General features: G+C 37.8%; 1 protein-coding gene across 10 annotated transcripts; it reads left to right on the forward strand.

Moving 5' to 3' along the window:
• Positions 1–1,224: 1,224 nt before the first annotated feature.
• Positions 1,225–37,774, forward strand: LOC133652574 (E1A-binding protein p400-like). 10 transcript variants are annotated; one of them, XM_062051478.1, is made up of 53 exons: positions 1,225–1,411; positions 4,289–5,624; positions 5,739–5,846; positions 5,928–6,012; positions 7,847–8,241; positions 8,317–8,607; positions 8,792–8,977; positions 9,087–9,227; positions 9,659–9,737; positions 9,812–9,843; positions 9,926–9,983; positions 10,402–10,485; positions 12,079–12,183; positions 12,286–12,476; positions 12,561–12,738; positions 12,835–12,971; positions 13,068–13,237; positions 13,336–13,510; positions 13,588–13,724; positions 15,006–15,192; positions 15,291–15,460; positions 16,069–16,256; positions 16,496–16,660; positions 18,329–18,481; positions 18,594–18,649; positions 18,763–19,052; positions 19,323–19,522; positions 19,667–19,836; positions 21,333–21,529; positions 21,594–21,705; positions 23,837–24,130; positions 24,223–24,297; positions 24,439–24,573; positions 24,652–24,696; positions 24,810–24,963; positions 25,155–25,390; positions 25,526–25,699; positions 25,766–25,813; positions 25,895–26,031; positions 26,976–27,032; positions 27,120–27,198; positions 27,544–27,714; positions 27,791–27,836; positions 27,917–28,023; positions 28,164–28,368; positions 28,443–28,570; positions 30,903–31,115; positions 31,253–31,403; positions 31,530–31,687; positions 36,444–36,605; positions 36,674–36,751; positions 36,884–36,943; positions 37,037–37,774. In XM_062051478.1, the coding sequence occupies exons 2-53, from the start codon at positions 4,323–4,325 to the stop codon at positions 37,202–37,204; spliced, it is 8,823 nt and encodes a 2,940-aa protein (XP_061907462.1). In that variant the 5' UTR covers positions 1,225–1,411; positions 4,289–4,322; the 3' UTR covers positions 37,205–37,774. The 10 variants fall into 10 exon arrangements, with proteins under 10 accessions (XP_061907462.1, XP_061907453.1, XP_061907463.1 ...); XM_062051469.1 differs by having other exon boundaries at positions 36,884–37,774; XM_062051479.1 differs by lacking the exon at positions 36,674–36,751.
• Positions 37,775–72,089: the final 34,315 nt, after the last annotated feature.

Raw genomic sequence — 72,089 nt, forward strand, 5'->3', positions numbered from 1 at the left:
TTTACTTTTTTATTATTTTTTATTTATTTAAAAAAAAAATTATAAACCTTTATTTATAAATGTAAACATTTACAAACAGTTGAGAAATAATAATCAAAGTAAGTACAAAACAGCGCCAGGGGGTTGTAAATTCAAAGTAACTAAAATAGTGAAGTGAATTATATTTATATAGCGCTTTTCTCTAGTGACTCAAAGCGCTTTACATAGTGAAACCCAATACCTAAGTTACATTTAAACCAGTGTGGGTGGCACTGGGAGCAGGTGGGTATAGTGTCTTGCCCAAGGACACAATGGCAGTGGCTTGGATGGCAGAAGCGGGGATCGAACCAGGAACCCTCAAGTTGCTGGCACGGCCACTCTACCAACCGAGCTCTATATATATATATATGTATGTATGTATATATATATATGTATATATATATATATATATATATATATATATATATATATATATATATATATATATATATTATATATGTATATATATATATATATATATAAAGCCATAGGCTCACTCAATTTCAGTAAATAACTTAAATTTGGAACACAGCATCATCGTTTTCACAGCTTTTTGGTCGTTAGAGGAAGAGACTGTTTTAACGTAGAGTTCTAATTCTTTTTTAAAGGCACAAAAAACAGGTCATTTATTTATGAATATAAAACTTAGCCAATAGTATAACGAGGTTGCAAAGTTAAAATTCATTTTCTATTTTTTTTCATACAGTGTAATTCTACTTTTTTATTATTATTAAAGTGCAGTCTTATAGAACAACGCTATATATTTATATATATATATATATATATATATATATATATATATATATATATATATATATATATATATATATATATATATATATATATATATATTTATATATATATATATATATTCGTATGTATATATATGTATGTATATATATATATATATATATATATGTATGTATATATGTATATGTATATATATATATATATATATATATATATATTTATATATATATATATATATATATATATATATATATATATATATATATATATATATATATATATATATATATATATATATATATATATATATATATATATATATATATATATATATATATATGTACAGCCCTTTGAGACACTTGTGATTTAGGGCTATATAAATAAACATTGATTGATTGATTGATTGATATATATATATGTCTGTCTTTAGCTTGTCCTTAGCTTCCGGTTGGGGGAGACCACATCCGGGTCAAGCCATGGTACCGTTGGTCGCCATGTTGCTCAATGAAATTAGCTTCAAACATTAAAATATCCGCTAGCAATATTGTTATGTTAACGTTCGCTTTCCAGACATTGTTACGGCTTTGGTCATACTCTAAAATGCCTTAGGTACTATTAAACTACGAAAGGAGCCCTGTATCTTGTAAGTAATACCTCACCTGTGTTTAAATGTATTGCTCGTAAATACTGGCCTTTTAGCAATAACAAGCTAATGCTGGCTAGCATCAGCTAGCAGGCGCACGGTCGCAATGGTTATTGTGTGGGATGGAATGACATATATAGCTCTAGCCGCGAATAGTAGGTAGTCTGGGTTTCTTTTTATCAAACGCTTAACACCAAAGTAGGTCAGTTTATGATGTTTTATGAATTGAAGTATCGTTGTGCTCACCCCTGGTTGCTATTGCTAACGTTACGCTCCTAGCGACGTCCTTACCGTAAGAACCAGAGTAAACATCCCACAGAGAAATTGTCACTGTCCTGAAATCATTAACGCTTAAAGCCTGTTTAGTCTTGACTATACATACGAATATATGTTGTAGGTGCCTTGTAAAAAAACTACCTAATCATATAACATCTCATACCAGTGACAGTATTGCATGGTGACATAAATAGGGACTATACTAATTTCTCTTGTGAAACCTTTCACATTCGGTGCATAATTTACACACTTTTTAAACTAGACAAATGTTCTGTGTTGGAATAATGTATTCGATTAGTGTTAATGAATGAGTTCATGTAGCGCTGTTTTGTGTTTTTTGATTGATTGATTGAAACTTTTATTAGTAGATTGCACAGTACAGTACATATTCCGTACAATTGACCACTAAATGGTAACACCCGAATACGTTTTTCAACTTGTAAGGTGTCTACAGTTCTTTGGCAGTTGAGTAGTGACAGTAGTATGAACAAAGGTAATGGAATAATGTAAAAACAAGAGTATAAAGAAGTCATACTGTTCCATTACCTTTGTTCATACTACTGTCACTACTCAACTGCCAAAGAACTGTAGACACCTTAATATTTATTACTTCCTATACTGTATGTACTGTTATACTATATGACATTGCACTGGTACTGTATGTGACTACTGCACTTTTACTTGTACTGATACTTCTACCATAACTACTGGGACTTATTGTGCCACTTATTGTCTTGTAATTAATGTACATCAGAGCTATTCAAATTTTTGTATTTAGTGTATTAGATTCAGCAACTAGTGTTTGGATCCCACTGTACGCAATATCTGAAGAGCATGGAAAAAAGCATTTCACTGTGGTGTACTCTGCATGTGATGAATAAAACATTGAACCTTGATGACATAAATAGGGACTATACTAATTTCACTTGTGAAACCTTTCACATTCGGTGCATAATTTATACACTTTTAAACTAGACAAATGTTCTGTGTTGGAATAATGTATTTGATTAGTGTTAATGAGTTCATGTAGCACAGCTTTGTGTTCATTAAGTTTTGCTGTTTGTGTTTTTTGATTGATTGATTGAAACGTTTATTAGTAGATTGCACAGTACAGTACATATTCCGTACAATTGACCACTAAATGGTAACACCCGAATAACTTTTTCAACTTGTTTAAGTCGGGGTCCACGTTAATCAATTCATGGTACAAATATATACTATCAGCATAATACAGTCATCACACAAGTTAATCATCAGGGTACCGTATTTTTCGGACTATAAGTCGCAGTTTGTTTCATAGTTTGGCCGGGGGTGCGACTTATACTCAGGAACGACTTATGTGTTAAATTATTAACACATTACCGTAAAATATCAAATAATGTTATTTAGCTCATTCACGTAAGAGACTAGACGTATAAGATTTCATGGGATTTAGCGATTAGGAGTGACAGATTGTTTGGTAAACGTATAGCATGTTCTATATGTTATAGTTATTTGAATGACTCTTACCATAATATGTTACGTTAACATACCAGGCACGTTCTCAGTTGGTTATTTACGCGTCATATAATGTACACTTATTCAGCCTGTTGTTCACTATTCTTTATTTATTTTAAATTGCCTTTCAAATGTCTATTCTTGGTGTTGGGTTTTATCAAATACATTTCCCCCACAAATGCGACTTATACTCCAGTGCGACTTATATGTTTTTTCCTTCTTTATTATGGACATTGTAACAGTGTAGGTCTGACTTTGTAGGATATGTACAGCGAGAAGTGAACATAGTGAGCTCAGAAAGCATAAGAACAAGTATATACATTTGATTATTTACAATCCGGGGAGGTGGGATGTGGTGGGGGGAGGGTGTTAGTTTAGGGTTGTAGTTGCCTGGAGGTGTTCTTTTAGTGCGGTTTTGAAGGAGGATAGAGATGCACGTTCTTTTACACCTGTTGGGAGTGCATTCCATATTGATGTGGCATAGAAGGAGAATGAGTAAAGACCTTTGTTAGATCGGAATCTCCATCAGTGTGTGAATGTGTGTGTGAATGGGTGAATGTGGAAATACTGTCAAAGCGCTTTGAGTACCTTGAAGGTAGAAAAGCGCTATACATGTATAACCCATTTATCATTTATTTATCTGGTTTTAATGTGGTTGGTGGGGCGCCCCCTGGTGTTGTGGTTATGGCGGTCATTTACGTTATGGAAGTAGTTTGACATGTACTACGGTATCAGGGAGGTGTAGCGAATTTTATAGACTAGGCTCAGTGCAAGTTGTTTTACTCTGTCCTCCACCCTGAGCCAGCCCACTTTGGAGAAGTGGGTAGGAGTGAGGTGTGATCTGGGGTGGAGGTCTAGAAGTAACCTGACTAGCTTGTCTGGGATGTTTGGAGTCTAGATTTGAGGGTTTTGGAGGTGCTCGGGTACCATGCTTTGATGGATAACTAACATACTTGTAGATATTGATGTCCACGCGACTCCTGTCAAGCATCTCTTTACATCGGTCAGTCTTTTTGGTGCTAGATTAACCTGATCAGATAGCTAGAGCAGGATAATGTATTATAATGTACATCTGTGAGTAAATCTTTCTTTTCCTTTGCGCAGATTATTGAGGCAACCATTGTAACAGTGCCACGCGATGCACCATGGAAGCGGTTCACAAAACCTTCAACGACAACTCCAGAGGTCTAAGTCGGTCAGTGGATCAGAAGTCGAAGATCAGCAGCAAGCGACCATGGCAGCTCCACAACAACAAACTACAGTTACCCACCCTCAGTCTCCCGTAACCACGTTTTCTTCTGCTGCCAGCCCATCAGCTCCACAGTCTCCCAATTATCAGATAATCATGAGTCGCAGTCCGGTCACCGGTCAGAACATGAACATCACTTTACAAAACGTGGGGCAGATGGTGACTGGAAACCAGCAGATCACCCTAACCCCACTCCCACTCCAAAACCCAGCATCCCCTGGTTTCCAGCATACGGCACCACAATGGAGGTTTGAGCATGCTCCATCTTCCTACATCCAGGTCACATCTCCTCTACCCCAGCCCATGCAGCCCCAAAGTCCCACCCAGCATAGTCCAGTCCCACTGCAAGGTGTCACAAGGCCAGGGGCTCCTGCACTTGGTGTGTGCGGACAGAGCCCGACAAGGTTCGTCGAGGCCGGTATGTTAGTACGCCAAATCGGTTTAAGCAGTCCATCGGGAAGTGGGCATTTTGTATACCAGGAGGGGACAGGGCTTGCACAGATTGCACCAGGCACTCCGGGCCAAATACAACTGTCATCTCCAGGAGCACCAGGTTCTGTTCGGGAACGTCGTCTTTCTCAGCCTCACTCACAGACGGGAGGCACCATTCATCACCTTGGACCTCAAAGTCCTGTGACTACCTGTACTGTTCTCCCCACTTTGGGCAGCCCTGGCCACATTACCACTTCTAACCTACCTCCACAGATCAGCAGCATCATACAAGGACAGCTTGCACGCCCTGTGATATTTGAGAAGACGGGTGTTGTTGGAACGACAGCCACTGCATCTTTTAGTATACCTTCCTGTATTCCACCTTCCAGCCCCTCCTTCACGAGTCCACCCCAAGGACACAGCAACAATCTTCTTGCACCAACCAACACTGCAGTTGGCACTGTTAAGAAACAACTTCCCAAGCGGTTAGAGGAGATTGCTCCTTCTACTCCAGAGATTGCTCAGCTTCGGAAACAGTGTTTAGAGCACCATATCAAGAAGATGGATAGTTTAAAGGAGGTGTTCAAAGAATATCTTATAGAACTATTTTTTCTGCAGCATCTCCAAGGAAACATGATGGACTACTTAGCCTTTAAAAAGAAGCCATGTGTTCCATTGTATACCTATTTAAGACAGAATGACTTGGACCTTGACGATGAAGAAGAAGAAGAGGAACAGTCTGAGGTTATTAATGACGAGGTATAGCATCAGCTGTCATTTAGTGTTGTGTGTTTTACTGTAAATGTTGTCTTTTACGCCATTTTCAGTCACTTCCTTTCATAAAAAATGTTGCCCTGTTTTTTGTTTTTTAAGGTAAAAGTTGTGACAGGAAAGGACGGTCAAGCAGTGACACCTGTTGCCATAGCAACACAGCTTCCCCCTAATGTTTCTGCAGCTTTCTCCACCCAGCAGCAGTTTCAGGTAAGAGATGCAGTCATTGCCTGAAATCAAATAAATATCCATAGCAAGAAGACCAATATCCCTATATTTCCTGTGTGACAGGGACACCAAGTGGCAGTTTCTGGCACCCTTGCCAACCCAGGAGACATGGATGCCTTTAAGAGGCAACAGGCAATGGTGCAAGCAGGTAGAGCGAGGATCAATAACTTGTCTCTCTTATGTTGCTTTTTTCCTCCCCGTTTGCTTTGTTTTTTGTTCTTTTGCTTTTCTCCCTTTAATCGCTTCTGCTTTTATATATTTGGCATCCTCTACTAGCGCTCTATGTGTAAGTCTTAACTCGAGGAAGGAGAGGTGACCTGTGAGGTCTTCCGAAGGCCATTGCCGTGTGCGGAGTACTTTTTTCCGTTATGAGGGTATTGTGTGTTTTGAATCCCAGATCAGGCTAAAAGATGCCGGATTGACGTTGGTCGCCATGGGCTGATTTTCCAGCATCCTGGTATAGGTCCTTTAGGATCAACTGGCGTGCCACTCCAGCAGCTAATGCCAACTGCGCAAGGTAGGAGTGCTACAACCAGGCCCTCCTTTCTTCTCATGCTGCTGGACGGTTCCCAGTCTTCACATTAAAAAGATGTAAATATCTGAGGCAAAACATTCATCTCTGTCAAATAACTCCAGGCTGCATCTATAAGCTGATCTTCATATACTGGCGTTGTCAGCAGTCCTCAGGAAATTCAGTCTTAGTTCTACCAGCACCACCTTTCTTTGTCAGGATGAAAGGGGAAGAAGACTATCCAAGTCTGAAGAAGCATAGTCACACACTGGGAAGATGCCTTGTCTTATGATTTTTCTTCTTTTGTGTGCTTTTTGTTAACATTCTTTGTTGTCCATCTCCGACGAAGTTTCTTTCATTTATCAGTCATCTCTGTTTTGACTGAACTTCCTGTGATGATGGATTTAAAAAAACATCTACTGGAGTTGGATCACAGAAAGTGGGAACACACTTTCTCATGGGTTTTGCTTGCCATCCCTCGTTTTGACACCATTCGTAATTCTTCTTTTTCATTCTCCATTGACATTTATTGATCGTGTTCTTCTGCGGTCGCCCATGTATCATCATCAGGGATTTAAGAGTCATCATCACGATACTTCTTAATGTGTCTTTGTACATCACATGATCACATTCAGTTTGGACCTCCATTCATGTTATTTCATGGCATTTTGTTCTGACTTGGCTTCTTTCCCTCAGTCTTAGTAGGAGGTGAATCATGTGGAGGAAGTTTTTGCAATTGTGATGGTGTGTCAGGGCCAGGTGTTGGTGGTGTGACGTGCAGGGAGGTAAGGCAGGCGCTGCTTTAGTGTGCTCAGACCTGCTGTCGGCAACACCCCACGTTTGTCCTTTTGCTCACTTCTGTGCTTTGCTGCTGTTTCAGGCATTCATATGCCTTGATTACTGCTAAATCTTACATCCCTTTCATGCATGCGAAACATAGTGTTATTGTGTGTACGCTTTGTTTTTTTATTTTCTGTTTCCTCTCCCTGTCTTTGAGTTTGTTTCCACTTGTCCTTTTATTTAAGTCATTTTAATCTGTCAAAACCTAAGTGCATGTAAGTTTTTAACATTTGAATCATATTTAACATAAATTGCAACATTTTGATTTTGCATTAAATGATGTAGTGTTTTGTTTGAGAGACATGTAGATGATCATATTAATTTCATTTCTTCTGTAATCATTTTTCTGTATAGGTTTCTGCTCCAATCATCAGGAAGTAGTACACTTCTGTTGAATCAAGTTCATCTATTTCATTAGGCAAATTTTTCAAGAGCGCTAATTGCTGATATTCAATTTAAAATATATCTACTTCAACCACCACTACTTGCTTTTAGCGTCACATTTACAGGGAAAGCTACAAAACAATTACTTTCAAATAAAAGACAGACTACAGAATGTATGTTAAATAATGGTATTATCTATGCATTTAACCAGTTTATTTGTCCTATAATTTGGTTTCTATGTGCACAGGCGGGATGCCGCCAACTCCACAAGCAGTCCAGATTGCCGGACAGAAGCAAAACCAGCAACAGTATGACCCATCTAAAGGACCTCCGGTGCAGAATGCAGCTAGCTTACATACTCCACCGCCGCAACTGCCAGGCAGGTTGCCACAGGGTGCCCCCCCAATGGCTGGCCTGCCAGTCACACTCTCCCAGCAGTCTCAGATTGTCGAGAGTACAGTCCAACCTGGAAGTCAGTTCCAAGCGCATGTGAAAGTACAGACCGGGGGCCCAATCATGGCGTCAGTAAATCCCCATGCACAACTCCAGGCACAGCTGCAGCAGCAGATGCAACCAGGTCTTCATATTCAGTTGGCTCCTCAGCAGCAACAAACCCAGCCAATGCTACATTCAGGGCAAGCGGTCAGTCAAACAGAAACCATTTACATTTATCTGAAATTGTGTTGCAATGTTAAGCTTAGTTTTTCTTTCACGCAGACGGTGACTCTTGGTCGTCCTGTAGCTGAAGCTACCCAACCAGTTCAGAGAATAATGACCAACTCAATACCAGTCACCTCCATGTCTACTCCTTCCCTCCCTACCTGCAACTCTGTTCCAACCTTACAACCGACAAGTCCTCTGCGCACTCTTGGTGCCAATACAAACTTGAGTACACAGTCCAAACTGACTGGTACCAATGGTTTCTCTGGAATCAAAATGAGTGGCTTTGGTCAAAGTGCAACCATGCAGGAGACTTCTCAAGATAAGCAAGTCGAGCAAGCTAAACTGGTAAATTCTTAATCTGCAATATGATTTAAAAACATTTAATTTAATTGATTTTGTTACATCATAATGGATTATCTTTATATCTAATAACAGCTTTTCTCAAGCTCTTTTAAGGCCTTTTGATGTAAATACTGCTTTGAAACTTCATTAATATATCTGACACTTTTTCCTTGCTTCATATCCTTAGGAGAATCAAGTGCATCAACGCATCTCTGAGCTTAGAAAAGACGGCCAGTGGTCAGCCAGTAGGCTCCCTAAACTTGCGGAGTCCTCTCGTCCAAAGTCCCATTGGGACTACCTCCTTGAGGAGATGCAGTGGATGGCAGCTGACTTTGCCCAGGAGAGGAGATGGAAAGAGGCTGCTGCTAAGAAGGTACTAAGTGATATTATATTTCAGAAAATAAAATCTGACAAAAAAGTATTTTTAGAGACTTTATTGAACTTGATATTTAGGGTCAAAATGCCGTCTGACTTTATTTCAGCTTGTTCGAACCTGCGCCCGTTACCACCAAGAGCAGAAGAAAAGTCAAGAGCGGTCAAAGAAAGAAAAGGAACTTCACCTTCGCCAAATTGCCCGCACAATTGCCAGAGAAGTGGATTTTTTTTGGTCTAACATTGAGCAGGTATGGTTGCTGAATTTGTATGCATGAAATTCAATAAAGCAATCCGTTGATGTTGGTAGTGTGAAAGCATGCTTTTGTATATTATTACATGTATTGTTAATGGTCATGCTTAAAGTTCTACATGTTTACGAAACCTGCTTTATGACAATATGAATCAGTGTTCCCCAGAGCAATGTACTGAACAAATAGTATATTGTATTAAACAAACTTAATAGCCTTAATAATATAGGGAGCGTGCCATGGATTTTTACTTTTTGAACTATTTTGGAGTCTTTGTGCTAATGTAATTTATAAAAGGTAAAATGTATTATATATACAGTAGCTGGCAAGGTGTGATCAGTCCTTTGAACTGTTTTGAGATCAAATTCAGGAAAATATTTTTTTCATAATTCAACCAGAACTTTGACCTTGGACTGCATTTTTTTTGTCAGGTTGTGGAAATTAAACTTCTATTTCAAATGAATGAAAAAAGGATTCGCGCACTTGGCTTGCAAAAAGCCTCAATCAAAGGTAATTCTTAAGTTTGTGTGTTTTCTGTATTATGAAGTAACACTATGCATATTTTAACTGTTATGCTGTTCTAGGCCATTCCATAGGGGAGAGAGGTGACAAGGAGGTATGTTGTGTGATCAGTCTCAAATAAATGTCAATTTAAAAGCATGTCTTACATAATATCTTCTTTTGTCCACAATTTTTAGGTAGTTCTCACTCAATCCAGAAAGAGAAAATTAAGTTCATCTTTAAGTGAGAAAACAGGTATGCTTGAAACCATTACGTTTAGTTAAAAACAATTTGAATAACGTGCAAAAGTTCGTTTATTCCAGCAATTAGATTTATAAGGTGAAACGAACATATGACATCGGCTCATAACATGCAGCTCGATATATTTTAAGCCTTCTTTTGATATAATTTTGATGATTATGGCGGACGGCTTCTAAAAATCTCCACTTGAAAATCTCAGAAAATTTGGGGTTTTCCAAAACTGTAATCCATGAGCATCAAAATTATAACAAATAAATGCTTGACATATCTCACTTTGCATGCAATGAGTTTTAATCACATATTAGTTCCAATTTTGAAGTTGAATTGCTGACATGAATGAACTTTATTATTAAATTCTAAATGTTTGAGTTTCACTTGAATTTTGAGTGATTTTTTTGTGTGTGTGTTTTAGATGAAGAGAGCACGATAGCGGAGCAAGAGCTTGTGGAGGGAGAAGCAGATTACAAAGCTGAGTTGGCTGAACTCGCCAAAGATGGTATTACTCACTGTGTGACTTTGCATGTCCATTTTTGGCCTTACCCTGTTTGCTTGTGTACAAAATATTAAGAGGATGGATTATTGGAAGCATATCTATTTATTTTTGAGAGTATTTTTTTCCTACAAGTCATGATTTAGATTTTACATTTACTGTATATGGGCATTGGGCATTATCTTTTCTCCCCACAGTTCATATCACTCTCTTTAAGTCATATTGGGTGGAAATGTCAGTATTCTTTGATATACAATATTCTGTGCCTAAGTACATACAGTAATACCTTAGTTTTCATTAGTAATACATTCCAAAATGTCAGACAAAAATGTATGCAATTTTCTCTTAAAAAATAATGTACTGTAAATCCAATTAACCCCAAGAGTATTATTGGATACATATTTGTCCTTTCGGGTAAACGTTTGCTCTTTTTGGACATAACTTTGGTTTGATTACCCCAAATGGAACATTTTTTTTTCCGAAGGTGAATTTCTCATATTCAATTTTTATATTTGTATTTAAAAAATGTTCATATATCAAGATACACTGGGAAATCCTTTTAGACAATTTAAGTAGTTCCAGGGTGAAAATAGTCATCAGGGGGTTTAGAGTATATTAAAAAAAATTGGATCCATATTTTTTCTACTCTTAATTCAACTACAGTCCGAAATACAAATACGGAACATGTCATTTTAAAAAAAAAATTATAAGTAACATTTTCAATGCCCATTTGATTTCATTTTGTCATTTTTTTTTATTTTGAAAAATTGCATAAAATGAGTTATCATCCATATAGTAAATGTAAAAAGAGGGGTGCTGGGGTATAGATAAAGCCTGAATGTACAAAATACTAATCTGCCAAAAAAGTATTTAGGACTAAAGTTTGAGATTTGAGCAAAAAAAAAAATCCTAAAATGTTTTATACACCCTTAACTCCCTGAATATTTTTTCGTCCTGGTTCTACTTAATTGCTATTAAACATGTTGATAATTGTAGTTATACATGTAGGAAAATAATGCAAATGACACCTTAAATTAATACATTTAAACATCACTTTTGTGTTTGTTTGTGAAGAAAGGGATCAGAATGGGAGAGCCACGCGGATGCCACGGTTCAACTTTGCTACGAGATCTTCTTCCTTTTTTTTAGTACAATGGTGTTTTTCCCCTTTATCAAAGTGCTGGTACTTGCAAAGGTCTTTGGCCCCATGGTGGTTTATTTTGCGGTTCTACTTAAAAAAAAATAAGCATAGGGACTGAGTCACCAATTCATGGGTTTCCTTGTTTGGGCACTTCATTCCGCAGAATGTTTGGCCGTACAATTACCAAGAAGGTATACTAAAACCACCACAAATTTCTGGCGCAAATTTTCATCAAATTTAATCATACGAAAAGAGGGGCATACAAAAAACAAACTTAAAACTTTGTAGCTTTTACAGTTCAGTGTACACATGAATGTAAGGTGGTAAACTGTTATTTTCAAGGTTATACTGTATTTATTTCTACATTCAGTTGAGTCTTCTTGTGCATGTAAACTTTTGTTTTCTAATGTGTCATCAAAGCTGTTTTCTGAATTATTTTTTGTATTGTTTGCTCTTAGCTGAGTTGCCTCTGGATGCTTTGAAGAAGCAATATGCCGGTGCCTATGCTGAGGGCTTCATGTGGCCTCAAAGTGACCATGATGATGATGATGAAGAGACTGAAGGTGCCAGTGTTCTCCCTGAAGAAATGCAGTGTTTTGACACACACCTTTTTACATGTTTGTGTCATGTTATTCTTTCTAATTGCATTGTATTCAAATTTTCAGAACCTACGTGTCCTGTGAGCAGTCTGCCTGAGGCCGTGCTGATAGACTCTCTGCTCAACGTGGACCAGTATCGTAGTCCTGACAAAGGATCTTCTTGCGAGTCTGATAAGAGATCTGCCAGAGACATATCGCAAGTGGCTGCTGCAACAGAAGTCCTTTTGCCCAAGGGTCCTTTCAAGACCACTTCATTGGTAAGACCTACACATGTACAAAACAACAAATTGTACACCATTGTTTAAAAAATAAAATCTAACTTTTTTACATTGTTTTGTTAGAATTGCAATCCAGCACCCTTTCTACTGCATGGCTCACTGAGAGAATATCAGCAAATTGGTGTTGACTGGCTGGTAAAGTTATATAAAAAGCACCTCAATGGTATCCTCGCTGATGAAACGGGTCTTGGCAAGACTGTACAGACCGTTGCTTACATGGCCCACCTAGCTGGCCAAATGGGTATGTGCCCCATTGATATTATTTTAAATATGTTCTAGCCTTGGATGCAATAAATGTCATTCTTCGGGTGCAATAAATGTCATTCTTCTTTCCAAGGTGTCTGGGGACCCCACCTGATTGTGGTCAGGACATGTAAATTGTTAAATTGGGAGGTTGAGTTCAAACGTTGGTGTCCTGGCCTTAAAATCCTCCTCTATTTGGGAACCAAGAAGGAGCGCAGATTTCAAAGAACGGTAGATGTTTTTAAAGTACCAAAAAATATATTATCAACACCCACTTCCTGAAGAAATGCAGAAATTTGTTTTTTTTTATATGATGTGATCTGACAGAGGTGGCAGGAAACAAACAGCTTCCATGTGTGTGTAACATCGTACAAGCTGCTGATGAAGGACCACAGCCATTTTCGGAAGCAAAAATGGAGGCACCTGATTCTGGATGAGGTGCAGCTCATCAAAAATATGACTGAAAAACACTGGGAAAGCATATTTGCTCTAAAATGGTGAGCTAAGATAAATACTGTCAAATTAATTATTTCACAATAACTCAATCTATTTAGTCCGCTGCAGTAATAAAGTTTTTTTTTTAATCAATGTTAAGTGAACAGCGGATCCTCCTCATAAATACCCCACTGCAAAATACCCTCAAGGAGCTGTGGACTATGATCCACTTCCTCATGCCAGGTATCACTAGGCCCTACTCTGACTTCCCTGTGAAGGCAGCCACAGACCAGAATCAGGACTACTGCCACAAACTCGTCATTCGCCTGCACAGGGTGGGTATTCTACTAATTAGTGGTAGAGCAAACATGTATATTTGTATAACATAAAATCCATTTGATCTTACCGGTAGATGATTCAGCCTTTCATTTTGAGACGCTCCAAAAGGGAAGTGGAAAAGCAGTTGCCAAAGAAGTATGAACACATCCTGAAGTGCCGCCTTTCCAGCAGGCAGAAGAGCTTTTACGAGGATATTCTCACTCAACCGGGGTGAGACTTTTTATTATATTTAGGAAAATTTATATTTTTGCTCCATACAACTCATTTGCACACTCTGATGACAGTTTCATTGGTTGAAGTGTATTTATTAAATCAAGGGTTTTCAAAGTTTGGCACATTGAGCATCTCCTTTGATAACTTTAAGCGACTAGATCAGGGGTGTCAAACGTACGGCTCGCGAACACGTTTTATCTGTCCTGAGATATGATTTTGCCAAATATAAAAATAAGATGACATTTTTGAATGAAATAAACTGCTCTTCTAAATGTGTCCACTGGATGTTGAAATAGTAATTAATTGTATCCCCTGCAGCAAGAGTGGGCATGACTTCAGAGGGGGCGGAGCTATGTGCCGTGTTAAGATAAAGGGAACACTTCCGTGTTTGGACAAAACATACTTAGGCTGCTTATTAGGGATAGTTACGTTCATGCTTTGATTGTCGAAGATGTTGTTTATAATGTAACCTGTGACATTAATACCAAAATAAATGATATTGATAATCTCACACATTATCTGGGCGTACATCAATATGCTGAAATAATATGTATCCCCTTCTAAGTTCAATTGTGATTAATGAAATGAGTCCAAATTCACAAGTTTTGTTGTAGATGATGCTACATATGTACAGAATAAACCACATGTTAGTACACCAGTTCAGAAAAAATGAGTAAATCACATAGTATCCTGTAATTTGATCTTGATATTATTATTAATTTCATCTTCTGATAAATTAAACATTTACACCAATGGGAACATTTTTAAAACTGCCAGACTCAATTCCACCTATTTGACCGTTGAACATGACCATGGTCACATCATTTATTCAGAAAGTATAAATAATGACAAATGAAGATACAATACCGGTACTATTAATCGCAACATGTAAGTGTAAAAAATATATATATATATATATATTATTATTTGTACATATTCAGAATGTGCTTTTTTTTTTTTTTTTTTTTTTTTTTTTAAAACACAGAAAACAATCTTAAGTTGTCTTTATTTTTAAATTATCATGCCATGATTTTACCAGTCAGGCCAACTTGGTAATAGATTTTCTTCTGTGGCCCCTGAGCTCAAATGAGTTTGACACCACTGGACTAGATAAAAAAACACAGACATAATAAAAAAAGCTAATGGAAACCAAGACAATGAGTGTACTGTATGTGTTCAGTACGAGTAACATTAGTCAGGCTTACAGCAACCAGAGAATAAAATATTTCAACATGTTTGTTCGTAAACGCTTGCATCTTTTTTTTGTTTGTGTTTTAGCGCTCAGGAGGCACTAAAGACCGGCCATTTTGTCAGCGTGCTTCAAGTCTTGATGCAGTTGCAGCGGGTGTGTAACCACCCTGACTTGGTTGCCCCCCGAGAAAAAAGCAACTCCTACTTCTGCTCTCCGCTGCAATACAATAGCCCGTCACTTGTACTGGGAGCACTGCAGGATGCTTCAAGCAAAGTATACATTTGTTTTATTTATACATCAATTATCTGTTAATATTGTATGTCATATTGACTTTTTTATTCCTCTTGATGTCTTTGACCTCATCTTATCAGGATACAAACATGTCCTTGTTTGATTTGATCAATAACGAGAATCGACTGACTCGGTATCAGACTGAGGAGGCCGTACCCAAACTAAAGATCACGCAACAGCTTATAGAGGAGATCTACAGCGGTCCAGAACCATCACCACGACCCAAGCCATGCCCAATAAAACCCACAAGGTTCAAAATTTAATTTTTGAATATTATTTGCTACGATTATGTATATACACACACACACACACACACATATAAATATATGTGTGTGTGTATATGTATAAATGTGGGTGTGAATATGTGTATACATACTGTATGTATATATGTATGTATGTGTATGTAAATGTGTGTGTATATATGTATGTGAATGTGTATATATGTATGTACATGTGTTTGCTTGTGTGTATATGTATGTGTATAGATATGTGTGTGTATACACATATATATATATATAATGTGTGTGTGTATATACATATGTATGTGTGTGTATATACATATGTACTTGTCTTTGTGTATATATGTGTGTGTGTGTGTATGTATGTGTATACATACACACATACACAATAATGTATGCATATATATGAATGTGTATATGTATTTATGTATGTGTGTGTATGTATGTATGTATGTATGTATATATATATATATATATATATATATATATATATATATATATATATATATATATATATATATATATATATATATATATATATATTTACAGTATATATAATAAAATAGGAGGCAAATATTGCAACAATTTTTTCTAAATATGCAATGTTTTTCTTAATTAGATTGTTCCAACCAGTACAGTATGGGACAAAGCCAGAAGGTCGCCTTTTCACCTTCACAAGTGCAACAAATCCAAATCCTCCAACAAACTCTTCTGCTACAATCAACTCTGTTTCCACCACCGGCCAATTAGCCCAGAACAGGGGAAAGTCCCCTGTTAGCGCTGCAGCTACTACAGCAGCTTCTCAAGGTAAGGTATCATTGGATGTCATTATGCATATCAGCAGCTTCAAGTTCTTCAACATTCCCAAATTCTCTCTATTCCAATTATTTACTTGTATCTTACGCTTGGTCTTTTCATTAGTGCACCAGTGGTACTAAATGAAAACCTTTAGTAACACAGCCAAATTTTAGGAGGGTGGGTGCGTGCGTGCGTGTATTTGTATATTTGCTGGGTATTTGAAAGTAAGTGTTTTTCTTCCTTTTCAGGAGGGGATGCAGTCAAAATTGCCCAGCTTGCCAACATAGCTGGGAATCCAAATCGGATCTCCCAACCAGAAACTCCCGTCACTCTGCAATTTCAGGGTAACAAGTTTACGCTGTCCCCCAGCCAGCTCCGCCAGCTCACCACTGGGCAGCCTTTGCAACTCCAAGGTACATTTGGTAAAAAAAAAAAATATATATATATATATATATATATAATATACTGTGTGTGTATATATATATATATATATATATATATATATATATATATATATATATATATATATATATATATATATATATATATATATATATATATATATATATATATATATATATATATATATATATATATATATATATACACAGATACATATGTACACACATGAAAAAAAATGGGCCGAACACCTGACATACTTCCAGACCCTGATGGAACTCGTGTATCTCTCGGAAAATCCCAGAACAACTCGGCTGTTCTCGTAGTTGGTTAACCTTTGACACACGCTTCCTAAATGGCTGCGCCCGTGTTGTTTATACCAATTAACGTTAATTATGCAATGTCTTAAACAGTAGAAAATGTCGGAAAAAAGGGTGGTTTTATCAATTTATTCGACGAAGCAATTACGCTAGAATTGTCCATTATAGGATGTTACGGTGTGAACATTTCCTATCACGGTTATCATTATTATCGCGGTAATTTTAAATGTGCTCAAAATTTTCAAAAACTACTTATACTGAAATCTTTTAAGCAAGTTGTATTTTTTTTAAAACACAAACACATTCAAAATGTATATATGTACCTCAAGTAGAAAGTTGAATGTGAATATGAATGCAACACAAGAATTATAAACAAAGTAATATGGCAGAAACAAAATAATACTATAAATAAATACTACATGTACTAATGTGTGTACATGTTGTACTGGACAGATCCATTGAGAGTTTTGAGCAGAAACCGGTCGTATAGGAATTAAATATACACCATAAAACATTAACAAAATGCTACGTCACATGAATGGTTATTCAAGTAATTACTTTGTAGAATGAAAAAAACATGGTGTTTACTTTTTAATATCAAAATAAAACACAAAGCAGTTTGGCTAATGAATAAAGTCAAACAAGCTTTGTTCTTCAACAACAACCATGTACTTCAGTGCAACAGTTTGGCCAACAGAAATAAAGAGGAGTGATACCTCTCTCATCCAACATACAATCTTTGTGCCTCACCGACAACTTAGCCAGTGTTCAATTCAATGAAATGACAAAACATTTAGCTAGTATTGATGTAAAAATAAAACATTTAAACAGTATTACTAACCGTCTGGAATTTTACCACAGTTTATCATTATACCGTTTATTGTTACATCCCTAGTCCATTAACAAGTAAAAAGTCAAGGGTGATCATGACATGTTCTTGCCGTCAATGCTGGTCAATTTTTTAGGGCATTACGGCAAGTCACAAAGGGGTTGCGGCACTTGCCATGGTAAAATTTGAGCCCTGTATATGTGTGTATATGTATATATATATGTATATTTACATATATATTATTACGCGTTTATTGCTTTCTGACGTGTTGTAGCCAAAAGTGTGTGGGGTGAGAGGCTTTCAACATATTAACAGTGTTACTCACAATCATCACTAACTAATATTCTCTGGCATTCTTAACCGTTATCATTTTAAAGATCATAATTGTGCGTGCTACTGCTTAGGTTCATGTTAAAAAAATCAACTATTTTTTCCCCTAATTGTAGTTTGTAAATGGTATTTATAATAAAAATAAATGGAAGTTGGCTTTCAAATTAGCACCCATTGTAATTCTCAATATATGATGGTTTTAGGAAACATTCTGCAAATGGTGTCAGCTCCTGGGCAACAAATCATCAGGCCTCAGGGGTCTATGGTAATGCAAACAATGGCACAAGCTGTCCCTAACGCCAATGCCTCAGCTTCCCCCAGCGCACCTCATCCAACTCTGCCCACAGTCCAGCAAGGTGACTCATCCATTATCATTTCATATCATACATCTTGTCCTGTAAAGCAGGTTTTACAATAGCATGCAACTTGCCAGAATGTGTTTCAGCTCACATTGTGTGTTTCAATTAGGTTTGACTACAAATGCTACAGCAGGCCCTACTAGGCTGTGCACTGCTTCCACACAGGTTTGCACATTACATTCAAGATTTTGTTTTGAAAAATGACATTGAAGAGAGAGGAACATTTTAAGATGGTAGCTTTGTAAGTAATCTCAACCTATTGTGGCCTTGATTAACAGGAGTCCTCAGAAGAGAAGAGTCGTCAAGCAAAGCGACGTTTGAGCCTCCTTTTTGAAGCAAATGAGCGACGCTGCAGCCGCAGAGTTTTGTATGGGTCTGACTTGTTGGAGGTGTGCACTGTGACCTCCGAGCCTGGTCACTCTGCTTTGACTGCTGGAGGATGGATGTGGGTGGGCAGAGAGAGCTGCATCAGGGCCCAGAAAAACTGTGTGGCAACCACTTCTACACTACAGTCTACTCTATTCTCTACTGAGGACCGCATGCAAGCCACTAGTAGCCTTGTAAAGAGGTGCGTACTGCAGTTGCTCACAATTACACGTGATCAGCCAATACTCTTAACACTATTGTGTATATAGTATACTGTATAATTTGAGGGCATTTTGGACATATGAATTATCCGTCGTTATTTGGGCTATTACAGTATTAGATTAAAGCACATTAAAACATGAAGTCAGATCATCATAGTTGATATTCTTTATGGTTAAGTAAACCAACTTTGTGTTTAGTGGGCATACTTTTCCAAGTCTGACAAAAAATATACCTCTTTGTCTCTTTCAAGATTATGTGTGGTGCCTCCAGCTGTAGCTCCACCTCTTGACTTGTATGCAGCCAATCCTCCAGTCACCTACACCTGTGAACAAAAGTTACTTCATCGCCAACTGCAGGAAGCTTTTGCGCCCCATACTTCTGAAATACACCGCTTGGTGACTGGGAATGATCGCTTTTCCCTTGACCTTCATCTAATGCAGATGGACTCAGGTAAGATGGATTCTCGACTTACATGTTACTACCTCTGCAAAATCATCAGGGTCAGTTTTCTCTGTTCCAATGATGTGCACTTTTTCCACATGGAAAGACATTCTACAAAACAATGTTAACTATATATCTTTTCTTATTCTAAAGGTAAATTAGAAGCTCTGGCCATTCTACTGCAGAAGCTTAGGTCGGACAATCGCCGCGTCCTCATCACCACTCAAATGGTGAAGATGCTTGACATCCTGGAGGCATTTCTTGATTATAGGCAACTCACTTACGTGCGGGTGGATGGAAGCTACACTCCAGATGAACAACAGGTAAAAAAAAAACTAATTTAACAGTCTTATGTAGTGAAGTGTATTTTCTCATATCAGAAATGTAGCCTTATGACATAATACATGCTGTCATAGACCACTATGAAATCAGGAGTTTGGTAGACTGTAGCCCAGGACAGGCCAACACTGCCCATTCACATAGAACTTACTTCATGTCAACATTTATAAGGATTAGATATGTCCCAATCTGATCATGGGATAAGGGTGATGATTGCCTTAAGTACCGGTAACTGACTGTCTGATAAGCTGCTGAGCCCAGTCGATCGTTACCGCAGCTGTGTCCTAGTGTGTACAGTTCCCAAAGATTTCTACTTAAAAATTATGCAAAACCAACTTTTATTACTTTTTGGTACCCGTCTTTATATATTTGGGATCTGCTTAAGTAACAGAATTTTAAATCAAAACATGGAGGCATAGCGGAGATATTTATAAAACAATCTTACCTTCCTTCATAATTCCTTCAAACAAGCCGTTTGGAATTTACCCCAATAGTCACGTTTTTCCCAATTGTGACGTCAGCTGATCTCTCCATTTATGGTAGAAATTTACCCAAAGTGCTTTGCACAGTACGCCATTGTAGTCAGTGCTGTAGGACGACACAAGAAGCCAACTGCTAAGTCTTCAATACAAAGAAGGGATGATTGATTCAGATATCGATGTTATTGATATCTAACATAGTATATAAACAATACTAAAGTGATTAACTCTATTTTTATTTTTATTGTTCTTATTACAATTTTTTTTTTTTAACGTTTTTGTTATTGTTATTTTTGTTTTTGTTAACGCAGGGTGTAAGTCTCTGGATGCAGGAAGGCTTTGAAGGGCAAAACCCAATTAATTTAAATGGGAGCCAATAGTTTTTTTTTTTTTCCAGGGCCACCTCTATCGTAGCCAAACAACTTTGTAATGTGCAGTTTAATATGCATTCAGAGACATTATTGCCTCCTTGTCTAACACAAGGACCTCCTGATGTCGATGGCGTGGCGAAGTTGGTAGAGTGGCCATGCCAGCAATTGGAGGGTTGCTGGTTATGGGGGTTCAATCCCCACCTTCTACCATCCTAGTCACGTCCGTTGTGTCCTTGGGCAAGACACTTCACCCTTGCTCCTGATGGGTGCTGGTTAGCGCCTTGCATGGCAGCTCCCTCCATCAGTGTGTGAATGTGTGTGTGAATGGGTGAAAGTGGAAATACTGTCAAAGCACTTTGAGTACCTTGAAGGTAGAAAAGCGCTATACAAGTATAACCCATTTATCATTTATTATTATAATGTAGTGTTCTGGCTCTACAAGACATTGAACATATTTATATTTTACTGTGCCCTGAATAGTTGCACACAGTAAGACAATGACACCACACTCTAACTTTCTGTCTTTTTTTTATAATACTACATGGTAGTGTGGTTTTTGTGAATTCTAAAATGTTTTTTTTAATAACTTTGCTCTTTGTCCCACTCTGCTTATACGTAATGTCTTTGCAGGAGACTATAAAGAGCTTTAACAGGAACAGGCAGATTTTCTGTAGCATCTTGACAAACCACTGCTGCACGGCAGTTGGAACTGTGTTTGATGCAGACGCCATCATTTTCTATGACACAGACCTCAATCCCAGTATAGATGCCCACACTCAGGAATGGTGTGACAAAATTGGGCGCTCTAAGGATATACACATTTACAGGTAATAAATAATATAAGTATAGTAGCTGGACGTTTTCCAAGCATTTTTGTGTATGTTTTCCTAGATTGGAGAGTGGGAACTCCATTGAAGAGAAACTATTAAAGAACGGAACCAAGGACTTGATCAGAGAGGTGGCTGCACAGGGCACTGACTTCACCCTGGCTTTCCTTACACAAGTAAGTTCAGCTCATCCTTGTTTGATCCTTCAATGACAGTGCCTACCTCCATGGCCGTAACTACCATTGAGGACACCGAGGTCATGTCCCTTGTCAATTTTTTTAAGTGACAAAAAGAAGATGATATAACTGACTGCAAATATACTTTTTGTAGGACATTGTGTGCGCTGTACAGCACCATGGGGTCGATCATCCTCTCTCGATATACAATCTTTGGTCACTCTAACAACTTAACGCAATGAAGTCCACTTTTACTTTAGACATTATCCGTTCCGAAATCTGCTGTCAACATAACGTTAACAATAATTGATACTGACGTAACTAATGTTGGTTTCACCTGAATGAAATTGATGTGAAACTCTGTCGGGATAATACCTTTGTTGTGTCAATCAGGTGCCACTCCGCCCTAAATGCAGAACACGTGCTGTGTGATCAGTGGGGCGGCCAGTCTTGCGTGAAGAAGCGCATTAAAATGTAAATTATTGAATGACAAGGTGCTTAATATCCCATTTTTACCCCAAACGTATTCCTGGCAGCAACATGCTCTGTTACTGATTAGAATATAAACACAAATGTTCCGCATACACTTCCCGTGGCGGGCGTAATTAGTTCTTGCTTTGCAAAGCAGAATGTCTTTGGTTCGAATCCCGGCCGTGATGGAAATTTTGGTAGGGTTTTTAAATTTATGTTTTAAAGATGTCAACATTGGTTAATACGCTAAACTTCGTCATATTAATAGAAAAAGTGGACTATTACAAAATCATGCAGATTGTCAAAGATGTTAGATAATACAACACATGATAGTTATACCTCCAAAATAAGCTTTTGTTCCAATCCAATCCAATTTACTTTATTTATATAGCACATTTAAAAAAAACAATAATAGTCTCACAAAGTGCTGCACAGGAGTAAAAACACACATTTAGAAGCAGGATAAAACTAAGGTGAGTCAATTCTAAAAAACATTTAACTAAAAATAAATACATAAAATTAATTAAGAGAGTAAAATCACACAACTCTCTTGCTGATTTAATAGCCAAGGAATAAAAATATGTTTTAAGATGTGATTTAAAAGTCATTAAAGAGGGAGCTGTCCAAATAGCAAGAGAGATATCGTTCCATAGTTTTGGAGCCACAGCATATAATGCACGATTCCTCCCAGGGTTTTAATCGTGTCTTTGGGACGACAAGAAGAAATTGATCAGCTGACCTCAGACCTTGTGGTGGTGTAGATTTTTAAAAGGTCTGACATATATTGTGGCGCTAATCCGTTAAGAGATTAAAAAAAAACCAATAACATTTTAAAATGTATTCTAAAATGAACTGGCCAGTGAAAGGATGCTAAAATGGGGTTAATGTGCTCATGTTTTTTAGTGCCAGTCAAAAGGCGAGCAGCAGCATTTTGGACTAATTGCAATAGAGCGATGGAGGCCTGGTTCATACCAGCATAGAAGGAATTGCAGTTGTCCAAACGTGATGAAATAAAAGCAATAATTACCTGCTCAAAGTCGTTAAAAGATAAAACTGATAACATTTTTGCTAAAAGTCTTGGTGTGATAAAACTGGAGCGTACAACAGAGTTAATCGGCTGTTCCAATTTAAAATCATTGTCGAACTTAAAACCAAGATTTGTGACTGTGGGTTTAAAATAAGGCATCGGGGACCAGGTCATTGGGGTGAGCATTCTGGTTAACTTTTGAGTCAAAATTACTTCCGTCTTATTCTCATTTAAATTTAAGATGTTTACTGCCAACCATGCTTTTACGTCATCCTGACTATTTAAAAGGGATTTTAAACATGTCACTTTTCCTTTTTAGAGGGACATAGATTTGTGTATCATCAGCATAAAGATGATACGATATTTTGTTTTTATGTGTTTAATGGGCAGGATGTGCACTTAAAACATGATTGGTCCAAGGACATTATTTATATGGTGCTGGAATACCCATGATTTTAGCCTTTCAAAGCTTCTCTTGGACAACCGATTGTTGACTTCGGTATTTGTTAAATCTTAGTTACGGCCCTGCCTACCTCCATTCTTTAATACTGTCATTGCGCACAACCCAAGTCAAAAGAAACCATACCCATCTTTTTACTTAAGGTAACACGCCGTGTTCTGATCTAATTCTAGAGGACGATCCAGGATTTGTTTGAGGTAGAGGCCGGCTCGGGGGAGAAAGTGGAGGAGTTTGTGGTCCTTCATCAGGAGCCCTCAGCCTCCGAGACCATATCCCCTAAGGTGGCTAGGCCCTACATCCAAGCTCTACATAGCATAAATTTGGATGATTTACCAGAAACACAAGATGAGAAAATGGAGCAGGTAGAGATACCAGGCAAGCATTCTGAAAAGTTTGATGTGGAGTCAGAGGGCCAGAATAAAGAAGAGCCTGCTGAGATTGAGGAGCTTAATGCAATTATGGAACAGGTAACCTCGTTTTTTGCTTGTAGTTGTAACAAAAGACAAGTTAATTTTTGTTGATATGTTTTTTTATTTTTGTTTCTGCATTCTTCAAACAGCTCACACCAATTGAAAGGTACGCCCTACACTACCTGGAGTACCTCCACATCAGCAAAGATGAAACTGTCCTCAAGGTACTGTAAAGAACTATGAAGAATACAAACTAAGATGTATAGCTAAGTGGTCTGAATATAAAAATGGCATATTTGAGTAATTGTTGTAGTGGTGATGGTGATGTCAGATGTTGAGACTTTGCATTGACTCATTATACTAAGGAGCAACTGGAGTGCTCTAAGAGAGGCTGGGAGCTGCAGCAGCTGCAGAAACTGAAAGAGGAGCAACAAGAGCGGCAGATGATGGAGGGAGATGAAGAGCTCTTCACCTACACCAGAGAGGATGCTTACAACATGGTGGGTGGTCGTTTTGGTCGTTTATCTGGTTTGTTTAAAACTGTTGTCTGATTGGAGCATATGTCTGCATTTTAACAGGAGTATGTATTTGATGCTGAGGATGGACACACAGAAATCATGCCGGTAAGAGCTGATTTAAAAGATAACAGACACACACTTTCCAGTTTTCTTAGAGATCACATTCTTCCTTTGGATTTTATCTTTGTGACATTTTTATTCAACATTTCCCAAAATAGGTTTGGACTCCACCTACGCCACCACAGGATGACAATGACATTTACATAGACTCTGTAATGTGCCTCATGTATGACACAACCCCTATCCCTGAGTCCAAACTGCCTCCTATCTACATCCGCAAGGAGCAAAAGAGACTCAAACTGGACCCCTCTGGTAATTGTCCCTTCAATTGCCATTTATTTGTCTTCATATAATTTGATTATATGTAGAGGTACATGCACATCTGCAGTATTTGTTGCTGGCCAATTTTGGTGAATAGGGGACACAGCTTATAGTTCACAAGAAATTCATTATTGAAAATAACTCCCACGTTCACCTTTCTTTTCACTCAAATATTGGTCCAGCAGCAGCCAGGAAGAAGAAAAAGGGCCACGGGGAAACAGTTATTCCTCCACGTTCCCTTTTCGAAAAGGCCAGCATGCTGAAGGTTCGCAGAGAAGGAAAGGATCAGAAAAAGAACTTCTCCCTCAAGCAGCAGGCACCCTTTGCCAAGCCCCTGCCCTCGCTGGTTAAACCTGCTATGGAGGTCGGTCAGGACAACCCAGAGTGGCTCATCAGTGAAGACTGGGCTCTGCTTCAGGTGCTGACACCATTAACCTTTCCCATGAACATATGTGCTGTGCAAGCATCGTTTTTAGAAATGAATACATCTCAGCAAAACACATGTTATCAATTTTGTACGTCTATTCAAAGAGTAATTGTATGTTTGTTACAGGCTGTTAAACAACTTCTGGAGCTGCCTCTGAATCTGACAATTGTGTCTCCTGCTCACACTCCCAATTGGGATCTGGTGAGTGATGTGGTGAACTCCTGCAGCCGCATCTACCGCTCTCCCAAACAGTGTCGTACCCGCTACGAGAATGTCATCATTCCCAGAGAGGAGGGCAAGGTAGTGCTGCTTCTGTCAAAATGACAATTGTTTTTCGTTTCCTAACATTTTTCAAACTGCTTGTAGTTGTTGTATGAAGCAAACCCCAAGAAGAAAACAAAGAGCATCTACAAGGTGCATTTTCCTCTTGTTTTGTTTGTATTTATTTCTTCTACTGTTTAATTATTGATCTCATGTGCCTGTCTCTTCACACAGTCTAAGAATAGCCGTCCTCTAAGGACATGTCAGATCTACACGCAAGACGACAATGCCACTCAGATTCAGCTCTACAACAGTCGTTTTGAGCTCATGAAAATTATAGCCAGTAAGAGGAGCCCACCCATCAAGCCACTGTGAGTAAAACTTCCTTAAAACATAATTTATTTCAAATAACATAATTGTAGTTCAATCTGAAATGTAATTATTGTGGTAAAACTGATTTTGATCAATTAACTACAGTGTTTCCTCGCCACTTTGCAGTTCACTTACTCGGTCTCAATTCATTGCGGTTTTTATTCAGTACTTTGAGATTTGAATGTCCATTTAAGTTTTAATGTTAAAATTACGTAGGTCTTATAGATTGTATAAAGTGTTTTAAAGGGGATTATTATGATGCAAAAACAACTTTCCTTACCTTTTGTTACCTGTATTTTTGTGTAAGTCCAGGGATGTAACAGTGTTATAAATACAGCAGGTTTTCGGTTTCAAAGTCTTCTCAATAATACAGTGACGTGTAATGTTATCAAACAAAACCTTAGTGAGTTTAGTTTTCTTCTGGTCCTTCAGCGTTAGTCAGGTCTGTAAATAAACTAACACTCCCAGAATCCTCTGCACAGCCCGGGAATGGCAAGATGGGGGCGTTGAACGCCGTAAGCAGGAAGTAAAGTATGATTGTACCCATCGTAGAAAAAAATTATGGTTTTTTGGACATTAAATCTGTCCATAACTGGTTGAGTTATGTTGCTAACAAACCGACAAATAAGCCCAGGCCAAAACATAACCTCTTTGGCGAAGGTAAGAAAGTCTGCGTTCTGCAAAGCGTGACACTTTCGTTTTGAGTTTCCAAGGCGACACAGCGCCAGCCGGTCTGGTCGCACCATTCGTCGACATTGGCTTATAAAGACTTTAAATGCATATTATAATTATAAAAAAATAGCGTCTCTATTTCGCGGAAATTCACTTACCACGGGAGGAATTTTGAAAAATCGAGGGAACGCTGCACTTGGTTCTATCAACAAAAAAAATTATATCATTTTCTGTGTATCTTTGAACGTCTTCAAATTTGCACTTCTTACAGGCTAGGCATGAATCCATTCCAGAAGAATCCCAAACATGCCTCTGTGTTGGCAGAAAGGTACACTGAATGTTATATTGTATTTTCCCCCTTGTTGTGTACAATCTAACACTGAACAAAAATCTAAGAAGTGTCTGTTGTCCACAGTGGGATAAGCTACGACAAGCCCCTCCCCCCAATTCAGGTAGCTTCTCAGCGTGCTGAGAGGATTGCCAAAGAGAAAAAGGTGATTGTGATGATAATGATGGACCGTCCAACAAATTTCCTTGATCAATTGTTCGGAAAATGTATTTGCTTTTTTTCACCTTTTAATACAAGTTATTTATCATCTTACTTACTTCCTCTAGCCACTCATGTACAACAAATTGGGCATGAATACATTTTCCCCTTTGCTTACTGGTCCATCATGCCTACATTGCTTCAAAGTATAGCTGCTATTCAACCTAATTTCATTGATGTTAAACATTAGGTGTGTACAGAATCATCATTTAGTACTAGTACTGTATCAAAGTACAGTTGGTTTGGTCGTATTTAATTTTTAGCCATTGCGTATGTCTGTGTTGGCATGTAGGCCTTGGCGGAGCAGCAGAAAGCTCAGCAGTTGGCACAGCAGCAGCAGGCTGGTGCTCCCCAGGCCCAAACTGCGTCTAACCAGTCCCAGACCCCTGCTGCTGCCCAGGCTCAGGTCCCTCAGGCTGCTGCAGTGGCTGGAGCCACAGCTGTCCCTAATGCAGCTGTCCTGGTGAGAATCGAACCACCATATGCATTTGGCCATCCAAAACATGCAGCTGCCTTTACACACGCCTCCTGTTTTTCAGGCTGGAGCCATCAAAAATGCTACTGTGGGCACAACCATCCAGGCTGGTGTGTAGACACGTGTTTTATATTAAAGTATTTGTGCCTTTTCCTGTAATTGATTTATTTCCCTTGGTGTGGTCTAACAGCCGCTGTCGGGGGGAATGTGATTGTGAACACAGTGGCTGGAGTGCCTCCAAGCCCCTTCCAGGCCAACAAACGTCTGGCATCTCCAGTCATACCAGGCTCCCTGCCTGTAAGTCATGTTCATATGTCACTTAGCTCATCCTCCCACTGGCTAAGAGAAATTGTGACGCACATAATCACCTTTAAACAGCATGCAGACAACCTGTGGACTAGAGGGATTTTAACTAGCAATGTCTGTTGTTCCATCAGTCCGCTGGTCCTGCTGCTGGAGCACAGGTGGTCCATGCACAACAAAGAGCCGTTACGGCTTCTGCTACCCCTGCCGAAGTGGTTGCCATAGCTACAGGGCAGGGCGTACGATCGGTTACCCCAGTGACCGCATCAGCAGTCGTTTCAACCACTCTGAGCCCAGTCCAAGCTCAGACTCGACCACTTGTCAGTCAAGTAACATCAGGTAATAAAGTGAATATTGGCATTGGTTTGATCCTGTAAGTATTCTGTAGTCTGAATGTGCTATACTCTGTCAAGCTACAGGAATGCAGCTGGCACAAGGAAAAGCCCTCACCCCAGCCCACCTGCAGATGCTTCGGCAACAGCAACTACAACAGCAGCAGCAGGCGGCTTCTCCTCAGATCAAAGCTGTAAGCAAACCCCAGGTAAAAACTAACATCCTAACACAAGCTAATGGGGTAAGCCGATAAATGGAGATGCTTTTAATAAAGTAACATGTAAATGGGTACCTTGACCCATGTGACAGCGCTCCTTACTCAAAATACCGTATTTTTCGGGTTATAAATCGCTCCGGAGCATAAATCGCATCGGCCGAAAATGCATAATAAAGAAGGAAAAAAACATATATATACGTCGCACTCGAGTATAAGTCACATTTTTTGGGGAAATGTATTTGATAAAATCCAACACCAAGAATAGACATTTGAAAGGCAATTTCAAATAAATAAAGAATAGTGAACAACAGGCTGAATAAGTTTACGTTATATGACGCATAAATAACCAACTGAGAACGTGCCTGGTATGTTAACATAACATATTATGGTAAGAGTCATTCAAAAGCTATAACATATAGAACATGCTATACGTTTACCAAAAAATCTGTCACTCCTAATCTCTAGATCCAATGAAATCTTCTTCGTCGGTGTCTCTTCGAAACAACTCTGCCAACTCCTTAGGTAGACAATGCGCCGCTTCCTTTTCTATCGGTACGTCGCTTACGTCAGAGTCATCGTCAGTTGGAGTTCCAATTACTCCAGCCTTTCTGAATCCGGACAGGATGGTTTCGGTTGTCACTGAAGCCCATGCTTTGTCGATCCATCCAATGACATCCAGAAAAGTTGCATGGCGCATTCTCCCGGTTGCCGTGAAGCTGTGCTCTCTATCCATCATCCACTGCTCCCACAGGTTGCGCAGGACTGCCTTAAAGCCCTTCTCAGTTTTTATAAGTTACCGCCAATGTTGAAATGATCAAATTTCATAGGTACGGAAGTAGTAGCAGGTAGCATCTTTTTTTTCAAAATGCACTTCTGCCATGACCCGCCTCCGCCGAATTTTTATTGGTTGACGTGTGTGTGTGTGACGATTGCTGATATACGCCTAGTCTCTTACGTGAATGAGATAAATAATATTATTTGATATTTTACGGTAATGTGTTAATAATTTCACACATAAGTCGCTCCAGAGTATAAATTGCACCCCCGGCCAAACTATGAAAAAAACTGCGATTTATAATCCGAAAAATACGGCACTTGTATGCCAAATCAATGTTCCCCAATGAAATTGATTGAAATTCCATTCTTCCATGCTGGGTGCCCCAAACACCACAATTTTAACATGTAACATGCTTTTAATAAGAAAAAAACACTTGTAGATATTAAATATTGTATCAAAAACATTACTATGGAATGTACCAAAACAACTACAAAATACAGGTAGTTGTACCTCGGCTCACAAGCTTACGTTTTTGGGACACAAGTTGTCTCTCAGCTTATTCTTTAGGCTTTGAGCAACAATTTGGATGACAAGCCTTTTACTACACTAGTTGGTGTAGTGAATTTCACAGCGATCCCTGTAAGATCCAGCCAAAACATCCAGTGTCACACTCCTTAGCATTAGCTCATAGCTTGCAAGACATAACTTAGTTTTTTCCAACCATGGGAACAAAGAGTGAGTGTGAATGGCATTGCTGTAAAGAATAAGTAGTGGATTATATTCATTGAATTAAAGAAATCATCAAAAAACATGACGAGGTATTACATGTACCAGATTTGGCAAAGCAGTTTGAATGTAGCATTGCGAGTCCATCTTACAAATGAGTCAATAGAGGCTATAATGCCAACCAAGGATGTTAAAATATTTTCTAAACAGGGGTGACAAATCATGAAAATATGGAGAAACTGTTGGTGTGTTTGACGGAGAAGCTAGTAGATACCGTACTCCTCTGTAAATGCTGTACGTTATTATTACATGGTAAAACAAGTTGCCAGCTGCTTCTCCATATTTGCATGAATACATGTCCTCTGATTAACTGTCCTTCAGTACGGTGCAGATTGTAGGAATGCTACACTGCTTTGCCAACTCTGTTACACATACACCTTGATCAAATTTATGATTTATTTCTTTAATTCAATGAATATCATCCCCTTTTTCACAGCACTGTTTGTGACGCTCCCTTTATTTACTTCTATTGTTGGAAAAACAAAGTTATATCTTGCTAGCTGTTAGCTAAATAAATACCAGACACTGGAAGTTGGTTGGATCTTACAGCGTTCACATTTACTATCCACCAACTAGTGGTGGGAAGGTATCTGAAGCTGGCTCGTAACTCCAATTTTTGCTTACAACTTAAAGTAAGAAATTAGCCGAGAGACGGCTCGTATCTCAAAAAATGTGTTAGGTGAGGTTCTTGTAAACTGATGTATCATTCTATTTTGCATAAAATACGAGTCTGGTAATCAGGGTGATTTGTGTTTGCAGGAGTTGTTAAAGATGCACAAACATAAATTGCAGCAACAGCAGCAGCAGCAGGTAGCTGCAGCTGTGGCTGCTGCTCAGGGCCAGCAGGCTGCAGGAGCCCAGCAGGCAGTCCAAGTGCAGCCGTCACAAGCGGTCCAAGCTAATCCTCAGCTAGCAGCCGTGGCAGCGCCGAGACCTGGAACTGTCTTGACGGGTACAACAGTGGCCAGACTGGTATGACTCAAATGTAGACTTTTTGATTCTATACATTTTTGCTTCTGTAAACTTTCAGTCTATTCCAACTTTTCTTGCAAAGCGTCCTCTTTGTATGATCATGTGACTAAATTGGTATATTTAATTCATTGTTGCAGACTCGAGTACCCACCCAAGGCCAGATTCAGGCACAGGCAGGTCAGACGGCCCAGGTGACCCTCACCAAGCCTCCTGTGGTCTCTGGTGTCACCACACTGCCCGTCACTGTAGCTGGCATTAGTGTGGCTATTGGCCAGGCCCAGAAAACAGGTGTGTTACTAAAGCCTCTTTCAAAATGATTGTAACTCCCATCATCTTACATGCTTGCATTACATGCTGTACATGCTTACATATGTCCCATCATTTCCAAATCATCATTTTGTCTTCTCTTTTCAGGTGGTCCTGTGCTGACCCCGTCCTTTCCCCAAATGCAAGTGCAGCAGCTGCTTCAGATGAAGAAGCAGCAGCAGGCGGCCGTTCAGGCGGCAGCTGCAGCCCAACAGAAGGCAGGACAATCGCAACAAGGACAGGCCACAGTGCAGCAGAAGGTAAAGGTAGAAAATCATTATTTTTCATGAATAATGTATTGGCCCAGATAGAACGTTTTTTTCTCTCTTATATCAGAGCTAGAAGTTATACATGCAGGTGGCACCAAACGACTTCTCACTAGGGTTGCGCGATGTAGACCATATAAACGATATACACTACCGTTCAAAAGTTTGGGGTCACCCAAACAATTTTGTGGAATAGCCTTCATTTCTAAGAACAAGAATAGACTGTCGAGTTTCAGATGAAAGTTCTCTTTTTCTGGCCATTTTGAGCGTTTAATTGACCCTACAAATGTGATGCTCCAGAAACTCAATCTGCTCAAAGGAAGGTCAGTTTTGTAGCTTCTGTAACGAGCTAAACTGTTTTCAGATGTGTGAACATGATTGCACAAGGGTTTTCTAATCATCAATTAGCCTTCTGAGCCAATGAGCAAACACATTGTACAATTAGAACACTGGAGTGATAGTTGCTGGAAATGGGCCTCTATATACCTATGTAGATATTGCACCAAAAAACAGACATTTGCAGCTAGAATAGTCATTTACCACATTAGCAATGTATAGAGTGTATTTCTTTAAAGTTAAGACTAGTTTAAAGTTATCTTCATTAAAAAGTACAGTGCTTTTCCTTCAAAAATAAGGACATTTCAATGTGACCCCAAACTTTTGAACGGTAGTGTACATTTGGCCAACGATAGAGCTTTTAACACTACCGTTATATTGTGATAATTAGAGATGTCCGATAAGATCGGACTGCCGATATTATCGGCCGATAAATGCTTTAAAATGTAATATCGGAAATTATCGGTGTCTGTTTCAAAAAGTAAAATTTATTACTTTTTAAAACGCCGTTGTACGGAGTAGTACACGGACGTAGGGAGAAGTACAGAGCAGTTGCGTCTCCCAGTCATACTTGCCAACCCTCCCGATTTTCCCGGGAGACTTCCGAAAATCTCCTGGGGCAACCATTCTCCCGATTTCCACCCAGACAACAATATTGGGGGCGTGCCGGCCCAATCACATAATATCTACGGCTTTTCACACACACAAGTGAATGCAAGGCATACTTGGTCAACAGCCATACAGCTCACACTGAGGGTGACTGTATAAACAACTTTAACAGCCCTTTGAGACACTTGTGATTTAGGGCTATATAAATAAACATTGATTGATTGATTGAACACTGTAACAAATATGCGCCACACTGTGAACCCACACCAAACAAGAATGACAACATAACACAACAGAACAAATACCCAGAACCCCTTACAGCACTAACTCTTCCGGGACGCTACAATATACACCCCCCGCTACCCACCCCCAACCCCGCCCACCTCAATCTCTCTCAGGGAGAGCATGTCCCAAATTCCAAGCTGCTGTTTTGAGGCATGTTAAAAAAAATAATGCACTTTGTGACTTCAATAATAAATATGGCAGTGCCATGTTGGCATTTTTTTCCATAACTTGAGTTGATTTATTTTGGAAAACTTTGTTACATTGTTTAATGCATCCAGTGAGGCATCACAACAAAATTAACCATAATAATGTGTTAATTCCACGACTGTATATATCGGTATCGTTTGATATCGGAATCGGTAATTAAGAGTTGGACAATATCGTAATATCGGATATCCGCAAAAAAGCCATTATCGGACATCTCTAGTGATAATGCATGATGATGACACATTCTAGCTGTGTCCTGCAAATTTTACAGAGACAAACGAACAAAGGTGTCCACAACGTAATGTATTGTCACCACTAGTGAGCTAGCGGCTTATGTTCCTCCACATTGCAGCTTCTAAAAAAACTTATCCTTGCTTTCATGGCAGCAAACAACTGTTTCTTACAAGTATCATTGTCACTGGAGGATCGAAAGACAAGGAATAGTTAAGCATGCTACTACACATCGTAGGAGGATACAAAAAAAGCATAGCTAATCTGTTAAGCTAGAGCTCTTGAATGTAAACGGGTGCACAGATGGATATAGATATGTGGTGTAAATGATGTGGTATAAATATATGGTCGACACAAACAATGATTAGATCTCTGTTTTTCATTACCGCTAAATATTTTTTAATTGATTTTTACATACTCAGGAAAAAAGAGCAACAAGTTATTTTTTAGTTGTTATTAGTTATTTTGCACTATTGATTTTATTAGAAATATTCCTATTTTAATGTTCATTGTCATTATTGTGTTATTTACTTCACAAACTGGTTTCCTCCGAACATTACACCTGGCATTCACGCCAAAGACTTCAATCAGAGAATTTAGTTTCTCATGATCTGAGAATCTTTTTGGTGTGTTTTGGCAAAATTGTATTTAGAAATAGCTTCCGTCTGGCCACCATACCATACAGGCCTGATTGGTGGATTGCTGCAGAGAGTGTTGTCCTTCTGGGAGGTTCTCCTCTCTCCACAGAGGAATGTTGTAGCTCCGACAGAGTGACCTTTGGGCTCTTGGTCACCTCTCTGACTAGACTAAGATGAATGTAATTGCTGCCAAAGGTGCATCAACAAAGTATTGAGCAAATGCTACGACTACTTATGTACATGTGATTTTTTTAGTTTTAATACGTTTGAAATAAAAATAAAAAGTTTTGCATAGTCTTTATGGGGTATTGTCTGTAGAATATCGAGGACAAAAATGTATTTATTCAATTTTGGAATAAGGCTGTAACATTACATAATGGGGAAAAAGTGAAATGCTGTGAATACTTCCCGGATGTACTGTATAGCCCAAAACCAATGTAAAGTATCCAAACAACAGAAGAATAATTACTTAGTGCATTTTAACAGAAGTGTAGATTGAACATGTTACAACAGAAAGTAACTGGCAAGTAGATTAAAGGTTACTTATTATGCAAAACCCACTTTTTTACCTATTGGTACTTGTTTTATTTCGTATCTGCATAAGTCCCGAAAAATTTGAAATCAAACCATGGAGGCATGGCAGACATATTTTATAGACAATCTTGCCTTCCTTCATACTTCCTCCAAAGAAATGACATTTGTACAACTAGTGACATTTTTCCCCAAGTGTAATGTGTGTGAATATCTCCATACATGGTAAAGTTTTACCCAAAGATTTTTGCGCCGGTCCGTAGCTGTAGTCAATAAGTTTCTTCTTTTTCGCTATCCTCTAGTTGTGGGTCAGACTGTACATGCACATGCATTCTCCAATGTTGCTATTTCTGATACAAAGTATTATAAAAAAATTGTTCAAATGTATATTTGTTAGTGGACTCCATTAGGGCTGCAACTAACGATTAATTTGATAATCGATTAATCTGTCTATTATTACTTCGATTAATAATTGGATAAAAGAGACAAACTACATTTCTATCCTTTCCAGTATTTTATTGAAAAAAAACAGCATACTGGTGCAATGTTCTTTCAACTTGCCAAATAAAACAAGGAAAATGTTACAAAAATGCACACTTTTGACACCCCTGCTATAGATAATAAAAAATTAAATCTGATAAATCTATCGATAAAAATCAGAGCCTGACGACGCGTGCGCGTTTATCACAACTCTCTCGCTCTCTCTGTCTCTCCCCCTCCCTCACGAATGCTGCTGCACGTACAATTTGTTTTGTTTTTAACCTTCTTAACCCTGAACGTACATTGGAAATACACGCAACCCTAACTCAAAATGCCGGACATTTGAGGCATTTAAGAAACACCGCCCGGACAGTCCCGCAAAAGAGGACATGTCCGGCGAAAAGAGGACCTATGGTCAGGACCTAGCCCAATCGCTGCTAGCATGGGTTTCACCGGACATGTCCTCTTTTGCTAGCATGCTAGCAGCTAACGGGCTACGATAGACTGACCATACGTCCTCTTTTCACCGGACATGTCCTCTTTTGCGGAGCCGTCTGGGCGGAGTTTCTTAAATGCCTCAAATGTCCGGCATTTTGAGTATTGTTTACACAACGTGCAGTAGGCTACTTAATATGTCCGTGTGGAAACTCGTTCGGTACACCTCTGCACCGAACTGAAACGGTTCGATACAAATACACGTACCGTTACACCCGTATTACCGTATTTTCCACACTAAAAGGCGCACCTTCAATGAATGGCCTATTTTAAAACTTTGTTCATAGAATAGACTCTACAGTAGAGGCTGGGGTTACTTTATGCATCCCGTAGTTGCGAGACCTATTGTGGCTCAATATTGGTCCGTATATAAGGCGAATTATAAAGCGCACTGTCAGCTTTTGAGAAAATTGAAGGTTTTTAGGTGCGCCTTATAGTGCGGAAAATACGGTATTTTGATTATTGTTTCTCAGCTCTTTGTAAATGTTGCAGTTTATAAATAAAGGTTAAAAAAAATATATATATATATACGTAGCCTCAGCGCATGGGCATAGCATAGCTCGTAAATAAGACCGCTCACAAAATGGCGCATCTTTAATCTCAGTTTTTTATGTAATACACACACACCCATTGTGACTTGGACAAATGCACTTGCAACACAAACCCGCTCCAAAAAAAAATCTCATAGGTTCGGCGAGCCAGCAAACAACAGGGAAGTTCTAATGCAAATTTTATGAGTGATCAATGAAGCAGATTCATCCAACTACTGTCGATCAGTTACGAAATATGATATCCTTTGTAGTGTAATCTACTCGTTATTTCATTGGTATTGAATAGGTGGCAGAAAAATATTTGTATCTTACCTAAAAAGGGGTCTTGAAAATGAAGGTTGTCTAACATTGGTGTGAATATGTGCATTCGCTTTCTTTACCCAATGTCTTCAGATGGGCACCCAGCAGGTGACCGTGCAGGCAGCCCAGCCCAGTCAGCAGCAACAGAAGGTGACCTACGCTACCACAACCCAACTTCAGCCAGGGATCAAGACCCAGTTCTTCACCACGTCCATCGCCCAGACTCAGAAACCCACAGGAGCTCAGCAAATTCAGGTGGTTTGTTTGAACAAACTGTTTGGAATACTGTGTGGCATTTTTTAAGTATTTATTATTCTTGTCAGGTGGCAAAAGTCCCCCAAATAGTGCAGCAGCAGCCCACTGTGACTAACATTCAGCAAATTGTGTCTTCTCCGCAGCAGGTAGGGCCTTCAATTAAGTGTCTGGAAGGCGTGGCCTGCATTCTACTGAATCCATGAATGAATGTGTCATCACACAACAATGCAGTGGAAAGAATCACAATAATCATGTTAGTCTCTCCCCCCCTCCATCAGATCCAATCACAACCTCAGACGGTGACCCTGACCCAGACGGCCACGTCGGCTCCTGCTCAGGTGCAGATGATTCCCGCCGGCACCACGACGGTTCAGGTTGTCCAGCAGAAGATCATCCAGCAGCAGGTGGTGACTGCAGCCTCCTCTCCGCAGATTCAGACTCCACCCACCCACAGTCCAGCCCAGAAACTTCCATCTTCGGCGGCCACAGATTCCTCGGCGCCGCAGCCCGTTCAGCAGCAGCAGCCCAACAAGAGCCAAGCTCGCCAGGGCGGCATAAGAACAAAAAACCCTGCCAAACCCAGTGGGGGGAGCAGTTAGGAGGAACACACTAAAGCGAGTTAAATAAGTATTTTCCTGCAGTACGCACACGTACACACGATTATTAATATTGTAAATTATGATTGTAGCGTACTGTACTGTTTTGGATCCCAACGTCAACAACCGTCAATACAGAATCTATCAAAGGCTTCTCTTCCTCCCTCTAATCCAACACTCAACATGATGGCGTTCATCAGACGCATCCTGATGCTTCAACGTCATGCCGACAGGAAGTCCACCCTGGTGAGATTCTAATTTTGCTATTCAATTGTTGAAATGTTCAATGTTAAAAAACTAAGCACGACCCCTCGGCGAGTCCCCAACATGACGCGAGAGAACATGGCGCAAATCTGAGGTGTGTTGATTTCGAGCTGTATTCTTAAATAGTCGCATGTCAAATTCCTTTGTTGTCTTGAGATCATGAATGGAGAATAGTGCACGTTAATATAGTTACTTTAGTCCTTTGTTTTTTTATTCCAGAAAGTACACTGTAAACATGTTCGTATTTCGTTTTGTTTATTTTTTAATTAATGTCAAAGAAAAAAATGTAAATATAAGTGAAAAAGACCATTTGTACTTGTAAAGTAGTCGTGTTTTCATTGGGGGTTTTTTTCAGCCTAATTGTAATAAAGTGATTGGTTTTTATACACAAACATCTTTTTTTGGGTTTTCCATTAAATCCCTTGTGAGTGCCAGGAAGTCTTATGGAGTTTTTACACACGCCGTGACCACCACGGCAACGTATTAATTAGCGTTGCTTGGTGGGAAATGACAGGTAATTTGTATTTTTATTAAAGGGGAGCCGTGTGATTATTTTCCTTTTTTCAGTACCGTATTTTCCGGACTGTAAGTCGCTCCGGGGTATAAATCGCACCGGCCGAAAATGCATAATAAAGAAGGAAAAAAACATATAAGTCGCATTTTTTGGGGAAATTTATTTGCTAAAACCCAATATTAAGAATAGACATTTGAAAGGCAATTTAAAATAAATAAAGAATACTGAACAACAGGCTGAATAAGTGTATGTTATATGAGGCATAAATAACCAACTGAGAACGTGCCTGGTATGTTAACGTAACATATTATGGTAAGAGTCATTCAAATGACTATAACATATAGAACATGCTATACGTTTACCAAACAATCTGTCACTCCTAATCGCTAAATTCCATGAAATCTTATACGTCTAGTCTCTTACGTGAATGAGCTAAATAATATTATTTGATATTTTACGGTAATGTGTTAATAATTTCACACATTAGTCGCTCCTGAGTATAAGTCGCACCCCCGGCCAAACTATGAAAAAAACTGCGACTTATAGTACGAAAAATACGGTATTATAAATGTTAGTGTTGCTCATAGCTGTTTTCGCTCTTGTACTCCTCCTTCAGTTTAAAAGTGGAACTAATTAGTAAGTGACTAATTTAACAACCAACCCAAACAAATATACCAAAAATGTTTTTCTTCGATGAACAACAAACTTGACGTTCTGTCGCGTGGCAAAGTTAATTTCAGCATTTTCCTCATCGAGCAAGCAGTATTGGCTGTGTAAGACGCGTCCACACGGGGGCGCCGTTGTACCAACCTCTGCACTGCCAGGAAAGCCTTCTGGTGATGTGGATTTTCCAGCTCATTGAAATTTTCCATCTGCTTCACACACACATTCGGGTCACACTTCCCACTGACTGAGAAATAGGAGGTGAGCCGGAAGAGGATGCCCGAATATAAACAGATGGTCAAAGCTTCTGGCAGACAAATATCTAAAAAACATTCTTTATGGGGGAACTGTTTGACCCTGTAACAGATTGATGGGAACAAATGTTTTGAAACACACACAGAGTAACATATAGGAGCCACTCTTGTGTGACAAAACAATGGCAATGAAATGTGGGTTCCCCTTAAAGTAGTCAGTGTTCATCTTGAGTTGAACAGGAAATGGTCAAAGAAGATATAAACAGACTGGACCAGTATTATCATACAAAACAGCAGTCACTGTTACAGTGAGGTAATTATTCATAAGGTGCCTCAAGGCATGCTGGGTAACACAGCTGCAACCCACCCGTGCTGCAATAGTTTAGAGGTGGTTGAAATTACTGTACAAATCTTTGGTATCGCTTGGATACCAAGTAAATTCAGGGCCAGTATTGGCGATACCGATAATGATATCGATACGTTTTTACTTGAAGATTTTGCCAATCATTTTGATTAGACTCAGAATACACATTATAAAGATTTTAGAAAATAAAAATACATTTTTTTTCATCAATAATCCTATTTGTGGTTGATTTAACGATATATAAACAGTATAGGACAATGTCAGCAAAATTATACAAGCCTTCCTTTCATCTGATCAATATGGTAGGAAGTATGGAAACACTTGAGTAAACTTCTTTTTCCTGCCATTAGCCTTATATGAAAGTGTCTTTACACGAGCAAACATGGATCACAGCCAGGAAGTCTTAAGTGGTTGTGAAATGTTTTTATTTTTATTTTGCGTGCGTGCGTGCGTGCGTGCGTGCGTGCGTGCGTGCGTGCGTGCGTGCGTGCGTGCGTGCGTGCGTGCGTGTGTGTGTGTGTGTGTGTGTGTGTGTGTGTGTGTGCGTGTGTGTGTTCTGGCAATGCTTACTTAATGGGGACATCGCTCCATACTTGAGACCTCCGAATTCAGGAGATGGGGGGGGGGGGGGGGGGGGTTTGGTGGTAGCGGGGGTGTATATTGTAGCGTCCAGGAAGAGTTAGTGCTGCAAGGGGTTCTGGGTATTTGTTCTGTTGTTATGTTGCGGATGTTCTCCCGAAATGTGTTTGTCATTCTTGTTTGGTGTGGGTTCACAGTGTGGCGCATATTTGTAACAGTGTTTAAGTTGTTTATACGGTCACCCTCAGTGTGACCTGTATGGCTGTTGATCAAGTATGCCTTGCATTCACTTATGTGTGTGTAAAACCCGCTTATTTTATGTGACTGGGCCGGCACGTTGTTTGTATGGAGGACGTGACGACAGGTTGTAGAGGACGCTAAAGGCAGTGCCTTTAAGGCACACCACCAATATTGTTGTCTGGGTGGAAATCGGGAGAATGGATGCCCCGGGAGATTTTCGGGAGGGTCATTGAAATTCGGGAGTCTCCCGGGAAAATCGGGAGGGTTGGCAAGTATGCATCGCTCTGTTTACACAGTCACATTTAGGGGACCTCTGACGGTATGGTGACAAAAAAACAGGTTTTTAAATGATAGTCAGATCCATTCTGAAGATGCCTAAGGGATTTTTAAGCTTTGGCCCATAAAACATGTAGGGTTAGGGTTAGGGTTCTTAACCTTGTTGGAGGTACCGAACCCCACCAGTTTCATATGCGCATTCACCGAACCCTTCTTTAGTGAAAAATAAAATGTTTTGGGTTTTTTTTCAAATTCAAGACAAAGTTATATGTTTTTGGTAACACTTTAGTATGGGGAACATATTCTAAGTAACAAAGACTTAATTTAAAGTTATTTGGACATTAGGGGAACATATTATAAGTAACAAAGACTTAATTTAGAGTTTGTTGGACACTAGGGGAACATATTCTAAGTAATAAAGACTTAATTTAGAGTTATTTGGTTAGGGTTAGGGTCAGGGTTAGGGTCAGGGTTAGGGTTATAAGAAGGCCATGCCGAATAAGGCATTAATAAGTACTTAATAATGACTAGTTAAGAGCCAATATGTTACTAATTTGCATGTTAACAAACAACTAATTAATGGTGAATATGTTCCCCATACTAAAGTGTTACCATGTTTTTTTTTACTGGTGCACAAAATGAACCGTGCATGAACATCACCTTGTTCAAACAACAAAACCAACACAGTGCATAAACTCACAACAAATTACACACCTGCAAACCAGTCAGCTGTTGCCGTATCCGTAATACACCGATAGGGAGACGTTTGTATTTACACGATGAGTTGGGTGTGTCTTGACCTCCGCCGAACCCCTGAGCCCGACTCACCAAACCCCTAGGGTTCGATAGAACCCAGGTTAAGAACCACTGGGTTAGGGTTAACCCCAGTGTTGGGTTAGTTACTGAAAACCAGTAACTAGTTACAATCACTAGTTACTTTATTTCAAAAGTAACTCAGTTACTTACACCAAAAAGTAATGCGTTACTTCTTTTTTCCCCCCCTTTTTTAAGGCTCCCATTAATGCCCTTTTAGCCTTCATGTCAGTACTGTTATTGCACTGGAGAATAATACAATCTGTTGATCAACTTGACATGCATTTGCATCACTGAACTCCGAAAGCAATGTGGTCTACATACAACACACAAGCAATGTGGTCTACATACAACACACAAGCAATGTGGTCTACATACAACACACAAAGACAAAGATATGTTTCAAAGGGCCAATTTATTTCAGGCCAGAAAAAATTGACAAAACTATTTTAAATAGCTGCAACATAATGGCACTTTAACTTTAACTCTAAGTAGATAGGATCTTTGATCCAAGACACAACTTACATTTAACTAAAATGTTATTTTCTTTGTGCTCGACAAAAGAAAAGTATTGAGAATGTCTCCATGTTAAGACACTCGACTTCTGGCTTCGCCATCATGTCTTGTTAGTTGTTATGAGAGTAGCGTATGTGTGTGTGTGTGTGTGTGGCCCTTTAAGATATGACAGCATGAGAGGTGAGTGACGTCAGTGAGTGAGTGGGCGAGAGAGGTGAGGGAGCGGCGACAGTGAGTGTGTGTAGGTGCTCTAGCTTGGTGGATGGCTGCGTGCAATAAAGTCACAAAGTTGCAACAAACCGCCGGGCTCGTCATTCACCCTCAGCTGTAAAGACCCTCTTCCGGGTAAAGTGAAGGTTATTAGACCCGAAGTACGGCTCTGGAGGAACGTCTCCCCTGCGGGGAGGCGTGCTTTCTGTGGGCGGGGGAAAGCACGCCTCTTCTTTTCCACCGGAGCGCTCCAATAAAACACACTCAGATCTTCAGTTTCTAGCCGATACTGCGTTATTTTACGTTATTTGTATGTAGTAACGCATCATGCAGTAACGGTAACTGAGTTACTGTATATAAAAAAATAACGCGTTAGATTACTAGTTACCGCCGAAACTAACGGCGTTACAGTAACGCGTTACTTAGTAACGCGTTAGTCCCAACACTGGTTAACCCTAACCCTAACACGTACAAATTTGTGTGAATTATACACAATTATTTAAATTTGGTCCCCATGAACCATATTACCTATTTTCCCCCACGGTCCCCAGTAAGAATGATCAGCACATTACTTCATCAATCCAAAGATTTAAAGATGTGTATGAGCTAACTGGGCAGTGGCCATTTTACCTCTTTTTTTTATTTTTATTTTTTTATGCCTTCACAACCTGTAGTTGTGGTCCCCACAAATGATGATCAAACACTTGGTCCCCATTCCAAATGATAACCTGTGTGTGTGTGTGTGTGTGTGTGTGTGTGTGTTTAGTCTGTCACAGATGATGCATTTACAGGAAGCTGCAAACAAGGCAGTGATTGACAGCTCCTGGAAACAGTGCTGATGTTCTCATTATGCCGGTTGACATGACAACACGTTGCCTTAGAAACACGCAGGCAGCAGATGCAGAAAGGAAGTAATCAGGCCAGCGGGGGAGAGTGGGGTGATCCAGGTATGATGGCGCTTCATGATCGTAATGGTAATAATGGTCCGCCACCTCCAGATCACACTTATGGGATGGGGGCTCCCCCGCGGGTGGACGGTACTGAAGATGTGTTTTCTGCAGCTTTTGTATAGGCTGAAAGGTTACCATGGCAACCACCTGTGACCCCCTTCTTCAGTGCAGAACACATGGCTGGAAGGGTATGTTGGTGTGAAATGGACGCAAATATACTTTGACTGTGTCCCCCCCCCCTTTAAACCTTTTTACAAACAACAGCTGCATTTAATGAAAAATTTAATTATTGAACTACTATGTCATTTATTATGATAGTTGCAGGAATCAAATGTGGGCTTACTAAAAAATATATATACATATATATATTTTTTTAAATTACCTTATAGCTAGAGATGGACACGACTTTGTTTTCCAAACAAGAGAAGGAAGGACAGTGTTGAGAAGAAGAAGTGGATTCTTTCTTTGAATTCAAGAAAGAAATCCTCAACTTGGCGAAGCAATTTGAGCGTGTCACTGCTAGTCTGCACCGTTTCGAAGCAGAACGAGTCCAACACAGGCCGAGGGTCTTTAAAATGATATCTAAACAGAGGGCATGACATCATGCATGACAATATGGGGACGCTGCTGGAAGAAGGTTCCTGTGAAGTCCTCTCTCCAAGGTAGACACTAGGGCTGCGCAAAAAAAAAAAAAGTGATTCTTACTATTCCGATTCCAAATGGATTCATAATTTTCAAAAATCGATGCCTTTTTAAAAACATTTTTTTTTAAAAGAATCAATTTTTCTAAATATGTTTTCCGGCTATCTCCATGCTTATACGTCAGCAACCAAAAGGAGGTTTTGTAACCTGTCACCGGGTTTTAAAAGGTTTTATTACAATTATACCAAATAATAAATTACATGAATCTTGTTGTCATCAAGAATCTCAATCGGATCGAATCGTGAGGTGCCAAATATTCCCACCTCTAGTAAATATTGTACTTTGTTATCCTATTACTTCATAAAACTACTCAAGTTGTTAGTGCGTTATATTGTATTGTTTTTAGCAATATTTCTTATCTACAATTGTTTTTTTTCTTTTGATATGGCATGTTACATGTTAAAATGGTTCGTTGGGGGGCACGGATTAAATGTATTTCAATGGCGATGTTGATTTGAGATACAAGTGTTTTTGAGTCACAGAACCAATTAAGCTTGTAAATTGAGGTACTCCTGTAGATGCCTAATTGATTAAGTGATTAATGCATTAATCCACAAAACTTAACACAAAATTCATTTTACACAGAACAATTATAATTAACATACAGACATTATAAAACACTAATAGATGATGAATGGCATGCAATATAAAAATATAAAATGTACAAATGAACATTTAACATTACTTTTGTGGAGTTTTGTGAGGAAAAGAGCTACATGTGTACTTTGCTTCAAATTCTTTAGTTGAATTCAAACACTTTTCTCACCTTTTTTTAATCAAAGTGCTGGCACTCGCCACTTTCTTTGGCCCCCTGGTGGCTTATTTTGCAGTCGTACTCGATGGGAAAAAAAAAAAAAGCACAGCACTTGATTCTCCATAATCATACGCGGGCAAACCAACTGGTTTGTTACATGCGATGTTTGGCCGTACGACAACCGAGATGGTGTGTGTGATAAGGAACGCATGTTACAATAGTACTTTGGTATGAAATGTCATCAAAAAAACAAACCGTACAAAAAGTACTTGCTGAAGTACAGTGTGGGACTGACTGTTACTCAAAATGTTGAGTTCTGCTGGCCTATTTGACAGTGTGTGTGTGTGTGTGTGTGTGTGTGTGTGTGTGTGTGTGTGTGTGTGTGTGTGTGTGTGTGTGTGTGTGTGTGTGTGTGTGCACGCACTTGTCTCACCATCCTTGTGTGGACATAACACTTGACAAAGCACCCTTTCTGTGAGGACCTTTTGACTTGTGAGGACATTTGCCTGGTCCTCAAAACTACAGAAGTACAATATTTGTTTTACTTTGTGTGTTTTGCATTCTGAAGTGAGGTTGCAACTCTCTACTCCCATCTAGTGCTAGATATATTTTTTCCCATCATTCTATCTATAGTGGAAAGGGGGGCCCTCACAACCTACTAACCAAACGTGGGTCCAAACAAAGTAGGCAAGACATGTATGTGTGTGTGTGTCTGTGTGCTTGTGTGTGTGTGTGTGTGTGTGTGTTCTTGTATTTCCACCCTTCTTGAGACATCAACAAGGAAAAGTACTTTCCATATGAGGACCGGTGAACAAGTTAGGACATAAATCATGGTCCCAATACGGAAAACCATTGCATCTAATAGAGAATGTCTCATTGGTGGTGAAATCTATCAAAATGAGGGTGGTCTCAAAAAGGAGGGATTTTTCAAATTGACTGTGTTGGTTTTAAAAGTGCTCCCCCTCTGGTCAACATATGAAATAACCAGTGTGTGTAAGAAATTGAAATGCACCCCCTTTGGCCAAAATTAATTCAACATTTTTTTATAAATATGTATATAGAGACATAAGGTAATAACTTGAAGTAAATAATGAAGATTAAAAACCACTTACAAAAAAAAAACATTTTTTTAAATAATTAAAGCTTACCTTTTTTATATTTGCGTAGTATGTATATACTATTAATGTTGTAATTACAAATCTTTATATATCTAGAAAAGGTGGTCCTAAAGAGGTAGGCATTTTTCGGAGGTCTCAAGAAGGTGACAAATACAAGAAAAGTGTGTGTGTGTGTGTTTTTGTACTTCTACCTTCCATATGAGGACCGGTGCACAAGTTAGGACCGAAGTCATGGTCCTAATACGGAAAACCATTGCATCTAATAGAGAATGTCTCATTTGCACCCCTGGTGGTCCCAAAAAGGAGGGATTTTTCTAATTGACTGTGTGTCTGTTTTAAAAGTGCTCCCCCTCTGGTCAACATATGAAATAACCAGTGTGTGTAAAAATTTGAGGTGCTCCCCCTCTGGCCAACATATGTAATAACAAGTGTGTGTAAGAAATTGAAATGTGCCCCCTTTGGCCAAAATTAATTTAAAAAAAATTAAGAAATGTGTATATAGAGACATACTGTAATAACTTGAAGTAAATGAAGATTAAAAACCACTTACAAAAAAAAAAATAACTAAAAGCTTACCTTTTTTATATTTGCATAGTTTGTATATATTATTAATGTTGTAACTACAAATCTTTATATATCCTAGAAAAGGTGGTCCTAAAGAGGTAGCCATTTTTCAGAGGTCTCAAGAAGGTGACAAATACAAGAAAAGTGTGTGTGTGTGTGTGTGTGTGTTCTTGTATTTCTACCCTTCTTGAGACATCAACAAGGAAAAGTACCTTCCATATGAGGACCGGTGAACAAGTTAGGACCAAAGTCATGGTCCCAATACGGAAAACCATTGCATCTAATAGAGAATGTCTCATTTGCACCCCTGGTGGTCCCAAAAAGGAGGGCTTTTTTTTAAATTGACTGTGTGTCGGTTTTAAAAGTGCTCCTCCTCTGGTCAACATATGAAATAACAAGTGTGTGTAAAAATGTGAAAATAAAATAAATGTGTAAATAGAGTCATACTGTAATAACTGGAAGTAAATAATGAAGATTAAAAACCAATTACAAACCAAAAATTCACACACCAAAAAATAACTAAAAGCTTACCTTTTTCATATTTGCATAGTATGTATTTAATATTAATGTTGTAAATACAAATATTTATATATCTAGAAAGGGTGGTCGTAAAGAGGTAGGCATTTTTCAGAGGTCTCCAGAAGGCAACAAATACAAGAGCGTGTGTGTGTCACAGGTAAAAGCTCAGCCTGCAAAAGGAGAGCTGCCACGCTCCACTCCTCTCATCACCGTGATAGCGAGTGTCATTCAGCACTCGTGAAATCTCCACCTCCGCTTTTCTTCTGTGACTCAGGTCTTCTCCTTGCCAGCGCTGTGTGTGTACTACGCCACTTCTCATCTTCCACACCTCCCTCTGCTCATGCCATGCAAGTGACTGACTGACTGTAAACCATAAAAGAGGACTTATTCTCCCTCATAAGCAACCGAGTCTACAAGACATGTTGCCTTGAGCACGGCGGCTGCGGCAGGAAGACGCCGGATCCTTCACTTTGCTGACTACCTCGCTGTGAGCGTCCACTTCCTGTCCCTCGTGGCCAAGCTTTTTCATGCTTGATATTCCTCCAATGACTTTTCGTGCATCTTTCTGCATTGCCTTGCTCTTCCCTCTCAACAATTTTCTTATTTGACCTCAGCTGTTAGATTTTGTTCACGTTTTTAGTCACCCAGTTTTGCACCACGGCCTTATTTTTGCTTTTATCCAAGAACATTTTCTGAGCTTATTCGTACTTTGAAAAATTACTTTAAAATAAGTAACCAATTATAGTTACTCGTTACTTTCCAAACAAGTAATTTAATAACAAACAACTAACAGGATTTAGAAATTAATTAACGTGTTACTTAAGAATAAAACCTTCAAATATCTGGCTTTTTCAGTTGAGAGACGTTTCATGAGAGCAGAGTGTTTGAGTGTGTGTGCCTTTAAAAGGTGGAGCTTGTTGCCAACTGAATATCACTATGGTTACACTGCAGGCCAAAGTGGCCCAAATAGGATTTTTTTGACATGTTTTTTTCCATCTTACTGTTTACACTGCAAGTAAAATATTATTTTTACTTGCAGAAAAAATCCTGACTTTTGACCGAAAAACAATCCAGACTTTTTAACCGAAAAAATCCAGACTTTTTGACACTTGGAAAAAATCCAGATTTTAGACACTTAGAAAAAATCCCGATTTTGTGACACTTAGAAAATATCCAGACAATCCCGATTTTGTGACACTTAGAAAATATCCAGACTTTTTGACCGAAAAATTGCAAACTTTTTGACCGAAAAAATCCAGACTTTTTGACGCTTAGAAAAAATCCAGACTTTAGACATTTAGAAAAAATCCAGACTTTGTGACTCTTAGAAAAAAATCCAGACTTTTTGACAGAATTTTTTTTAGAATTTATGACACTTGGTAAAAATCACGATTTTTTGACACTTGGAAAAAATCCAGATTTTTTGACACTTGGAAAAAATCCAGATTTTTTGACACTTGGAAAAAATCCAGATTTTTTGACACTTGGAAAAAATCCAGATTTTTTGACACTTGGAAAAAATCCAGATTTTTTGACAGAAAAAATCCTGACTATTTGACACTAATAAAAATCAAGAGTTTTTGACACTTAGAAAAAATCCAGACTTTTTGACTGAAAAAAATTCAGACTTTTTGACACTTGGAAAAAATCCAGACTTTAGACACTTAGAAAAAATCCCGATTTTGTGACACTTAGAAAATATCCAGACAATCCCGATTTTGTGACACTTAGAAAATATCCAGACTTTTTGACTGAAAAATTGCAAACTTTTTGACCGAAAAAATCCAGACTTTTTGACGCTTAGAAAAAATCCAGACTTTAGACATTTAGAAAAAATCCAGACTTTGTGACTCTTAGAAAAAAATCCAGACTTTTTGACAGAATTTTTTTTAGAATTTATGACACTTGGTAAAAATCACGATTTTTTGACACTTGGAAAAAATCCAGATTTTTTGACACTTGGAAAAAATCCAGATTTTTTGACACTTGGAAAAAATCCAGATTTTTTGACACTTGGAAAAAATCCAGATTTTTTGACAGAAAAAATCCTGACTATTTGACACTAATAAAAAATCAAGAGTTTTTGACACTTAGAAAAAATCCAGACTTTTTGACTGAAAAAAATTCAGACTTTTTGACACTTGGAAAAAATCCAGACTTTAGACACTTAGAAAAAATCCCGATTTTGTGGCACTTAGAAAATATCCAGACTTTTTGACACTTAGAAAAAATGCAGACTTTTTGACACTTAGAAAAAATCCAGACTTTTTGACCGAAAAAATCCAGACTTTTTGACACTTAGAAAAAAATCCAGACTTTAGACATTTAGAAAAAATTCAGACTTTGTGACTCTTGGAAAAAAATCCAGATTTTTTGACAAAAAAAATCCTGACTATTTGACACTAATAAAAAATCCAGAGTTTTTGACACTTGGGGAAAAAATCCAGATTTTTTGACTGAAAAAAATCCAGACTTTTTGACACTTAGAAAAAAATCCTGATTTTTTTTTACAGAAAATCCAGACTTTTTGACAGAAAATCCCGACTTTTTGACAGCAAATCGCGATTTTTTGACACTCAGAAAAAATCTAGACTTTTTGACACTTAGAGAAAATCCAGATTTTGTGAAATTTAGAAAAAATGCTGACTTTTTGACACTTAGAAAAAATGCAAACTTTTTGACACTTGGAAAAAAATCCAGACTTTGTGAAAGTTAGAAAAAATGCAGACTTTTTGACACTTAGAAAAAATCCAGACTTTTTGACACTTAGAAAAAATCCAGACTTTTTGACACTTAGAAAAAAAATCCAGACTTTTTGACACTTAGAAAAAAATGCAGACTTTTTGACACTTAGAAAAAATGCAGACTTTTTGGCCGAAAAAGATCCAGACTTTTTGACTGAAAAAATCCAGACGTTTTGACACTTGGAAAAAATCCAGACTTTAGACACTTATAAAAAAATCCAGTCTTTGTGATACTTGGAAAAAATCCAGACTTTTTCACACTTAGAAAAAATGCAGACTTTTTCACACTTGGAAAAAATCCAGACTTTTTGACACTTAGAAAAAATGCAGACTTTTTGACCGAAAAAAATCCAGACTTTTTGACATTTAGAAAAAATCCAGACTTTTTCACACTTAGAAAAAATGCAGACTTTTTGACCGAAAAAAATCCAGACTTTTTGACATTTAGAAAAAATCCAGACTTTTTGACATTTAGAAAAAATCCACTTTTTGACACTTAGAAAAAATTCACTTTTTGACCGAAAAAATCAAGCCTTTTTGACCGAAAAAATCCAAACTTTTTGACACTTGGAAAAAATCCAGACTTTAGACACTTAGAAAAAATCCAGACTTTGTGACACTTGGAAAAAATTCTGAGTTTTTTGGCTATATGTTCCTTTGATAGGGACATTGCACAATACAGATATTGCTGAGAGCAGATGTAGCTCCAAGCTCATTTTCATCGGTAGAAAGCGTCATCTTCAGCAAGAAGACGGCATGTAATTGTGCAGGAAGATAAACAAATGATTTCCAGTGCGTCACGTTTGAAGGGGGGGGGGGGGGGGGGGGGCGCTTCAAACATCTGCACTGTGTTGTGTGACACATCTTTTCCTTTTAGAAACAAACTTCTTTTTTTTCCGAGGGACGGATAAATATACAGATCCAAACTTCATCTGTGTTTTCCATCATGAAAATGGACCTTTTGCACGTGTGCTTGCAGAAATAACAAGTGTGAGAATAAGCAGCAGCTGCTTCTTAAAGGTTGTTTGAGAGCAAACGCACTGCAGGGATTTCTCTGACTGCATTTCTCTTATTGGGATTCTTTCAAGCACATTTCCATTCACCACTGGAAGTGAACCAGTGGTGGAGGAAAGTGAAATTTGATCAATTTTTTTCCCAACACTCCTCGATACATTGCGTAATAAATCATGTCGTCTGGATAGGTCGGGGGTCGGCAACCTGCGGCTCTTTAGCGCCGGACTAGTGGCTCTCTGAGCTTTTTCAAAAATGTATGAAAAATAGAAAAAAATGAGGGAAAAAATAAATGTTTTGTTTTAATATGGCTTCTATAGGAGGACACAAACCTTCCTAATTGTTAAAAATCCCACTGATTATATAAAACATGCGTCCGTGATTAGAGACTATTTGGCGAGCGCCGTTTTGTCCTACTAATTTTGGCAATCCTTGAACTCACCGTAGTTTGTTTACTTGTACAACTTTCTCCGACTTTCTAAGACGCGTTCTATGCCACTCCTTTTTTTGTCTCATTTTGTCCACCAAACTTTTTATGCTGTGCGGGAATGCACAAAGCTGAGCTTTATTGATGTTATTGACGTGTGGAGTGTTAATCAGGCATATTTTGTCACTGCATGAAACAATCAAAGGCGGTTTGCAGCTTATTCTCTACAGGCATTCTCTAGGGGCGCCCCAAGGATGAGGGGGGACATTTATTTATATTTAATTCTGTTCATCAGGCGAGGATATGTTTGTTGGATCATGTTATAGATACCAGTATCCTCCATACTGCTCGCATGGAGGTGATGGTGGTGAAGTGCGGCTCGATATTGAAATATTGATACCGCCCATACCAGATATTTGTGCTGGGATATCAATCCTCAAATCAAAATAGCGATACTTTTTGATAAATAAGTTATTTAAAAAATTTATATCATTAACAGGAACACTGTAAAAAGGTAACTTAACGTGTGAATGAGGCCATGTGTCAATGTTGGATGCTTTGGTTGAGTGTTATTTACATGTTCAGTATTTTCACCATAACACGTTCATGTAACTGAATTGTGAATTGATTAATAATTTATTTGTAATTTATTTTTCTCATTTCTGTTATGATTTGACTAAGGGAGATGACGGCAACAGACACCAGGGAGAGGTATGTACAATAATTTATTATATATATAGTTAATATATATATATATATATTATATATATATAGATATATAGTTAATATATATATATATATATATATATATATATATATATAATAATAAACTATAGAATGGTGTGTGACAAAATCCAAGAGCGTATGTGTGTGACTATGTGTGTAGATTAGCTGAGGTGTGTTACCAAGTGTTGATGAGAGCGAGGGGGGGTCGAGATCCGGGAAGGCAGTCGAGATCCAGGGGGGGGAAGTCCAAGGGAGCGAGACGCACAGCTCGAAACCAAGGCAACGGAAGGAAAACACTGTGGGCACAAGGGAGAAGACAGGGGACAAATCAAGCACGGGGAAGAAAGACGGAGGGAGCAAAATGGAGCATAAAGCTTACAGAAGACTATATTCTGGCCCGGGATGGCAGGTTGTGCCGGCTTATGAAGGCAGCTCGCTCATCACGGACAGGTGTGCAGATTGTAGATTGTCTGCAGGCGTGAGGAGGCACGCCCACAGCGGCGAGACAGCGCCTGTGGGCGTGGCACACGGTGCGCTCGTCATGACGCAAAGATGATGGCCGTGACAATTTACACATATTAGTGTACTTTGTAGAATTTTGTCCTGTTTTTACTTTTGTACTAGCTTGGCCATGTTGTTATTCACGCCACTACCGCAATATACTTCAGTTTGAAATAAATAACTACACTACCGTTCAAAAGTTTGGGGTCACATTAAAATGTCCTTATTTTTGAAGGAAAAGCACTGTACTTTTCAATGAAGATAACTTTAAACTAGTCTTAACTTTAAAGAAATACACTCTATACATTGCTAATGTGGTAAATGACTATTCTAGCTGCAAATGTCTGGTTTTTGGTGCAATATCTACATAAGTGTATAGAGGCCCATTTCCAGCAACTATCACTCCAGTGTTCTAATGGTACAATGTGTTTGCTCAGTGGCTCAGAAGGCTAATTGATGATTAGAAAACCCTTGTGCAATCATGTTCACACATCTGAAAACAGTTTAGCTCGTTACAGAAGCTACAAAACTGACCTTCCTTTGAGCAGATTGAGTTTCTGGAGCATCACATTTGTGGGGTCAATTAAACGCTCAAAATCGCCAGAAAAAGAGAACTTTCATCTGAAACTCGACAGTCTATTCTTGTTCTTAGAAATGAAGGCTATTCCACAAAATTGTTTGGGTGACCCCAAACTTTTGAACGGTAGTGTAAGTCGTTCTTGTATTCTTTATGCTACGAGACATGTTAGTATTTGAAATACACAACTTTTTCAAATAATAGCAGACATTAGGTACATTTGCACAAAGTATCAGTATCGGATCGGTATCACCAATACCTACCTGAATTTTACCCGGTATCGGATCGGCAAGAAAATCAGTAGTATCTAGCACATCGCTAGTGGATAAAACAACATATGCATATGGAAAGGGTGCCATTGAAGCTACAAATACCACTAAATACACCAATTAATACAATTGTATGTTCAGACAGGTGCAGGCCCAAGAACTTAACCCTGTGGAACTCCGCACATTACCTTAACATAGTCCGAGGTCACGTAGTTATGCATCCTGTCAGTAAGATAGGAGTTAAACCAAGAAAAGGTAACTCTGACATACCAATAATACGTGTTTTGGTACGTTCTAATAGAAGTTTATGATCGTCGGTATCGAAAGCCGTGCTGAGATCAAGTAGCAGCAACACGGATGACGCATCAGCATCCATTGTTGGCAACAGATCATTAGTCACTTTTGCCAGGGCTTGTCTCCGTGGAGTAATTTGCCCTGAAACCAGACTGAAAGGGTTCACAGAGGTTGTTAGTCGCTAAGTGTTCATTTAGCTGCCGTGCAACAATTTTTCTCAATTACCCACCCGTAGTATTTTGTCGCACGAGAGCAGTATTTTAATTATATGTTACTGTATTTCTTGGTGGCTGGTGGAGAAATACAGTTTTTTCTGTGGACAACATAGAGAAAATATTTGACGTGCTGTCATGAGGATGTTAAAACTTGCACGGCTGTGAGTCTTGTGAAAAAGTAGACTTGTCTTAGTTGGCACTAGAGTTGTCCCGATACCAATATTTTGGTACCGGTACAGGTACCAAAATGTATTTCGATATTTATCGGTACTTTTCTAAATAAAGGGGACCACAAAAAATTGCATTATTGGCCTTATTTTAACAAAAAAATCTTAGGGTACATTAAACATATGTTTATTATTGCAAGTTAGTCCTTAAATAAAATAGTGAACATACAAGACAACTTGTCTTTTAGTAGTAAGTAAACAAACAAAGGCTCCTAATTTAGTCTGCTGACATATGCAGTAACATATTGTGTCATTTATCATTCTATTATTTTGTAAAAAATTATGAGGGACAAACTGTAAAAATTGATTAATCCACTTGTTCATTTACTGTTAATATCTGCTTACTTTCTCTTTTAACATGTTCTATCTACACTTCTGTTAAAATGTAATAATCACTTATTCTTCTGTTGTTTGATACTTTACATTAGTTTTGGATGATACCACAAATTTGGGTATCAATCGGATACCAAGTAGTTACAGGATCATACATAGAATAGAATAGAATAGAATAGAATGGACTTTATTGTCATTATATTTGCATATAACAAGCTTAAGGACTCCAATATGGAATAAAAATAAATCACACAAGTAGTAATAAAGATAAAAAAATAAGAATTGAAATAAACAGACTACTATCCTGTACAATATACAAAATACTGTCCAATATGCAGAACAAAACAAGAGTACCAGAGTAATAAAGTAATAAAAATCAGTGTTGGACGTATTGCACTCGAAGGGTAATGTTGCACAGTAGGGTATTAGGCTAGGATGTTGTATAGGGGTGAATTATTTATTACAAGTTTGAGTTCAAGATGGTGACAGCTCTGGGAAAGAAGCTGTCTCTGAGCCTGTTTGTTCTGGCTCTGATGCACCTGTAGCGCCTGCCCGATGGTAGCAGGTGGAACAGGTGGAAGCCAGGGTGTGTGCTGTCCTTGGTGATGCTTTTTGCTCTGTTGAGGCAACGGGAGTTGTGTAAGTCCTTCAGGGAGAGAAGGGGCAGCCACATTAGTCATATTCAAAGTCCTCATGTGTCCAGAGAAATATTTCCTTTTTTTTCCCCTTTTTTTTTTTCATTTTTTATTTTAATTTTTTTTCATTTTTACTTTAATTTCTTTTTTCCTTTTTTTTTTCTTCTTTTTTTTTAATTTTTTTTTTTTTTTTCAGGACATATTTTCTGAGTTTATAAACATAATATACATTTTAAAAAAACAAAAGAAGATTTTCTGATGCTAAAAAATATCGATATAATCATAGTAGTATTGACTATACGCTCTTGTACTTGGTATCATTATAGTGGATGTCAGGTGTAGATCCACCAATGGCGTTTGTTTACATTGTCACGTTGTGTAGGGAAGCATGTTTAGCTATTCCTCGTCCTGCAGGGATGATACTTGTAAGAAACGTACTTTATTTGTCGCCATGGAGGCGAGGATTAGGGATTTAGAAGTAGCTAAAACACTGCCGACTGCGGATGGACTTTAGCCGCTAGCTAGCTAGCCATGTCTTAAAAGGCCTTAGTGGCCACATGCGTGGACATCACCTTTTAGCTCTTATTTCCAAAATTGTGTACACTACTGAATTGGGGTCTTATGGCCGCTTATGTGGACACTTATACTGCCATCTGGTGGTGTCAGAAGAGTATAACATTCAATGGAATTTTTTTAAAAAAGTGTAAAAATAAAAATTAGCATGTCACTACACATGAAGTACACATTTGTGTACTTATGGACTAAGTACATCATATAAAAAGATGATTTTTAGTTTTTATTCTAAGCCCAAATAGCAAAGACAAATAAAAAAAAGCATGTAAACAAACAGCTTGGGCCTTAAGAGGTTAAAGCACCTCTTCCTGAGGGCGTTTCAGTGTTATAACTTCACCTTTATCGTTAGTTTTTAAGCCAAAATGCGTCCGTTCTCCCTTTACTGTCTACACACTGTGTCTGCTTGTAAGTACTCAGTGATTGTGTGCCGCCGAACATGCTCGTCTGCTCGTAAACCAGCAATGTCATGACGTGACAACAACAGAGGGGCAGGGGGTGGTGGACGGGTACTTTTTAGAGGCGGTATAGTACCGAATTCGATTAATTAGTATCGTGGTACTATACTAATACACTGCAAAAAGTCAGTGTTCAAAAACAGGAAAAAAAAAATACAAAAATTAGAAGTATTTTATTTGAACTAGGGATGTCCGATAATGGCTTTTTGCCGATATCCGATATTCCGATATTGTCCAACTCTTTAATTACCGATACCGATATCAACCGATACCGATATCAACCGATATATGTAGTCGTGGAATTAACACATTATTATGCCTAATTTGGACAACCATGTACGGTGAAGATAAGGTACTTTTTAAAAAAAATAAAAAAATAAGATAACTAAATTAAAAACATTTTCTTGAATAAAAAAGAAAGTAAAACAATATAAAAACAGTTACATAGAAACTAGTAATTAATGAAAATGAGTAGAATTAACTGTTAAAGGTTAGTACTATTAGTGGACCAGCAGCACGCACAATCATGTGTGCTTACGGACTGTATCCCTTGCAGACTGTATTGATATATATTGATATATAATGTAGGAACCAGAATATTGATAACAGAAAGAAATGGGGGGAGGGAGGTTTTTTGGGTTGGTGCACTAATTGTAAGTGTATCTTGTGTTTTTTATGTTGATTTAATAAAAAATAAATAAAATTAAATTAAAAAAACGATACAGATAATAAAAAAACGATACCGATAATTTCCGATATTACATTTTAACGCATTTATCGGCCGATAATATCGGCAGGCCGATATTATCGGACATCCCTAATTTGAACTAAGCAAAATTATCTGCCAATAGAACGAGAAAATTTGGCTTGTCAAGACTTTCCAAAACAAGTAAAATTAGCTAACCTCAATGAACCCAAAAATACCTTAAAATAAGTATATTCTCACTAATAACAAGTGCACTTTTCTGGGTAGAAAAAAAAAAGAGACCTTTTTGCTCAATATGTTGAAAAATATTCTTAAATTAAATAAATGCTAGTGCCATTATCTTGACATAATGATATGCGCTCGGCATTACATTTCTTGAAACCAGCGAACTTACACTAAAAAGTAATTTATTGTTCTTAATGGAAAAGCAACAAGGCAACCGCTTGTTACTCTCGGGGTCTCCTAGCCGCTCAGGCAAATCATATTGTCTAAAAATGCATTTTTCCATCGATAACATGACATCATCGCGCCAAGTGCGTGCTCTTTCAGTCAATTAGTGCGCATATATACAGCCTGGCCCCGGGCCAAAAATTTTTTAAGTGTAATTTTGAAGAATTTATCTGAATGTGCATGAACTATTTCTGTTAGAAATGTCAAATGTTTAAATATTAACTGTCAGTTTACTGTACTGTGCCAACTGTACTACTATATGAGTACGTATTTTCATTGAAAATAAAACAGCAAAGTCCATTTGGCTGTCATCCGTTTTAAATATGAGACACAATTGTGTCAAAATCATGATTTGTTTTTTTTTTCATGATTGAAATAAGAAATTATTACTTTAAAAAAGTAGTTTTATACTTGTGAGTGTTGATGACACAGCTTTGCAACAGTTGATATTCTAGTTCCAAGCATGTTTTACTCAATATAGGTCATCAAATCTGAGATCATTTAGGACCAAAACCCTTAAAACAAGTAAAACACTCTAACATAAAATGTGCTTAGTGAGAAGAATTATCTTATCAGACAGAAAATAAGCAAATATCACCCTTATTTGAGATATTTCCTCTTACTTACATTTCAGTTTTTGCAGTATACCGTATAACCCTAGTTGGCACAACATGCAAAATGTGTCAAAAAGGTGAGATTTGAGTATTTTTTTTACTTTTTTCCTCCATGTCCTCGTGTCATGAAGTGAACCTACACCAGTGGTCCTTGTCAGCAGATGTGTTCTTCATTTACACAAAAAAAACTGCAGCCGCTCATCCACACCCATAGAACGTAATGCCAAGTTACTTCTTACATGATCAAACTACTGATGACGCCTGCAAGACACGTGTGGACACTCTTGCTGGCTTCTGGCCATGCAGGTCACAACTTGATGCAGTTATGGCTGGCAAAGTCCAGTCTGATCACACTTTAACACCTGCCAGTCATTTGTACGCCACGGACTCACCAGATAGCATCTCAGCAACCTGCCAGAGGTCACGTTCATATTTACTTTGGCAATACATGTAGCATACATGAAGAGGGTGAAAGGGTTTTGAGTGCTTTGAGAAGCTTTCACTTCAATAAGGCACTTTTGGTAGCCATCCACAAGCTTCCGGTTGAATTTTTGACCACTCCTCTTGACAAAATTGATGCAGTTCAGCTAAATGTTTTGGTTTTCTGACATGGACTTGTTTCTTCAGCATTGTCCACATGTTTAAGTCAGGACTTTGGGAAGGCCATTTTAAAACCTTCATTCTAGCCTAGTGGTTCTTAACCTTGTTGGAGGTACCGAACCCCACCAGTTTCATATGCGCATTCACCGAACCCTTCTTTAGTGAAAAATAAAATATTTTTTTCTTCATTTAATCTTAATTTATAGATGTTAATCATGAAATTATGTTATTACGGTATATTAAAGGCCTACTGAAACCCACTACTACCGACCACGCAGTCTGATAGTTTATATATCAATGATGAAATCTTAACATTATAACACATGCCAATACGGCTGGGTTAACTTATAAAGTGACATTTTAAATTTGCCGCTAAACTTCCGGTTCGAAACGCCTCTGAGGATGACGTATGCGCGTGACGTAGACCGGCGAACACGGGTATGCTTTCCACATTGAATCCAATACGATAAAGCTCTGTTTTCATTTCATAATTCCACAGTATTCTGGACATCTGTGTTCGTGAATCTGTTGCAATCATGTTCATTGCATTATGGAGAAGGAAGCTGAGCAAGCAAAGAAGAAAGTTGTCGGTGCGAAATGGACGTATTTTTCGAACGTAGTCAGCAACAACAGTACACAGCCGGCGCTTCTTTGTTTACATTCCCGAAAGATGCAGTCAAGATGGAAGAACTCGGATAACAGAGACTCTAACCAGGAGGACTTTTGACTTCGATACACAGACGCCTGTAGAGAACTGGGACAACACAGACTTTTACCAGGATTACTTTGATTTGGATGACAAAGACGCAGACGTGCTACTGTGAGTATGCAGCTTTGGCTTCTAAACATTTGATCGCTTGACCGTATGTGCGCAACTTTTTTTTGCGTATGTACGTAACTTTTTAAAAATATATAAGCTTTATGAACCTTGGGTTAGGTGAACGGTCTTTTGGGCTGAGTGATTGTGTGTGTTGATCAGGTGTTTGAATTGTATTGGCGTGTTCTATGGAGCTAGGAGCTAGCAGAGGAGCTAGGAGCTAGCATAACAAACACGCAGGTGTTTTTATGCAGGATTAATTTGTGGCATATTAAATATAAGCCTGGTTGTGTTGTGGCTAATAGAGTATATATATGTCTTGTGTTTATTTACTGTTGTAGTCATTCCCAGCTGAATATCAGGTCACCCCCGGCTCTCACAGCATCTTCCCTATCTGAATAGCTTCAACTCCCCACTAGTCCTTCACTTGCACTTTACTCATCCACAAATCTTTCATCCTCGCTCAAATTAATGGGGAAATTGTCGCTTTCTCGGTCCGAATCTCTCTCACTTCATGCGGCCATCATTGTAAACAATAGGGAACTTTGCGTATATGTTCAACTGACTACGTCACGCTACTTCCGGTAGGGGCAAGCCTTTTTTTTATCAGATACCAAAAGTTGCAATCTTTATCGTCGTTGTTCTATACTAAATCCTTTCAGCAAAAATATGGCAATATCGCGAAATGATCAAGTATGACACATAGAATAGATCTGCTATCCCCGTTTAAATAAAAAAAATTCATTTCAGTAGGCCTTTAAGTAAATACTAATAAAGATATATTTCACAAGCAGAAAGTTACAGGAATGTACACATGATCCCATGTTTACATCTCATTGTGCAACATGTGAATGTTTTAGTGGGAACTAAATGCGATATCTGAAAGGGGTACAAATTATTTCCAAAGCAAATACCCCACCAAGACATACAATACTAGTACACAGCTCATGAAAAACAATATGTTTTGTTATTGTCATTGTAAGAACATTATTTGGGGGGTATCCATAATCCGCTTTTTATTCACACGATGGGTCGGGTGTGTCTTCACCTCCGCCGAACCCCTAGGGTTCGATCGAACCCAGGTTAAGAACCACTGTTCTAGCCTGATTTAGCCATTCCTTTACCACTTGTAGTTTCCTAATGAAGCCTTAGCTTGACGCTCCTCTACTTTCTCCTGCTCTCGCTTGCTGCGGCAACAACAAACAAAACTCCAGACGCTCCTCTTCGTTTTGTGTCGTTTACTTGTCAACTTACTCCTTCAAAAAAACGTAAAACAATAACGACGTGGGAACAAATGAATGTCAAAATAAAGCTAGTTTGTTACAGTGACAAAGAGTTAGAAAAAGTAAGAGTAAGGTCAACAAAACTGTGTGGCTCGATTCCACCGTACCTGACTGCCATTACCCATAATACATTGTGTCCAAACTATATTACCACACAGATGTGCCTCCATGAAAATGCCCCCACTCTACCTCAAAGAACTACTCACCCCCAAATCCTCCACACGACACCTCCGCTCCGGACAGGCTAACCTCCTCCAGCCTCCGAGGACAAAGCTACGAACAATGGGAAACCGGGCTTTCTGCTCCGCCGCTCCCAGTCTGTCGAACGCTCTCCCTGACCACCTGAGGGGACCACAGACTGTGGATGCTTTTAAAAAAGGCTTAAAAACCCTTCTTTAAACATTTTTTTTTTTAATCATTTTTTTAGATATATGCATACTAGTTATAGCTATTAGGCTGTTCTAGTTTTTATTTTTTTAAATTTTTTATTAGCTTTTTATTTATTTATTTATTTAATACACTGTAGCACTTTGAGGTTGTTTACTCAATGTAAAGTGCTTTTTACAAATAAAATGTATTATTATTATTATCCTTCCGCCATATATGCAATTAAACAGTTACGTAATCTTCACTGTATTAAAGCAGTATAAAATAGTACGTCATCAAATTATTCAGACAAATGTAATAATTACAAATAAAGTGTACCTTATAATTATTCTAAGCATGCAATATATACATTTTCGTATTATATCCCCGTTTGGCTGAATAAACATAAAGCACCTTCAATAAAATGTAAATTAACTTAAACAGCATTTAGGCTCCTACACCACTTTTGACATGTGTTTGGGGTCATTTTCCTGTCGGAACACCCAACTGCGCCCAAGACCCAACCTCCAGGCTGATGATTTTAGGTTGTCCTGAAGAATTTGGAGGTAATCCTCCTTTTTCATTGTCCCATTTACTCTCTGTAAAGCACCAGTTCCATTGGCAGTAAAACAGGCCCAGAGCATAATACCACCACCATGTTTGACGGTAGGAATGGTGTTCCTGGGATTAAAGGCCTCACCCTTTCTCCTCCAAACATATTGCTGGGTATCGTGGCCAAACAGCTACATTTTTGTTTATTTGACATGGACAAAGATACGACCTTCTGGAGGACATTTCTGTGGTCAGATGAAACAAAAATGTAGCTGTAAACTCAAGACAGCCATGACATTATGTTCTTTACAAGTGTATGTAAACTTTTGACCACGACTGTATGTGTAAAAGTAATATTATGTTCTGGTCACATGTTTGCGAAGGTAGGCAATAATTTGTTCATTTCTTCTGTTATTATTTGTATTCGCTTCTGTGTGTTCTCTCCTGAACAGAAATAAGTTGCATCATCTGCAAATAATACTAACTTTAAGTCCTTTGTAACTTTACCAATGTCATTTATATAAAGATTGAACAATTTTGGTCCCATTATTAACCCGAGTATTGAGGATATATTTAGCGATGTAGACATGTGTTTGCCTCGCTTCCTGCTGGTTAAGTAACTTCTAATCCAGTTTAACACCAACCCTCTGATGCTATGTCGTTGTAATTTTTGGATTAAAATGTTATAAATAATTGTGTCAAAGGCTTTATTAAGTTAGATCCTGAAACGCTGCTCTTGCACACTGTTTATTATCTATTGTGTTGGTAGTTTCCTCTTTTATTTTGATCAAAGCCATCGATGTTGAAATATTAGCTCTGTACCCATATTGTTCTGTGAGTATTTTTATATTTGGGTATGAAATTGTCCAGTTTGTTATTTAATGTTTGTTTTTTAATCATTAGTAGAGTTTTAACTTGCACTTACAGATGTAGCGACCAACTGTAGTTTCTGAGTCCATGTGGTGATATCCTTTACACACTGATGTCACTTTTTGATGCAGTACCACCTGAGAGATTCAAGGTCATGGGCATTCAATGTTGGTTTATGGTGATTTCTCCAGATTCTCCGAACCTTTTGATGATATTACAGACCGTAGATTGTGAAATCCCTAAATTCCTTGCAATGGCTGGTTGAGAAATGTTGTTCTTAAACTGTTCAACGATTTGCTCACGCATTTGTTCACAAAGTGGTGACGCTCGCCTCATCCTTGTTTGTGAATGACTGAGCATTTAGTGGAAGCTGCTATTATTGTTATGTTTGCAGGGGGAATGGGATGACACAGACACAAGGGGGCAGTAAAGCTCTATGATTTATTATATATATGATAATCAAACAATAATAATATTAATCAACAAAGGTATGGAGTGTGACTAAATTCAAGAGTAGGGATGATGTTCGAAACCGATTCTCCCGGTTGTTCGATAGGAAAAGAACCGATTCCATGGACTCAAATCCCTTTTTGAGAACCGGTTCCCGTTATCGAGGCCACTAAAGTAAAGAAAAAGAGTTGCTTCTTTATTCGAATCCCTGGGAATGAATCCCAAATGGGCAATGTTATGCCCATTTGATTGTAGACTCTTACTGACACCTTGTGGCGATATGAAAATACTACGCGTCAATAGTTTGGACACTTCTGTCTGCCTGTGTGTGTAGTTAGTATGTTCCAATAGCAGCAGAAGTGCACTTTTTGGAGAGCTGTATTATTTTCAGTTTTGTGCCCAATGGACTGATTTTATTTAACACTATATTATTATTTATACACCTATAGTGATCACAGAGACAGGTTGTTTTTGTGTTACTGTAAATATTTGTTTTTCTGAAAAATCCCACTTAATATACTTTGGGTAACAACAGTCAATATTTTTTTTTTTTTTTTTTTTTTAGGGGGGTAACAGTAATATTTATTTATTTATTTTATTTTGGTTTTTTCTCATAAATAAAAGTGAGCTTTTGTTAAACCAAGTATTGTTTTTTTCCATATACAACAACCTATCTGGATTCGATAAGAGAATCGATAAGGAATCGGTTCGATAAGAGGATTCGATAATGGGCTCGAACTCGATAATTTCTTATCAAACATCATCCCTATTCAAGAGTGTGTATGGTGTGAGACTATGTGTAGAATTAACTGTTGTGTTTTACAGCGAGTGTTGAGTGAGGAAGCGGACAAGGCCAAAGGGGCTAGGCAGAAGAAGGTCCGTGAGACAGGCAGGTTTTCGTGGGATAATAGCGCAGCGTCAAAAGGGTCCGTGTCCGAGCAGCTTGTCGAGGATCGAGGGAGGCAGTCCAAAGTCCAAAAAGGGGAGTCGAGGCACACAGCTCGATCACAAGCGACATCAGACACGGGAACTGGGAAGACACAGAGAGAGATCAAGTACGCGGGAGGGAAGCCAGACACGGGATGTGTCACGACGTGGACTGTGGGAGGTTTGTTTTCCCGAGATGCAAGAGAAGATGGATTGGACATGGCTTGTAGGTAAATACATTATTTAATTTTACTATAAAAAAAAGGAACAAACAAAAGGCGCGCACAGGGCGGAAATGCAAACTTGACAATGAAAACAAAACTAGCACAAAGGCAGAACTATGGACATAAAAACGAAAACACTTACTGTGACGTGAAACAGCATGAAAACTATGGCAGCATGACAATGGCATGAGCAGAGTGAACAGAAGTAAACAGAGTTAGCAGAAGTCAATGTCGCCAGGCCGACCAACAGAAAAAGACAGGCTTTAATAACAGTGACATGATTAGTGACAGGTGTGTAAGTCCAGTGTTTCCCATAAACTGCCAAGATACCTGTGGCGGTGGGGGCGTGGCTATGGGCGTTGCTAGGGGCGTGGTCACCATGACATCATCGAGTAATTTGCATAATTTACTACAATGATATGATTTTCTCTAAAAAGGCTCAAAAAATGTATACTTACTAATTAATAACAGTTTTCTTTTAAATGTCCATCCATCCATATATCCATCTATTTTACAATATAATTATAACACTTTATGTACATATTTGTATACAGATTTGAACAATAAGTTATTCACTGAAATATATTTATTAATTGTGGTTCTTACAAAAAATATATCTTATAAAATATAAAAGTTAAAATGTCTCTTAAAGCTCTGCCCCTTTAATTAGTGCATACTAAATAATTTAACTTTAGCCTACTACTACAACCATATTATTTACCAGCAACATAAAGTGAAACAGAGGCAGAGGTGTCCTGCCACAGTCAGTAACAAATAAACAGAAAACAGTAGTGGTCAAATACAAATAAGGCAACAAGAGAAGTATCCAACACTTCTCTTTTGTAAAGTAAATCTGAACAGCCTATATGGGCATCTACATCAACTATATGATTTGCCTGAGAAGCTGGACAGGACAAAAAACAACAACAAAAAAACAACAAAAACATTTTTTTTATTTTATTTTTTTATTTGTGGCGGACGTAATTCTTTCCTGGCGGGTCACCACAAATGAATGAATGTGTGGGAAACACTGGAGTCCGACCGTGGAACAGGTGAAACTAATGGTTGCTATGGTGACAAAACAAGGGAGTGAAAAAGCAGGACCCAAAAAGAGTCCAAAAACCAAACAGCACATGGCCAAACAAAAACATGATAAAAAGAAATGACAGGATGCTTACTACGGTAACAGATAATTACGTTCCAGCCCGGGATAGCAGGTTGAGCAGGCTTATCAAGGCGGGTCTGATCATCAGCTCCAGGTGCGCTGATTGTTCGGCGATCGATTGCGGCTGCTTGCTGCCGCCGGTCTGGCGCGCGCACAGATGAATGCGCACCGACATGCGCCCGGGCCGTGACATTTATACCCAATCATGGCACCCACCTGTTCCCAATTAGCCTGTTCACCTTTGGGATGTTCCAAATAAGGGTTTTGATGAGCATTCCTCGACTTTCTCTGTCTTTTTTTGCCACTTGTGCCAACTTTTTTCAAACATGTTGCAGGCATCAAATTCCAAATGAGCTAATATTTGCCAAAAATAACAAAGTTTTCCAGTTCGAACATTAAATATCTTGTCTTTGCGGTCTATTCAATTGAATATAGGTTGGAAAAGGATGAGCAAATCATTGTATTCTGTTTTTATTTACCATTTACACGACGTGCCAACTTCACTGGTTTTGGGTTTTGTAGACAATGCACCATACGGTGGAAAAGAAGCAATGTCAGCAACATCTTTTTAATAGTAGTACCATTCCTTGCACTGACTGCTGTTACTCTGCAGAGGGAAGAGATGTGAGCGTGCATCATTCATATATGCTAATAAACATCACAGCTGACGCGATGCGTAGGCAGACAGTGTTAAGGCAGAGAGCTGTTGTTGCCACAGACTGGAAGAAAGAATGTTTTCTTCTTCTGAAGCAGCCGTGGCGTCAAAGCCAAAGTGGCTAATGTTTAAGCCGGCAGCTTAGTGGCCTGACAGAATATAAAGTAGTGTTTCAAAGGGTGAGGATATAAATAAAATAAAATAAAAAAAACTCCACAGAGGATCCATGGCAGACACACTCATTCTCTTTTTGCAAGTCCGTGCTACCCCCACATACGCGGCGCCCCCACACCCCCTAAATAAACTCACACACATGTTGAAAGATGAATGTCCAACAAATGGAGGCAGGAGGTGAGAGAGGATCCCGTATGAGAGGGGTATTGTGCACCAGGGTGTGTGTGTGTGTGTGTGTGTGTGTTTGTGTGTGTGTGTGTTCTTGTATGTATACCCTTCTTGAGACATCACCAAGGAAAAGTACCGTCCATATGAGGACCGGTGAACAAGTTAGGACCGAAATCGTGGTCCCAATAAGGAAAACCATTGCATCTAATAGAGAGCCAAATGCTAGAGTCTGTGAACATTGCTCCAAAGTCAGAGCAAAAAAAATAATTATATATTTATATAGAGACATACTGTAATAACTTGAAGTAAATAAGGATGATTAAAAACCTATTACCAACAAAAAATTAAAAATAAATAAATAACTAAATAATTTCTCACAATGTGTCGACTTTTTTTTTTTTGCAAAATTGGGAACAATTTCTCATATTCTTTCTGTTTCTGTAATATTGCAACATTTTCTCATAAAAGCATTACTTTTTTATGTAAAATTATTTTTTTTCATGCAAAATGGTGACATTTGTCATATAAAATTCTGACCGTTATCACAATGTTTTTGTTGTTCTTGTAAAACAGTGACATTTTTTGAGTAAAATTATGACTTTTGTCATAATTTTGCCAAGTAAAAATTCTGATTATTATTATTATAGTGTTGCAAACATTTTAAAGTTTTCTTATGAAATTGTGACTTTTGTCGAGTAAAATTACGACTCTTTTCATAAAATTGCCCAAATTGTAAGCTTTTCTTGTAAAATCCCGACTGTTATTGAGAAAAATTCCAACTTTTATCATAATATTGCAGAAATGTTCAGTTTTTCTTGTAAAATTTTGACTTGCGTTGAGTAAAATGACGACTTTTATTATAATAATGCACAAATTCTAAGTTTTTCTTGTGAAATTGTGACCTTTTTCTTGTGAAATTCCAACTAATTTTTCACAACAAGCTTTTTTATATTTACATAGTATGTACGGTATACATTATTAATGTCGTAAATACAAATCTTTATATATCTAGAAAGGGTGGTTTTAAAGAGGTAGGTATTTTTCGGAGGTCTCAAGAAGGTAACAAATACAAGAGTGTGTGTGTGTGTGTGTGTGTGTGTGTGTGTTCTTGTATTTCTACCCTTCTTGAGACATCACCAAGGAAAAGTACCGTCCATATGAGGACCGGTGAACAAGTTAGGACCGAAATCGTGGTCCCAATAAGGAAAACCATTGCATCTAATAGAGAGCCAAATGCTAGAGTCTGTGAACATTGCTCCAAAGTCAGAGAATAATTTTTTTTAATATATTTATATAGAGACATACTGTAATAACTTGAAGTAAATAAGGAAGATTAAAAACCTATTACCAACAAAAAATTAAAAATAAATAAATAACTAAATAATTTCTCACAATGTGTCGACTTTTTTTTTTTTACAAAATTGGGAACAATTTCTCATATTCTTTCTGTTTCTGTAATATTGCAACATTTTCTCGCAAAAGCATTACTTTTTTATGTAAAATTATTTTTTTTCATGCAAAATGGTGACATTTGTCATATAAAATTCTGACTTTTATCACAATATTGCAATGTTTTTGTTCTTGTAAAACAGTGACATTTTTTGAGTAAAATTGTGAATTTTGTCATAATTTTGCCAAGTAAAATTCTGATTATTATTATAATGTTGCAAACATTTTAAAGTTTTCTAATGAAATTGTGACTTTTGTCGAGTAAAATTACGACTTTTTTCATAAAATTGCCCAAATTTTAAGCTTTTCTTGTAAATTCGCGACTGTTATTGAGTAAAATTCCAACTTTTATCATAATATTGCACACATGTTCAGTTTTTCTTGTAAAATTTTGACTTGCGTTGAGTAAAATGATGACTTTTATTATAACACTGCCAAAATTCTAAGTTTTTCTTGTGAAATTGTGACCTTTTTCTTGTGAAAGTCCAACTAATTTTTCACAACAAGCTTTTTTATATTTACATTGTATGTATATATTATTAATGTTGTAAATACAAATCTTTATATATGTAGAAAGGGTGGTTCTAAAGAGGTAGGTATTTTTCGGAGGTCTCAAGAAGGTAACAAATACAAGAGTGTGTGTGTGTGTGTGTGTGTGTGTGTGTGTGTGTGTGTGTGTGTGTGTTCTTGTATTTCTACCCTTCTTGAGACATCACCAAGGAAAAGTACCGTCCATATGAGGACCGGTGAACAAGTTAGGACCGAAATCGTGGTCCCAATAAGGAAAACCATTGCATCTAATAGAGAGCCAAATGCTAGAGTCCGTGAACATTGCTCCAAAGTCAGATCAAAAAAAATATATATATATTTATATAGAGACATACTGTAATAACTTGAAGTAAATAAGGAAGATTAAAAACCTATTACCAACAAAAAATTAAAAATAAATAAATAACTAAATAATTTCTCACAATGTGTCGACTTTTTTTTTTTACAAAATTAGGAACAATTTCTCATATTCTTTCTGTTTCTGTAATATTGCAACATTTTCTCGTAAAAGCATTACTTTTTTATGTAAAAAAAAATTTTTTCATGCAAAATGGTGACATTTGTCATATAAAATTCTGACTTTTATCACAATATTGCAATGTTTTTGTTCTTGTAAAACAGTGAAATTTTTTGAGTAAAATTGTGAATTTTGTCATAATTTTGCCAAGTAAAATTCTGATTATTATTATAATGTTGCAAACATTTTAAAGTTTTCTAATGAAATTGTGACTTTTGTCGAGTAAAATTACGACTCTTTTCATAAAATTGCCCAAATTTTAAGCTTTTCTTGTAAAATCGCGACTGTTATTGAGTAAAATTCCAACTTTTATCATAATATTGCACACATGTTCAGTTTTTCTTGTAAAATTTTGACTTGCGTTGAGTAAAATGACTTTTATTATAATACTGCCAAAATTCCAAGTTTTTCTTGTGAAATTGTGATCTTTTTCTTGTGAAAGTCCAACTAATTTTTCACAACAAGCTTTTTTATATTGGCATAGTATGTATATATTATTAATGTTGTAAGTACAAATCTTTATATATCTAGAAAGGGTGGTTCTAAAGAGGTAGGTATTTTTCGGAGGTCTCAAGAAGGTAACAAATACAAGTGTGTGTGTGTGTGTGTGTTCTTGTATTTCTACCCTTCTTGAGACATCACCAAGGAAAAGTACCGTCCATATGAGGACCGGTGAACAAGTTAGGACCGAAATCGTGGTCCCAATAAGGAAAACCATTGCATCTAATAGAGAGCCAAATGCTAGAGTCTGTGAACATTGCTCCAAAGTCAGAGCAAAAAAAAAAATTATATATTTATATAGAGACATACTGTAATAACTTGAAGTAAATAAGGAAGATTAAAAACCTATTACCAACAAAAAATTAAAAATAAATAAATAACTAAATAATTTCTCACAATGTGTCGACTTTTTTTTTTTGCAAAATTGGGAACAATTTCTCATATTCTTTTGTTTCTGTAATATTGCAACATTTTCTCGTAAAAGCATTACTTTTTTATGTAAAATTATTTTTTTTCATGCAAAATGGTGACATTTGTCATATAAAATTCTGACTTTTATCACAATATTGCAATGTTTTTGTTCTTGTAAAACAGTGAAATTTTTTGAGTAAAATTGTGAATTTTGTCATAATTTTGCCAAGTAAAATTCTGATTATTATTATAATGTTGCAAACATTTTAAAGTTTTCTAATGAAATTGTGACTTTTGTCAAGTAAAATTACGACTCTTTTCATAAAATTGCCCAAATTTGAAGCTTTTCTTGTAAAATCGCGACTGTTATTGAGTAAAATTCCAACTTTTATCATAATATTGCACACATGTTCATTTTTTCTTGTAAAATTTTGACTTGCGTTGAGTAAAATGACGACTTTTATTATAACGCTGCCAAAATTCTAAGTTTTTCTTGTGAAATTGTGACCTTTTTCTTGTGAAATTCCAACTCATTTTTCACAACAAGCTTTTTTATATTGGCATAGTATGTATATATTATTAATGTTGTAAATACAAATCTTTATATATCTAGAAAGGGTGGTTCTAAAGAGGTAGGTATTTTTCGGAGGTCTCAAGAAGGTAACAAATACAAGTGTGTGTGTGTGTGTGTGTTCTTGTATTTCTACCCTTCTTGAGACATCACCAAGGAAAAGTACCGTCCATATGAGGACCGGTGAACAAGTTAGGACCGAAATCGTGGTCCCAATAAGGAAAACCATTGCATCTAATAGAGAGCCAAATGCTAGAGTCTGTGAACATTGCTCCAAAGTCAGAGCAAAAAAAAAAATTATATATTTATATAGAGACATACTGTAATAACTTGAAGTAAATAAGGAAGATTAAAAACCTATTACCAACAAAAAATTAAAAATAAATAAATAACTAAATAATTTCTCACAATGTGTCGACTTTTTTTTTTTGCAAAATTGGGAACAATTTCTCATATTCTTTTGTTTCTGTAATATTGCAACATTTTCTCGCAAAAGCATTACTTTTTTATGTAAAATTATTTTTTTTCATGCAAAATGGTGACATTTGTCATATAAAATTCTGACTTTTATCACAATATTGCAATGTTTTTGTTCTTGTAAAACAGTGAAATTTTTTGAGTAAAATTGTGAATTTTGTCATAATTTTGCCAAGTAAAATTCTGATTATTATTATAATGTTGCAAACATTTTAAAGTTTTCTAATGAAATTGTGACTTTTGTCGAGTAAAATTACGACTCTTTTCATAAAATTGCCCAAATTTTAAGCTTTTCTTGTAAAATCGCGACTGTTATTGAGTAAAATTCCAACTTTTATCATAATATTGCACACATGTTCAGTTTTTCTTGTAAAATTTTGACTTGCGTTGAGTAAAATGACGACTTTTATTATAACACTGCCAAAATTCTAAGTTTTTCTTGTGAAATTGTGACCTTTTTCTTGTGAAAGTCCAACCAATTTTTCACAACAAGCTTTTTTATATTTACATAGTATGTATATATTATTAATGTTGTAAATACAAATCTTTATATATCTAGAAAGGGTGGTTCTAAAGAGGTAGGTATTTTTCGGAGGTCTCAAGAAGGCAACAAATACAAGAGTGTATGTGTGTGTGTGCGTGTGTGTGTGTGTGTGTGTGTTCTTGTATTTCTACCCTTCTTGAGACATCACCAAGGAAAAGTGCCGTCCATATGAGGACCGGTGAACAAGTTAGGACCGAAATCGTGGTCCCAATAAGGAAAACCATTGCATCTGATAGAGAGCCAAATGCTAGAGTCCGTGAACATTGCTCCAAAGTCAGAGAGAAAAAAAAATAAAAAACTTATATAGAGACATACTGTTATAACTTGAAGTAAATAATGAAGATTAAAAACGTATTACCAACAAAAAATTCAAAATAAATAAATAACTAAAAGCAGTCTTTTTCTCACAATGTGTCGACTTTTTTTTTTTTTACAAAATTGGGAACAATTTCTCATAATCTTTCTGTTTCTGTAATATTGCAAGATTTTCTCGTAAAAGTATTACTTTATTATGTAAAAAAAAATTTTTAATGCAAAATGGTGACATTTGTCATATACAATTCTGACTTTTATCACAATATCGCCAATGTTTTTGTTCTTGTAAAACTGAAATTTTTTGAGTAAAATTGTGAATTTTTGTCATAATTTTGCCAAGTAAAATTCTGATTATTATTATAATGTTGCAAACATTTTAAAGTTTTCTCATGAAATTGTGACTTTTGTCGAGTAAAATTACAATTTTCATAAAATTGCCCAAATTTGAAGCTTTTCTTGTAAAATCCCGACTGTTATTGAGTAAAATTCCAACTTTTATCATAACATTGCACACATGTTCATTTTTTCTTGTAAAATTTTGACTTGCGTTGAGTAAAATGACGACTTTTATTATAACGCTGCCAAAATTCTAAGTTTTTCTTGTGAAATTGTGACCTTTTTCTTGTGAAATTCCAACTCAATTTTTCACAACAAGCTTTTTTATATTGGCATAGTATGTATATATTATTAATGTTGTAAATACAAATCTTTATATATCTAGAAAGGGTGGTTCTAAAGAGGTAGGCATTTTTCGGAGGTCTCAAGAAGGTAAGAAATACAAGAGTGTGTGTGTGTGTGTTTGTGTGTGTGTGTGTGTGTGTGTGTGTGTGTGTGTGTGTGTGTGTGTGTGTGTGTGTGTGTGTGTGTGTGTGTGTGTGTGTGTGTGTCCACACTTGCAGGCCGGCCATCTAAAGGGGCCCAGTTGACGGGGCCTTGGGGTTTGAGAGGGGGGGGGCAGGGGGCAAGGGAGGCGAAGGGGGAGGCGGCGCCTGTCTCACTTGGATGTTATTTATTGGCCTACTTGGAGGCTCCTGCACTCCTGGTCACACCCATTGATCTTGTCCTGATCCGCCCCCTACGACGGCGCTGCACCCTGACCTTCTCTTCTTCCTCCCGCTTCATACTGAGACCGCAGAACAGACATTCAACTAAAGCGGGGGGTCGGCAACGCGCGGCTCTCGAGCCACATGCGGCTCTTTAGCTCCGCCCTAGTGGCTCCTTAGAGCTTTTTTAAAAATGTATGGAA

This window comes from Entelurus aequoreus, linkage group LG06, assembly GCF_033978785.1.
Source record: "Entelurus aequoreus isolate RoL-2023_Sb linkage group LG06, RoL_Eaeq_v1.1, whole genome shotgun sequence".
In the NCBI taxonomy this organism is placed as follows: domain Eukaryota; kingdom Metazoa; phylum Chordata; class Actinopteri; order Syngnathiformes; family Syngnathidae; genus Entelurus; species Entelurus aequoreus.

Bases quoted from the DNA above. Each gene is read 5' to 3' on its own strand.
- LOC133652574 (XM_062051469.1), top strand. From the start codon at position 4,323: ATGCACCATGGAAGCGGTTCACAAAACCTTCAACGACAACTCCAGAGG. The intron at 12,184-12,285 runs GTGCCAGTGTTC...TCAAATTTTCAG, and splicing joins TGATGATGAAGAGACTGAAG to AACCTACGTGTCCTGTGAGC. The intron at 26,032-26,975 runs GTGAGTAAAACT...CACTTCTTACAG, and splicing joins AGCCCACCCATCAAGCCACT to GCTAGGCATGAATCCATTCC.